This window comes from Carya illinoinensis, chromosome 7, assembly GCF_018687715.1.
Source record: "Carya illinoinensis cultivar Pawnee chromosome 7, C.illinoinensisPawnee_v1, whole genome shotgun sequence".
Taxonomy (NCBI): Eukaryota; Viridiplantae; Streptophyta; class Magnoliopsida; order Fagales; family Juglandaceae; genus Carya; species Carya illinoinensis.
Window position 1 is genome coordinate 28,977,815 of NC_056758.1, and position 71,120 is coordinate 29,048,934.

General features: G+C 37.7%; 7 protein-coding genes across 16 annotated transcripts in view; 6 read left to right on the forward strand and 1 right to left on the reverse strand.

The window, feature by feature from the left end:
* The window catches only part of LOC122316830 (autophagy-related protein 18a-like), a 5,056-nt gene extending 953 nt beyond the window's left edge, over nt 1-4,103 (forward strand). Inside the window, exons 1-4 of the mRNA XM_043133637.1 lie at nt 1-249; nt 1,708-1,915; nt 2,757-2,883; nt 3,764-4,103. The exon at nt 1-249 is cut by the window's left edge and continues 953 nt beyond it. Coding sequence (XP_042989571.1) covers nt 1-249; nt 1,708-1,915; nt 2,757-2,883; nt 3,764-3,854 — 675 coding nt within the window. The 3' untranslated portion in view covers nt 3,855-4,103. The remainder of the gene's footprint in view (nt 250-1,707; nt 1,916-2,756; nt 2,884-3,763) is intronic.
* Nucleotides 4,104-10,573: 6,470 nt separating this feature from the next.
* LOC122315298 (glutathione S-transferase-like) lies at nt 10,574-11,744 on the forward strand. The gene is made up of 3 exons (XM_043131130.1): nt 10,574-10,835; nt 10,944-10,992; nt 11,095-11,744. The coding sequence occupies exons 1-3, from the start codon at nt 10,686-10,688 to the stop codon at nt 11,541-11,543; spliced, it is 648 nt and encodes a 215-aa protein (XP_042987064.1). The 5' UTR covers nt 10,574-10,685; the 3' UTR covers nt 11,544-11,744.
* Nucleotides 11,745-13,171: 1,427 nt separating this feature from the next.
* LOC122317150 lies at nt 13,172-18,092 on the forward strand. 8 transcript variants are annotated; one of them, XM_043134093.1, is made up of 14 exons: nt 13,172-13,239; nt 13,348-13,378; nt 13,485-13,546; nt 13,912-13,951; nt 14,080-14,138; nt 14,228-14,305; nt 14,468-14,678; nt 15,318-15,646; nt 15,786-16,147; nt 16,248-16,345; nt 16,488-16,579; nt 16,986-17,116; nt 17,351-17,548; nt 17,673-18,092. In XM_043134093.1, the coding sequence occupies exons 1-13, from the start codon at nt 13,216-13,218 to the stop codon at nt 17,418-17,420; spliced, it is 1,587 nt and encodes a 528-aa protein (XP_042990027.1). In that variant the 5' UTR covers nt 13,172-13,215; the 3' UTR covers nt 17,421-17,548; nt 17,673-18,092. The 8 variants fall into 8 exon arrangements, with proteins under 8 accessions (XP_042990027.1, XP_042990026.1, XP_042990028.1 ...); XM_043134092.1 differs by having other exon boundaries at nt 13,178-13,378; nt 15,789-15,917; nt 16,014-16,147; XM_043134094.1 differs by having other exon boundaries at nt 13,178-13,378; nt 15,819-15,917; nt 16,014-16,147.
* A 2,885-nt stretch (nt 18,093-20,977) lies between these two features.
* LOC122317108 (autophagy-related protein 18a-like) lies at nt 20,978-22,877 on the forward strand. The gene is made up of 2 exons (XM_043134029.1): nt 20,978-21,933; nt 22,620-22,877. The coding sequence occupies exons 1-2, from the start codon at nt 21,115-21,117 to the stop codon at nt 22,875-22,877; spliced, it is 1,077 nt and encodes a 358-aa protein (XP_042989963.1). The 5' UTR covers nt 20,978-21,114.
* Nucleotides 22,878-35,527: 12,650 nt separating this feature from the next.
* LOC122315651 (autophagy-related protein 18a-like) lies at nt 35,528-41,639 on the forward strand. 3 transcript variants are annotated; one of them, XM_043131700.1, is made up of 4 exons: nt 35,528-36,599; nt 37,884-38,091; nt 40,490-40,616; nt 41,322-41,639. In XM_043131700.1, exons 1-4 carry the CDS (start codon nt 35,646-35,648, stop codon nt 41,410-41,412), a joined length of 1,380 nt encoding a protein of 459 aa, XP_042987634.1. In that variant the 5' UTR covers nt 35,528-35,645; the 3' UTR covers nt 41,413-41,639. The 3 variants fall into 3 exon arrangements, with proteins under 3 accessions (XP_042987634.1, XP_042987635.1, XP_042987633.1); XM_043131699.1 differs by having other exon boundaries at nt 35,529-36,599; nt 40,457-40,616; XM_043131701.1 differs by lacking the exon at nt 40,490-40,616.
* A 7,843-nt stretch (nt 41,640-49,482) lies between these two features.
* LOC122316300 (protein FAR1-RELATED SEQUENCE 5-like) lies at nt 49,483-50,637 on the reverse strand. The gene has a single exon (XM_043132830.1). The coding sequence runs from the start codon at nt 50,635-50,637 to the stop codon at nt 49,483-49,485; it is 1,155 nt and encodes a 384-aa protein (XP_042988764.1).
* A 20,352-nt stretch (nt 50,638-70,989) lies between these two features.
* Nucleotides 70,990-71,120, forward strand: part of LOC122317176 (glutathione S-transferase F13) — a 1,245-nt gene continuing 1,114 nt past the window's right edge. Inside the window, exon 1 of the mRNA XM_043134131.1 lies at nt 70,990-71,120. This exon is cut by the window's right edge and continues 112 nt beyond it. Within this exon, the coding sequence (XP_042990065.1) occupies nt 71,086-71,120 (35 nt within the window). The 5' untranslated portion in view covers nt 70,990-71,085.

Below are 71,120 nucleotides of genomic sequence, written 5' to 3' on the forward strand. Positions count from 1 at the left end.
TCGAACCCTAAGGGCCTCTGCGCGGTATCCCAACTGGCGGCGTCGCTGGTCCTGGTCTGCCCCGGGTTGCAGAAGGGACAGGTTCGGGTTGAGCACTATGCTTCGAAGAGAACCAAGTTTATCATGGCGCACGACTCGAGGATTGCCTGCTTCGCGCTCACGCCTGACGGGCAGTTGCTCGCTACGTCGAGCTCCAAGGGGACTCTGGTCCGGGTTTTCAATAGCATCGATGGAACACTTCTTCAAGAGGTATTTGATTGTTTATTACAAATCCGAAAGATTGAATCTATATTTAATGAACCTCTAATTGATGTAAATTTTGTAGTTTATGAGCAATTCATGAATTAATACTTATTCGGTGATTGGAAATTCCTATAGTCACTTCCTGTGAATGGAGTGATTAGCTTACTGCAATGCTTAGAATGAACGTATGTTATGCTGTGTAAAATGCCGTCGAGTTTAGGGTTACTTGCAAGGGGCACGGTTGAAGGTTAGTGATTAGGGAGGAACCATAGACTTCGATTGAAGTTTCCCCTCGGCAGTAATGGAACAATGACTGATTACTTCACATTTTGAATCTCTTGTTGTGTTAAATTGTTGGTTTGAAATAATGGGTATTGTCGACTTCGTGAATTCTTTCATTTGAGACTTGCACTAAAGAATGTGATATAGCGATTACTGAGATTCTGTTCATGTCGGATCTTGCAAGTAAATTCAAATTTGTCATTGATAATTTTTTACTTAAGATATATAAAGCTTCAAGATAAATGCAGCTGTAGAAGCAACATTATCCTCTATGCTGTATTAGGGCAATTTCCTTTATTCTGACAGTTACAAACATATGATGAGCGGCACTGATATGATTGAGTGGCAAGGCAAGAGAGGATGTAGTTAGCTAAATGATATTTTTGAGAAGTTAAGAGGATGCTTTTAGTAAAGAAGAACTAAAAGCTTTCTTTTTTAGAACTCTCTGTACTTGTGCCATTGCCGTTAATTTTAATAGCCAAGATTTTCATGATTTTCTTGTATCTATTACCCCTACGTAGTTAGGGCATTCTTTGTACTGAACATGGCTTTTGCCTATTCTTTTTAATTAATATACTTTGATTTACTTATTAAAAAAAAAAAAAAAGTTAAGAGGATGCTTGTGTTGAAGTTGTATCAAGGGAATTAATTCATTTTTAAAAATCCAATCATAATAATTACTTAACAGATATTTTTTTATTAAATAAAGAAAAATACTGATTAGTGGCGCCTTCGTTTATTCAGCTTCAAAACAATTGTGGTTGTGGATTTTCTAACTTAAGCTTACTGGGTATTTAAGCCTAAGTGACATTTCTTAGTATCAAATCATGTGATTTTCTAGATTCCTGGATTACTTGTAGCTTGGTAGTTTTGGAAACCTCTTTGCTTAATTTGGTCCTTAGGTTATCTCAATCAGCTGCCTTAACTGCATCCATTAAGGAATAATGTGGAATGTTACAAATCCAATAAATAAATAAATAAATAAATGTGGTATGTTGGGTTGTCATCTTTTCCATGTTTATTTTTGTTCCACCTTGAAGTCCGACTGTCCGAGGAAGTTGTCTGGTAAAAGTCTAAATACATAATTTCCAATGCAATCTCTTTCATATTGGTTCTGATATGTCATTATGCAGTTCAAAACATTTTAGATACATTGTGAAATTAACTGGACATTGCATGTAGGTTAGGAGGGGTGCAGATAGAGCAGAGATCTACAGCTTAGCATTCTCTTCAACAGCCCAGTGGTTGGCAGTCTCAAGTGACAAGGGAACCGTCCACATTTTTAACCTTAAGGTTAATCCTGGATCACCTGGGATTGAGAAGTCACGATATGCATCTGATTCTAATCTTGCTGTTACTCAATCAAGCTCATCTCTCTCTTTCATTAAGGGTATACTACCTCTTTTTTTATTTCTTTAATTTTATGTAACTTTTTTACCTGTAAGGCAAAAATATATATTTTGTTGTCTACAAGTGAAGTTTTGTTTCGGAATGTCCATGCTGATATTTAAAAAAAAAAAAAAAAAATATCATGCTGGGTGTTTGAGGGAACTAACATATTCAACAAAGGGAAGCTAATTAGTGGATGATGTAATTCATGAATGACATGGTCAATTAAATAGAATGCAATGTAATCATGAAGTATGTCACCTCTCTTGAATTTGTTGTGATATTTTTCTTCCAGATGCTTTATAATGATGACTACCAAATTCAATTGAGGTCAATGGGTGGGTCAAAAAAAAAAAAATTTGAGGTCAATGGGTCTTATGCTAGGCATATCTGAAATAACTGAAGTTAATCTCGTGGAACTTGAGACTTTTATTAATAGAGGCCTAAATTAACTTGATGTTATAAAGAGTTCTTCTATACACTCTTTAGATGAGACTTCTACTTTTTTTTCCCCTTCCAATTGCTCTAAAGGCTAGATATCTTGTTATTTCTTTTTAAAGAGCCAATGTATTTGTCCTATAATATTGTAATATCACACATGAAGTTAACTACATTGGTACTTTTGGGGCCGGGCCTTGTCTTAAAAGCTCATTTTACGTCGTTGCCTGTGATTATTGCTTGTTCGGAGAAATCGATACACTGGCAGCTGAACTGGTTAGCTGACCTGCCACATGTGAAAGAGCATAGGCAATGGCAAATGTATAATGTTCTTGTTTGCTACCAATGAAGTATGTTTGTCTTCTTTTTTAGGTTCTGGGTCTACTTAACCTTTGCACTTGCAGGAGTGTTGCCAAAGTATTTTAGCTCAGAGTGGTCGGTTGCACAGTTCCGCTTGCCTGAGGGTTCTCATTACATTGTTGCTTTTGGTCACCAAAAAAATACCGTGGTAATTCTTGGCATGGATGGAAGGTAAGACTAATGTATATAAAGCACGACTCCTTATTCAATTTAGGAAAGCCATTATAATACTTGTGTGCACTAATATCCATGTACAGAACTATTATTATACCCCCCCCCCCCCCCCCAAAAAAAAAAATTTTTGCCATGAATGATGTTACTGCTTATTTGCGCACGCACACACAGACTACCATATAGGGGCGGTCTTAAAAGAAGAAACAATTTTTATATTTTTATTTTTCTGACATATTCCTTAAGGTTAGCTTGATTATTACACCATTTAATTGTGCAAGTTTCATAACCATCAATTCATCCCTTGTAATGTACCATATTAAACAAGTTCACTGTTAGGCACTATGGAGGTCTTCACATAATGCTACATCACAATAGACAATGTATTTTTGAGAAATTACTCCATCTTTTACTTATATATGTATACATATATTTCTAATTAACAAAAGAGTAATTATACGTACAGTCATAGAGTGTACAAGCGCCGCACAATCGCTTTGAAAAAAAGTAGGGTCCACGATTAAAGAATTATTATTATTATTTTTTTTCATGTGGGTCCTGTATTTATTCATTTTTTTCAAAAAGATTGTGCGGCGCTTACGCACTCCACGAATGTAAATATTATTTCTCTTAATAGAATACTCCATTTTGTACATATTTATATTTAAAATTAACAGAATACTCCATCTTGTACATATTTATATTTATAATTAACAGAATGCTCCATCTTATAAGCTGCTGCTCATTAGATAAGCTGGAATTAGGTGTGAATTCATATTTCTTTGAAATTGTCTTGACGATTTTTGGCAAAGATGACTAAAATAAGCTGTTCAATAATCTCAACATCCAGTTTAATATGCTATTAACTGTTTATATGCAGCTTCTATCGTTGTCAATTTGACCCGGCCATTGGAGGAGAGATGACGCAGCTGGAATATCACAACTTTCTGAAGCCAGAAGAAGCTTTCTGATGCCACGTGTACATATTATATCGTTGCGACATATAATATTCTTTTGTTAACTTTGGTTCTTTTCTTTCCTTGATATAGGATATGGGTAATCACGTTGTAAATATACGAGTAGTATAAATTATGCTACTGGCCTTCCAAAACCAAAAAAAAAAAAAAAAAAAAAAAAACAAGTGAAAAATGAATGCAATAACTTTCTGTATCTGTTCATCACATAATTTAAGATGCAAGTGGTCGTGCTGGACGCGTATACATCTGATTCTTCAATCTCAGTTGTATGCTTGAGCATGAGATTTATTCAAGGTATTTCTTTCTGTGTCGTGCAGGTTCTTCTTCAGAACACCTGGCTCTTTAAGTTGAGGAAGTCGGCGAGACTATTGGGTTTTTTTTTTTTTTGGTCCCTTCCTCCTCTCTAAGCAAGCAAGTCTATAGATAAACTGTAGATTATATGATATAAGATTTAATAGGGTGGGAGTTTTTAATAATCATCCCAAAACAAGCAAGTACAATACCAGAGAAAAAAAAGGGGGATCTTGAGCAAAAATGGTTGCCAATTATTTCTACTAAGGAAAAGTCGATTTTAAAATAGTCTAATAAATAGACTATTACATTGAGACTTTTAGTTGCAGTGAAATAAAGAGTATTGCATTTTGTTTGTCTGGACTGGTTATAAGAGTCTATCACGACAACTTTATCTTAATTATTGATTAAGAAAAACATGAATATATGAAAGCAGCAACTAGGGGATGTATCGATATCCTGACAAAAGGCATCTATTGTTTGTTGTGGCATGTGAGGTATACGTGCTACACTAAGAAAAAAATTGGTGGTCTGCTTTGCGAGAACCAAAGCCACTAATCTTTGTGGTGCTGTGCATGACGACGACAGTCTCATTGGCTTGTAAACGTCGCACATTTTGAAACTTTTCTTCGGCTGTCTGACAGATCAATGGCTGGAGATTATATAGGTGATGTGACGTCTTTGACTCCCATGTAAGGAAATGTGGGAATCATGACACTGAGATGGTGATAAGACAAGTCACACACCCCAAATGACAAGTGTTGTGACGCCCCCAAATCCTCACGCCCGAACACGGGAAAATCGAGACGTTTGGATGGTGACAACCCGGGTCACCATCCTATCGACGGGTGCCAAGTGTGTGCAAGGCAACATATGTGCACAAAGAAACACGCAGCGAATAACGAAAGTCATAACTAAGTACCAGAAATTTTCTTAACGTAATACAAGCTGTTTAAAACATACATAAATAAAATATTACAAAAACACAAATACAGTTTTAAACCAAATATAAAGCATAGCATCAGCAACCTGGCGGAGCCGCATCCTCAGGCTCAGCCTCCTCCTCTTCGTCCTTCAACTTTGCCCCAAAAGCTACGGAACCAAAAATGGTACCGCAGGTAAGTAAAACTCAAACACTACCAGATAAAAACACATAGAACTCAAACAAAATGCATGAAGCATGCCTGATGCACAAAACCCAAAAACATAATTTTCCACACACGCCAAAAATCCCATTTGGCCCAAAAACACTTCTTTTCCAAAAACCACGCCAAAAGTCACATTTGGCCTTTATCCATCTCAAACCATTATCCATTTTATCCGTATGCACCATGACCTCCCCAAGGGGTCATCCGCACACCTTGGCTCTAGTGCCACACCGCAGAGTACCACCACGCATGTGATATCTAACGAGCGATGCCCAGTTCCACGCCTCTCGTGTTCGTAGCCAAGCATCCTCTAGCCCTCACCAGCGAAGGGCCACGGAGTCGGTGCGTAGAGCGATGCCCGGTTCCGCGCCCGGCGCGTTCGTAGCCAAGCAAACCCTAGCCCCCGCTCCGGTCGTCTAGCGACAACCCAGGGGACATCACTCAGTTTATTCCGCTCCCGAGTGACCAGAGGAGCTCCACCGAGATAATACCCCATCCCGGCTTGGGGTCGTGATACACACGCATCCGTAAGACCATTTACGCCAATACACAGGCTTTTCACACTATTTCACAAACACACGTGCATGCACCATGCAATGCCATAACAATGCATGATAAAATAATCCAACAACATAAATCAAATAAACAGGCAACTCCGTCCTCCATCCATCCGACCCCCGAACTCCTCGGACTCAGTCCGGAATCAACCAACCAACAGATAAATAAATTGAATGAGCAATATATATTTAAATCTGAAAATAGGGTTTGGAAAATACTTATAGCGCTATATGGCAATTTTAGAAAACACGCGGCGTTGCAAACGGCGGAGAAAAAACAACGTCACAGTGAAAATTCACTGTGGCCGTGGGTTGTGAAAAACCCACTTTTGAACGGGGACAAACTAGGGCTTGGGATTGATAGAGAATGGTCTAGGGATGATTGTGAAGCTATTGGAAGTGGTGGTTGGCCGTGGGTGGCGGCAGAAATGGCGGTGGGAGGCCGGATTTTCCAAAAAGGAAAGCTAGCTCGTAGGAGCTGTTCCGGTGGTCGTTGGAGGCCGGAAATAGGTGGGTTAGGACGGCAAGGGACCGGTGATGAAGTGGTGAAGAAATGGTGGCCGGAGGTGGAGCGACGGCGGCGGATCGGAGCCAAAGCCGTGCGGGCTTTAAAGAGGTTTTCCGGCCAAACGGCCGGCCGGATGGGGGTGAGCTTCAGTGGGGAGGTGCGCCGGAGGGAGACGAACCGAACGGTATCGGCGGTGAGCCGCACGGTGGCCGGACGGCGGTAGATCGGGGGTGAGAGGCTTCCGGCGTGAGGGAGAGAGAAGAGAGAGAGAGGCCGGGGGGGTCGACGATGGGAGAGAGAGGGAAAAAGAAAAGAAAGAAGAAAAAAAAAAGAAAAAGAAAGGAAAAAGAAAGAAGGAAAAAGAGAAAAAGGAAAAAGGGAAAGAGATGTAGGGAAAAGACGAGGTCTAATCCTCAATCCGGGAAAAACAACACTAAACCGCCGCGAAGATATTAAAAACCACAAAACAACTAAAAGAAATAAAATACAACATCAATTAAATAAAAAAAACAATTTTAAAACGCAAATAAATTAAAATAAATAACTAATATATTAATTAAAATAAAAACAACCATTTCAGCGAAAATACACTCAAAAGCGGGTCATCATCAGTGTTAAGTGTGTGTACATACAGAAAGTATACAACACAAATTACAATAGATAATTAAAAAATAGTCAACTAAGTACTAGAATTTTAAATACAGATTAATCAAAATAAAAGTATTTCAAAAAGTTATATAGTTATCTAGTAAAAATATAATAAAAACCAAAATATACAATTAAAAGTGGGAAACAAATCCTAAGACACGAAAAGCAACCTGAGGTCACTCCTCCAGTGGAGCCGAAACCTTAGGTTCGACGTCCTCATCTGCATCAAAATTTAGGATTCCATAAAATAAAACCGTAGGAAAGAATATCAAGTGAAATCATGAGTTTCAGTAAATAACCAACCAAATAACCCAAGAGATAAAAACACATTTGCACACCAACATGAATGCATGCACATGCTGAAATATGCATGAGAACCAAACAATCATTTTTCTCGAAAATGACTATTTTTCTAACGCACACCAAAAATCTCATTTGACCTAAACAAGTCTATTAAATAAACAACTGCCATTTTTCTAGAAAACTGCCCAAGTATAAAACTACAATTTTTTCAGAAAATGGTTCACATATCCATTTATCAAAATCTACTATTTTCTCAGAAAATGACTCACATACCCATTCATTTAGTCATTGTAGGCAGGAATCACATGCGAGACTTACTACCATCCATACTACTATTACTATAGGCGAGAATTGTGGGCAGCACTTACCACTATCCCTACAACTTACATTGTAGGTGAGAATTACAGGTGAGACTTACCACCGTCTTTGTTTACCACCATCCTTTCAACTGGCACCGTAGGTGAGAATCACAAGTGAAACTTACTATCGTCCCTACTTACCACTATCCGTACAGTTCATTTGTCCTTTCATTCATTCATTTCAATCCGCTCATTACACATGCACTCAAAATCATTTCTTAACACAAAAACTCAGTTTTCAAATATGAAACATGAGAATGCATGCAAACGGTATATATGATGTTATGTGACATCACATATTAGATAAAATACACCAAACACAAATCCAAGCGCACAAACCCATAAACCAATTCCACAATTAACCCGTTCTCCAAACCGACCTAAGCCTAAGGCGCACATCAGACAACAACCAAAATTCATAAATCCACATTCCTCGAACCTAAAGCTCAGTGCAACCAATCAGACTGTATAAAAATGTGTTAGCATAAAAATATATTTAAATCTCATTAAATTTCTTGAAAAATTACTTACAATAGTAGAAGAAAATTCTAGAAGATCAAAGGTTACGCCAAAAGTGGCAGAGCAGCGGCAGATAGTGTTTTCTAAGCAATGGTCGTGGGTTGCAAATTGGAAAATGGAGAAGAGAGCTAGAGGAAGTTTGGGCTGGGCAAGGAGGAGCTGATAATGGTGGCTGTGGGCGGCGAATAGAGGCCAAAGAAGTGAAATCCGAGAGAGAGAGAGAGAGAGAGAGAGAGAGAGAGAGAGAGAGAGAGAGAGAGAGAGAGAGAGAGAGAGAGTGGCTTTGTGAGGTGCAGATCGAGACTGAGGGTGGTTGGGTTAGGTGGCTAAAGGGTCATCGGTGATGGGGTGAAGAGTTGGCGCCACGGTGGCATTGGAGTGAAGAGCGGATGTGGCTTTGAGGTTAGTGTGGGGGAAGGTGGCAGCAAGGTAGGGGTTGAGATTGGAGATGGTGATTCGCCAGCAGGTGGAGGAGATGTTGAGCTGGGCGATGACAATAGGTGGCGTACGGTGGGGTACTTAGGGAAGAGGGGTTGGATGCACGGGTAGAAAGAAATGAGAGAGGGAGCTCGCACAGGGTGTAGAGGAGGAAAAGAGAAAAGAAAGAAAAAAAGAAAGATGAAGAAAAGAAAAAGAAAAAAAGAAAAATGAGAAAAAAAAATTAGATATTGTCCTTACATCTCAGGTCTTAAAAAATTGATCAAATGAAAAAGATTTAAAATGATAATTTAAATTGAAAACATATTGACGAAGTAAAATAAAAATAGTAAAATTCAACAATAAAATAAATTTAAAATAAAGAGTAATTTAAATAATAAACAATAATTAATAACAACAAAAACATATTGAAATAAATTTCACACTTAGAAATCATAAAATAATACCACAAAAATCATATTAAATTTAAAGTAAGAAAACCCATAATAATGATAAATAAAATAATTATTTCATTAAAACACACAAAAATATAAGGTATCATAGGCGAGGAGTGTGGTGGTCTTTGGAGGCTGATAGGTAGCAGATCGGCACTTCTTGGTGCTATGGATGAAAAACAACGGGGGAAAAAAAAACACCATAAACAAATCTGGTGTTAGTTGGATAGGAGGAGGAAGGAAGGAGCCAAAGCTCCAACCACGCTTTAGGCAGAGGAAAAGGGAGGCTGGCCAAGGATGACTGGCTAGTTCTTATAGGCCTCTTTGTTTACATCTAAGCAATTTACTCTCCTTTAAGGAGACTATTGTCCATTGGAGTGGACTTCCGAATTTAATTGGCCTCGTTTGTTTTCACAGATGAGATGAGATGAGTTGAGATAAAAGTTGAAAGTTGAATAAAATATTATTAAAATATATTTTTTAATATTATTTTTGTTTTGAAATTTGAAAAAGTTGAATTGTTTATTTTATTTTGTAAGAAAATTTGAAAAAATTGTAATGATTAAATGAGATAAGACGAGATAAAAAGTTGTGAAAGTGAATAAGAACTCGATTGCGCCATCTGTGTGTTAGGTACGAAATCAACCCTTGAGATTCCAAACTTGCAATTCTCATCACGATTCAAATTGATTTTAAAATTTGAACAAAAATAAGAACAAATTTTAATATCAATATTATTGCCAGATTCAGTTGAATTCACTAATTTTGAAAAGAGATGATATTTACAATCATAAAATGTGTAAGTGTAATGTATTTTTTTATAAAAAAAGTGAATGAATATGAAATTTATATGAAAAAATTATTTTTAAAACGGTGGACTTTCATTTTCTTTTTAAAAGAAATGCAACATTTATGCAATTCATAATTTTATTAAAAAGTTCAAATATTAATACAATCGTATTATTAATGTTAATGGTGCGTTAGATGTGTATAAAAAAAGTCTTGTATCACACATATCTATGATCCAATATGTAATTTTTTTATTTTTTTATCATTCTATTTAAACACATACATATTTAAACATTAAGATAGAAAAAAAAAATGATAAATTACATATTAAGCAAAAGTGTGTGGTGTTTCTATATATAATTTCTCAAATAAGAATGCAATGAATAAGATCAAAACAGATCGCTTCGAGACTTGTATAATGTAGGGAAGTCTACTTTTCCACCACAAAAAGTGTCCCTGTGAGCCTGCGAACATTGCGAGTTCAGTTTCAACCAAATTAAAAGACGACCAAGTCACTTTGGGATCCGGGGTGCTTGGGATTGTCTGCTGCCATATGTCAACTTGTACTAAGATAATCACAACTGTTATTTTTTTAATCAATCATGCACGTAAAGATAGGGGGAAAAATAAAATACCAGAAATATCGAAGCAATGTGGTTAAAAATGTGGTTGAAGTAATCTGCTGACCCGTACCATGCAATAGAGCATTATATAGTCGATGTGAGGCTCAGTCTAACTCCATAATATACATGCCGGCATCAACTCTCTCCTGATCATAGCCCCCTCTTCCTTGGCTTCTTATTTCTCGATCACAGAACACCATCCACAATCATGGCGGCCATCAGAGTACATGGAAGCCCTTTCTCAACAGCTTCGGCTCGAGTTCTGGCTACACTTTATGAGAAAGAGGTTGAATTTGAGTTTGTTCCGGTAGACATGAGAGCTGGGGAACATAAGAAGGAGTCCTTCCTGTCCATCAATGTAAGGAAAAGGAAGCTATTAAATGTTACTCGATCAATGGTCTGAATGAATTATTGTTATCACTTCTATATTAATTCTGCTGAATCTAATTTATTGTTGTGGATGCAGCCGTTTGGTCAAGTCCCAGGCTTTGAACATGGAGATTTAAAACTCTTTGGTAAAGTTCATGATATGCAACCGGCAGAGATTACCTAATACTTTTACTGCATGAATGCAATTAGTGTTATTGTCACGATTAATGGACTCTTTTTTTCTGCAGAATCAAGGGCAATTACAAAGTACGTTGCCAACGAGTATGCTGAGAAGGGGACCCACTTGGTATGCGGAGACTCTAAGAAGAAAGCAATCATAGGGGTGTGGATGGAGGTGGAGGCCCACCAATTTGACCCGGTAAGTTCGAAGCTTACCTGGGAGCTGGCAGTCAAGCCAGTGTATGGCATGGCTACGGATAAAGCAGTTGTGGAGGAGAACGAAGCTAAGCTGGCTAAGGTCCTTGATGTTTATGAGAGTCGACTGGCTAAGTCGAAGTACCTGGGATGTGAAAGCTTCACCTTGGTAGATCTGCACCACCTGCCCAACATAAATTACTTGATGGGCACTGAGATTAAGAAGCTCTTTGATTCCCGCCCCCATGTCAGTGCGTGGATAGCCGATATCACAGCGAGGCCAGCTTGGTCGAAGGTCCTTGCCATGCAAAAGCAACAGTAATGAGTAAACTGTTGGGGTGGTGCTCTAGGACTTATGTTATTGGGTCGTTCTCTCTGAGTTTTTATTTATGTTTTCCCATCAGTTTTCAAGTTGAAGGGCTTCAAGTTTATGCAGTATTCCGTTGTTTTTCAATGGTTATTCTTGCAGGGCTAACTGCAAAGATTGAAAAGAATAATTAACTCAAATCTTTCCTCTTTCCAAGTAAAATTCTTGTCTCATATATATGATAATTACTAGTCGTCATCTATCATCACATCGCTGGATGAAGTTGTTAGCAGTAATCATCAACTTGGCCAATATTCTGAATCTTATGAAAAAAAAAATAAGAAGGAATTTGTTCACAAGAGGATTTTCTCGTCAATAGTTTAATTCATCTTTATCTCTCGAATACGGGTTGTTAATAAGTATCATACTTATCTATTAGCATGTTTATCCTTTTGTTACGAATTGATCTTGTAGAGAAGTTACATGTATCATTTAAGTGGCATGACCCTATGAATAGATTAAAGGTATAAGTAAAATTTATTCCCGAACTTATGTATTTGAAGGAGGCCTAAATTACCTATGATAACTTATTTTTCCAATTAAATCAGCCTTCGCTAAGGGATCCATCATCCGAGTTCGTACCCTAGCCTCGTTTGCACACCCATCTTTCCCCACCTCTATTACAGCATCCCATCTTTGCCCTCCACCCATTGAACTTAATCCATTCCGCCTATGGAGCCTGGAGGGAGATTCATCTCCTGACCTCGACCGGTTAACCACACAGCAAATACATTTGAACTGGACCCCCTCCTAGCCCACCACAACTTCCAAACTCACTCTTAGTGGGGAAATTTATTTCTAACACACCTTTAAACAAACATATGGTGAGAACAGTCATCATTTTTATTCTCTCCATTCCCTCGATGCCTTTGATAGAAACTAATACATTTTTAGTTCACCAACTGAAATGACAGACAGACAGACAGACAGCCAGAGTTATCAATCTAAGCCTTGGAATTCCGGTATTTGTCAAAGGAAAATGATTTAGCCACGTCTAGAGGACTCGGACAATGTTGTCCGTTTCAAAGGTAAGATAAAAGAAGATGGATTACCATATTTTCGAAGGGACTCGAATAAAAATTAAACCAATCCGGAATAAACGAATAAACCGGCCTCCACACAGCTAAAAGTAGCCTCTCCCTCCGGCGTCTCCGATGTTTCTCTGCGATGAAGAGGGACTAACCGTGGAGTCTGTAATAATAATATTATTATAATCACCCCCACAATTTATTTAATTATTGAAGAGGTTTTTAATATCCTACTAATTAATTACTAATGTTTGCAAATAAACTCCTCCGCGATGTGTCCATTGCTAATAAGGTGCCTTAGTTAATTGCCATAACGCCCGATTACATCCAATCCTCAATTAATCGTGTGCTAATCTTGTGTGTAAAATGTAAATTTCTTTACATAATATTGTGGGTAAACTTAAAATAATATTTTTATTCATCATGAATTTCATCATTTTTAATTCAACTAATATGAAACATTTTAAACAGTTTAATAAATATATCATTTAAATCAAAATTCAATTAAAATATGAAATATTAACTAATATGATCGTCAATAAAAGCCATAGAGATGATAAAAATTTAAAGCCATACGCTTCAAGTCATTCGGACACTAGATGCGGCGACAAAACGTTTTCCGGGTAAAAACCCTCGATGAATCTATTCGTTCGCTCTCTAACGTTGCTCCATTTCACCGAATAAAACCATCCTTTGTCTACTTTCTGATTCCCTTTTTTTCCCCCCACCAGGACAATTCAGACTCTGACCAGAGCATTTCCGGTGCTTCTCACTATTTCATGCTTACATTTTACTGTATTTATATTTTTCTCTCCAATTTATGCTGCGTGATGTTTTATGGGTCGGCATTTTTATTATAATTTTGCAGAAGATGAAGATCTCGATGCTGATTTTCCTGAAACTTGTGAGTATCGGCAGTCGGATATAAAGGTCGGTATGCTACTCTCTACTCTTTTTTTTTTAGTCTACGGTGTGCTACTTTTTATGCTTTTATCCACCTATCAATATATACATAAATATCTATATATGTATATGTTATGCACATATGCACATGCATATGCGTGTATGCTGTCGACGTTTTACTTGCGGCTTGTTTGGACGTCGTTTCAAATTTGAATGGAGAATTTCGGTTTGAAAATTAAATGACTTCTGGCAATTTTATGATTGTTCAATGTAACAGCGTTTCGGCTCACCGATCAATTTTACACTGGATAAATGTTCTCCTTACACGCTCGATGTGATTTCCTTTTAATGCCCTATGATCAAATTGTAACTATAATTTTATACTTTGGTAGGAAGAATTGCAACTTCCATTACGGCTGGATCTACTGAAAGGTATAAATTTTTTTCTTTTATTTGTTTGAAAAAGCTCATTCATGAGTGTTGGCACATTTTCATTTCTTTTTCAGGCGTTTTGTTATTAATTGTCAAGTAGACCTTTGAAAAACCAGTCTCTAATGCAGGTGCCCATCGTGCCCTTGAATTGGATGGTGGAAGGAAAACTAGCCATTTATCTGACAAGGCACGAGTCTTTAGAAATTTGTGTTATCGTTAATCTTTATACCCAATTGCTATATAAAAGTAGTTGTATGGTGTTATTGGTTTAATCAGAAGGAAACAAATGTCTCTCAAGAAGATGATGTTGAAATGCCTCTGTTCGATAATGAGGAAAAGATCTCTGATGATGAGGTACAATATAAGAGGATTTAGGTCTAGCTTTTTGCTTCTTGTTGTGTTGCTATTCACCATTTGCACCTACTTATTTTATGTTTATACCACGGATGTGTGGTCTCTCATCTCTTTTGTTATTGTTGCAAGACAGTAATGTTCTTTTGTAATCTGTTTGGAAAGGAAAACATCGTGCCTTTAAAAATTTCTGCTACCTCTGGCACTAAAAAGTGGCATGAAGATGATAACCACAGCTTTGGAAGGGGGAAGCAAGATGAGGCACATACATGGTCCAATATAAGCAAAGAAGCTGATGCACTAATATGGTTGAATAAGAATGCTCCAGGTTCATCATCCCATTATGCCTACCCCGTTGCAAACAAACCCCAAAAAGGTGATTTTTCTCTCTTTTATGATTTCTTGTCACTGATGTCTATCATATGCCTATCTTACGTATTTAGTACTTATCTTCAGATTGAGTTTTCTGGTACATATCAAACTATGGGAGAAGTAAAATGGTCATTGCCATGGAACATCTTTTTGTTAACCTTACATATGCCATATGTTTGTCTTTTATAAGGTGCTTTTCAACCTTCATTATCTTTTAAATTCATACTCCATACATGTTCCTTAATTTTGGATAAATGATCATTCTGTGGATTCATCGCATGTATTGTCCACTTTATTAAGAGTAGGAACCTGTCTTAAAAGTGTTGCTCATTAAAATAAAATAGTGATCAGAATTACAACTGAAAGGAAATGTGTAATATGCTCTTTGTTTAATTACTTCTCACAGGGAATAATGGGAATTAGGTTCATATATGCTCCATAGTATATCCTGATGCTAAACCATGTACATGTCTTAGACTTGTTGTAGATTGTGTACCAACTGTGGATTTGTTAGTGGTGTGATCAACTTTCTATCAGACCTGATATGTGATGCAGCTCTGCATGGAATTTGTGGATGATTTTAAATTATGTTTAGGATGAGAACCTGGTTCTATATGGTCAACTTGAGAATCAACTGTTGCAGGCATGAGATGCAAGGCTAAGCGAAAATTCTCATTCCGGTTCCAGTCACGTGAGGGAGGACTCTCTTGTCCCTCTATCTCTAATGATGAAAAATATGTGTCACTCAAGGATCATGAAGCATCCGAAAGATTGGAAACCATTGAGCCTAGATCTGAAGAACATTCAATTGCTGGGGTTGTTGAAGATTATCAAAGAGAGAACGAAATTCAGTCAGAGGTTGTGTGTGCTGAAGTAGGAGCTCTTGGGCATGGAGGCATTGAGCAATCAATGTCTGATCTTTTAGATGGCCTTCAGGATAGGGCTGTTGTGCAGAAAGGAGTTTCAGCAAAGGTCGGTTATTTGAGCCAGAACTTTTTGTTCTTTTTCTCATCTGGCTATTTATTCCCAGTTAAACTGGTATCTGCAACAATTAAGCAAGGTTTTTTTTTAAAAAAAATTTTTAATTTCTAAAATTTTTTAAATAAGTTAGCAGTGTAGTAATACCAGAGGTAAAGAGGTACAGATTGTTACAAAGAGAAATCCCTCTTCGCTGGGAGATAGAACTGTTGACAGTGAGGACTCCCCTGAATCTATGGATAGTGGATCATCTAGTGAGGACGAGGTACTTGTTGTCTCTACTCACAGTCCTCCCCTTCACCCCCTTCCTTTCTTGTTAATACTATATACAACATGTATTATTGGTTATATGCTAAAGCAGGCCAGAGATCAAAAACTTGAGGTTAATATCCCAGATATGAAACGGCAAACTATGACAGACAGGTTTCAAGCAGCTTTAGGTGCTACTTTTTTAAATGAGGAAGGGGCCCTTGTTGCAGTGCCTAAACCATCAGGGTAAATAATAGGCAAAAATTTGGTATAACATATCTCACCATATATATTACATGGTGTAGATGGTTGTAGGAGTGAACTGAGTGTGTGCCAAATTCTTCAGAATTGGCTTGTTTGGGAAGTTGCAGCAGCTCATGCAGAGTGAAAAAGAAAGAGATGTGATTTTCTTGAAGAAGTTGCAGACTGGATCTGGTACAAATGGTAGGGCTTGTGACTGTAATTTTTTTTGACTGAAAAGCATGTTTACTCATGAAAACCATGAGTCCAGTCATTAACAAATAAGAACTTTGTTCTTCTGTATTTCATGTTGCTTAACATTTGTTATTCGTCGATATCTCGTCAGACGAAGCAAGCTGCATTGTTGTTAAGATCCTTGCAAGATGCTTGGATGCAAAGATGACGGTTTGCCAATGCTCTTTTGTCAAGAACATGGAGGTACTTTTTCTTTTTGCAAAACCTTTCTCATGCAACCCCTACTTGTGGCTACCACTTCAGTCCAAGAGGGTAGTAATTGAAAGATTCTTTCCTTATTTTTTAATGAAAATATTCCCAAATTATAAATTTTTATGTTCAACGCAATGCTACAACCTTACATATTTACAGATCACTTTAAATCTGGATTTTTATGTTCTGGTGCATAGAACTATTCTTGATGACATGGAAGTAATACTTCATTTTTGCAAAATCAACATTCTCGACCATCCTTGCTAGGTTTACATTCTTTAAAACAATGATATGAAGAAGGTTACTCAGTGCTGGCCGTAGATGTGAATTAGAAATAAGAGATTCTTCCTTCAAATGCCTGTTAAATGATAGCTGATGGTGCATGCCTGTTTTGCAGACCCCCATGCAGTCAGGGAGCCCTAGAACAATGGTAAATGGAGGAAGGAAAACAACAATTATTTTTCATCCTAGGGTTAGTGGTGATGTTGACCTTGAAGTTGGGAACTTGATTCGCATTCACCCCCCATGGTATGAATTGTAAAATTCAACATTTCCACTGCTCTATCCATCCAAGTTTTAATTAGAAGACAATGGAAGCTCATATAATTGATTTAAAAGGAAGTCTCTTTCCAGCTGCACTATTATAGTCTGTTGAAAAAGCTACTATTTTACGGTTTAGTTCAAGGGGATTATTAACGTTTTCTTCTTCTGTTTTACTTAAAGTTATATGAATGAAGTTCAACAATAAACTTATTTTGTCAGGAGGGAGGTTCAAGTGGGAAATGATGAGAGTATTGTTCTCTCCACATATTTCTCCCAAGTTCTAATTTGACCGTGTAAAGTATGCCAGAAGTAGATATGATAAGGATAATGTGCCATATTCAGTTGCATCTGGAATCTGTTTGTCCAGCCACCAAACTCTGTTTCCGTTGGCATAGGCAAGAGACATGGTTGCACAAAGTATCCCACCTGTGATCCTTTTTTTTATTTTTTATTTTCCTTCTCTTTTTATCTCTTTTCCCCCCTCATCTGATGCCTTGGAACCAGTGCAAGTTGTTAACACTAACGACCATTCTTTGTGCAGAAGGAAGATGAAAAAATTTCTTACTTTTCTCAAAAAGGAAGAAATTTATATACATACATACACACCCAGATGGTTTGGATCTTGATCATTTGACAAGATGATGGACGGAAAGAACGTAAAAGTTCTAGCTTTCAATTTCAATTTTATTCGTGGCTGGAACAGTATAGATACTCATTTGATGTGAAATATTTGAAGTAGCTACTTTCACGAGGAAGTGAGTATCTATAAGCTGTGAACTTTGATGGATGCATTCCCACACAATTAGTTATTTACTTGAGTCTGTTGCAGCTAAATTATCTCACTAGAAGTCACTCTCTTTATGGCCCGTGTTAGTTAACTAAAGTAATACGCTTTAGTTGGTCTGTCGTCTTGGAATTCAATTCTGTACTAAAAAAGATGGTTGATGCCTACCAGCCAACATTTTCTTGTGCTGTAGAATGGGGGGGCAGTAATTTAGCGATCAAATCAGAAATGGTGTTTTGGGTTATTTGGATGAGCTGAAGTTTCACAGTCAAGCAAGCTAAAATGTGCAGGAAAAGAATGTAGAAAGCAGAAAAATATGACACGGGCCACGGCTTTGAGTTACATAGGCTATCCTTCTGGATAAATGTTTAGCCACAAAGAAATTTTATAAAGGTAAATTTATAAACTGATGTAGTATGAAGTGATACGTTAGATTGTAAATTAAATTTAATATATTATATGCAATTATATTAATTTGTAAATTTACTTCTATGAAATCTTTTTATGGACGTAACATTTCTCATCCTTATGGGTCTGTGACAGAACCTCCATCTTCTTGCAGACCTCAAAACACCTAAGAGCCCAGTAGATTTCTTTCTATGTTTCCAGAGATGCTCCATTGTCCTTTAAAAGTGACACTTTTATGATATTGTTGAGTAATTATTAAGTAGTTTTGGAATTATAATATGTTATTTTGTGATATAAGCAAAGTATCACTTTATATATATATATATATACATTTTCTTTGCGATTATCTAATAATTAGTCAATGTTGTTGGAAGTTGATTCTAAAGTCAATATTGTTACAGCGAACCAAAGCTAGGGGCAAGGGGCAACTATTTTTTAGCATGTTACAAAAACAAAAACAAAAAAAGCATGGATTTGACGAGGGAAAATAAAGGGATGTTTTTATTTCAGAAGTATTAATTGAAGTTCTTTGTCAGCAAGTTAATGGATCCAATTAAGACATTAATTAGAGGTTGTTTGGGAATAGAAAGCATCTATCTCAACTTAAAATTTTATTTCTAAACATTATTAAAATATAAACACTTTTTAGTTCAAATTTTCAACTTTTTTTATTTATTTTTTCTCTAAGCAAGAAGCATATTATAGATAAACTAATGAGTTTCAAGATACAAGATTTAATAAGGTGAGAGTCTCTAATAATCATTCAAAAACAACAAATAAAACACAAGTGAAAATAAAAAAGAGGGATTTGGAGCCAAAAGTTTGGCTCTCACCTATTTCTTATCAGAGGAAGCCACTTGAAGTAATTTTAACATAGTCTGCTAAACAGATTATAAGTACAGCTAGAAGCCGTAGTAAAATGGGTGTTACATTTTACTGGATTGGACTGGCTAAAGTAGACTCCCACAACCACTTTATCTTGATTCTTAGTTAGAGAAAATAGAAACATACAAAATTAGCAATCGGAAAATGAGTTGAATCGCCAACGAAAGACCATCACTAGTTGTGAAGGTGCATGTAGGTCATGTGCCCCCAATGACAGAAAATTAAAGGTTGGATCTAATAGATCTAAAGCCACTGATCCTGATAGCGCCGCGTGTGGTGGCAATATACCTCCCCGGTGCGGTGTCGCTTGAATCTCACACGTAGTATGAGTTGTACGTGAGACACACACGCCACTCTTTTAATTAGTTTTCTTTTACCGTCTAACAGATTGGCGGTTGGAGAATCTGATAATGGGGTGCATGTCGGTCTTTAGTAGTCTGTGAGCAACAAATTGGCATATTTCGGAGTTATAGGCGAAAAACTCTAGAAAAATGAGAAAAAAAAATTATGGATGGGTTCAATGAAGGCCATATACTGGGAGGGAGGGTGGAGCCCACCCTTTGCCTGGAGGGGTGGTGGTTATACTAAAACGGTGGTAGGAGGATTTTTCCTATAGAGAAAACAGGGTGAGAGAAAACGATTGTGTTATCACCAACGCAGGTGTTGAGAATCCTTCAACTTTTTTATTTAATAATTATAATTTTTTAAAACTTTCAAATAAAATATAAAATATATGAAAAATCATATAAATTTTTCAAATTTTAAGATAAATTAATATTAAAAAATAACATTTTAACAATATTTTAATTTTATAATATTTTTATTCAATTTTTTCTTTCTTATTTTTTAAAACCTACTAAAATATTTTAATTCAATTTATTTTATTATTATTCATAAACTATTTCACTACTATTTACATATTTTTTTACCCTATTTCATTCTCCAAACATCTTCTTGCTGGAAGAGATTTGTTTTCCGGCTTCCCATCAATAATTAGAACAACCGCTTTTCTTGTCATTGGAGAAGAAACGACTGTTTCATGATGCATTTGAAGGATGCGTTGAGGCTTTGTTTCCATGATTTATTTGCTGTGCATTAATCTGAATCAGGTTGTTATTTTCATGGTAGAGACAGAAAACATTTCAGTTATTGTAAGTTTTTTGGGTCAAGTGGAAAGCAAATAGATTGCATCAAGATGCATTTGAGGGATGCAGTGAGGTTTTGTATTTCCTCCTTTATTTATTGGACATGACATGAAATAAATATTTTGAACTAAAGATGAGTACATATATTTGTGAAGTGTTTGGTCAGACCTCCAAATACTTTATCCAAAAAGCTCCAATTGGGTTTAATTTTCTTTTTTAAGAATTATCAAATAAAAAAAAAAAAGAAAAAATAAAGTGATAATATTCCTTAAAATATTATATAAAAATATTAAGAGGATATATTTAAAATAGAATATTACGAAAAGATAAATGGCTATAAACATAAATATATTACTCAAAAATAAATTTATAAACTAATATAATTTTATATAATCTATTAGATTTATTGTATAATAAAATTAATTTTATAATATGATTTACTATATTAAATTACATTTATTTATAAATTTATTTTTATCTAATCTTATTAAATATATAGTATTTGTCTTTAAAAAATAGAATAAAGAAAAAGAAAGTCAAATTGCCGTTGGATTCCCGCCGAGACAAATTTGCTTCAGGAACGTAAGCAGTCAAGAGTTAATAGATTGGGTAGGAGTCTCTGTCATAGTCCGATCAGGAGTAGATTTCCCAGAGTTTTTGTTCGTTTCCAAAACACTTTCGATGAACATCATCTCCGTTCGTCTTTACCCTCCATATATACTTACTTCCCTCCAGAGTTATCATCATTCTTCTCCTCTACCATGCCTACTAGCTCTGCCTCCTGTGAGTCCTCTCCCTCTCCCTGGCCCCTTTACATAGTTAATTCTTCTCCGCGCTTCTCCGACTCCAATTCCTCCATGCATCGCCAGCCATTGGAACCCTGCCACCCCGACCCTAACCCTAACCTTGACATCCAGAAGCCGTTTTCTATTTCGCGGTCGTCTGATCCGCAGACGCTGGTTCACCTGTCGTTCTTCATGGACCATAGGTTCTTCGCGGCTGGTACGAGCCACGGGTTCAGAGTCTTCAGCTGCGACCCTTTCCGCGAGCTCTTCAGCCGTGAATTCAAGGACGGCGGCTTCGCCGCTGTCCAGATGCACTTACGAAGCAGCATCCTGGCCCTTGTAGGCGGTGGGCCCCACTCCAAGTTTCCTCTCCACAAGGTCATTTTCTGGGACGAGCGACAGTCCTACTGGGCCTCTGAGATCTCTTTCCGCTCCGAAGTCCGCTCCATCCGCCTCCGCTATGACCGTATCGTCGTCGTTTTGGAGCATAAGATCTACGTGTATACTTTCAATCACTTAAGGTTGGTCCACCAATTGGAGACCATCGCAAACCCTGAGGGCCTCTGCGCGGTCTCACAGTTGGACGGGTCGTTAGTCCTTGCCTGCATCGGGTTGCGCAATGGCCAGGTTAGGGTCGAGCACTACGCGGCCAAGAGGACCAAGTTCATCATGGCGCATGACTCCAAAATCGCGTGCTTGGAGCTCAGCCAGGATGGGCTGTTTCTCGCGACGGCGAGCAGTAAGGGGACTCTTGTCCGGATTTTCAGTACCCTCGATGCAACACTACTTCAAGAGGTTTGTGCTTATGAGTTAAGAGTTTCGAGGTCTTCATGCATTATGAATTTCGATGCTCGAGTTAGAGTTTGGTGGTGATGATTGTGAGATTCATGACTTTATACATGCTCTGTGAAAGGAGATTCCTTCGATAGACATTTGCTGTGATCAGAGTAATTATCCCCTTATTACAATTATTAAAACTGCAAATATTTGATCTGAATATTTGATCTGAAATACGATATGCGTTCGTATGAGTTTAGGTTTAGCTGTTAGGGGCACTATTGATTGTTACAGAGGAAAGCGCTTAAATACTTTGAAGTTCGCATTTGAAGTTACTAATGTTCCATATTACTTTCCATTTCAAAAATCGTCTTTGCGTTTATTGAGTAATGCAAGCTATAAATCTCAAATAGACAACAGAGATTTGTCTATTTGGGACTTATACAAATCATGCATTAATCATTTTTATTAGGTTCATTTGAACTAATTTGAAAGATTAAATTTGTGTATTCTTTGCTTTCGGATGATGAATACTTGGCACTTACAGTAAACCACTGTAACATATGGATTCTGACATTTTGCTTGTGGAGGTTTGCTTACCTCCCTTGACAGTTTAAATTTTTCTATTGCTATTTTTCGTATTGGTGCTGTATTTCTGTGTTCAAAGTGCTTAGCTTAGGACATTAATTGGATATTGAATGTAGGTAAGGAGAGGCACAGATCAAGCAGATATCTACAGTTTGGCATTTTCTTCAACTGCCCAGTGGTTAGCAGTCACAAGTGACAAGGGAACTGTGCATGTTTTCAATCTTAAAGTCAATCCAGGATTGGAAGGAGGTGACGAACCACAAAATGCATCTGATGCGGATGTTGCTGTTACAAAATTAAGCTCACCTCTCTCTTTCATTCAAGGCAAAAACTTTCTTCCCTCCTTGATATACTTGTGCTGTTGGTATATTTAACAGTAATATTTCATTATTACAAACTAGGTTGTGTCCGGGAATGTCCGCGTTGATATGTATAAATAAGTACTTTAGTGTTAATGTTTTTCAACGAAGTGAAGCCCTTAAAAAGGTCTATATAGATGGTACTTCATGAATGACAACATGGGCAAGAAAAAATATATAGTTTTAAATGCCATGTAAAGTACTGAGAAAACTTCTGTTTTGATGGTTGATGATAATTAGTGACCACCGAAGTACTAACTTAATTGAGGTCAATGAGATTTTTCTGAAGTGACTCAAGTCGGTTGGAGAGGACCCATGGCGTTTATTTTCTTGTTATATCTTCCGTTCCATTTGCTCTTAAGGCCAGATGTCTGTTAAAACAACCTTTTGCTTTATTTATTTCCCTCTCATTATTGCTTCTTGTGGAGAAATGGATAGATAGCTGACCTGAAACCTTTGAAAGAGGGTTTAGATGATGGCCGTATGTGTGAATATTTTTCTTTTGCCACTCAACGAAGTATGTTTGTCTTTTGTATTTTTTGGGGCTCTGAATCTAAATTAAGTTGCACGTGCAGGACTGTTGCCTAAGTATTTTGCCTCACAGCGGTCGTTTGCCCAGTTTCATTTGCCTGGGGATACTCAATACATCGCTGGTTTTGGTCACCAAAAGAATACAATTGCAGTTCTTGGCATGGATGGAAGGTAAGGGTAATATAAATAAAACACTCAGTTCATATTCAATTTGGAAAAGTTATTCATATTATTGGACACAGACTACCATTTAAGGTGGCCTTTAAGAAGAATAACTCATTTTCTGTTAACTGTATTGTGTGGTGGTCGCTTAGTAATTGGTATATCACTTAGGGGATTGAGGTTTGGATACTAAATTGAGATGAGAAGAAATGAAATAAGATGAAAGTTGAATAAAATATTGTTAGAATATTATCTTTTAAAATTATATTTGTTTTGAGATTTGAAAAAATTGAATTGTTTATTGTATTTTGTTTGAAAATTTGAAAAAATAATAATGATTAGATAAGATGCTGTGCTTTTATCCAAACAATGCCTTAATTGTACGATTTGCAACGTTATAGCTTAGAGCAATACATGTTCGCTTTTGCATTAGACTCTTGACAAAGGATTCCTTATAAGCTGCAAAATATTAGCTGTAATTAGCTAGGTTGATTCATATTACTCTAAAAAATCTTCTTTGATTAGTCTTTTGAATATAGCTAGCTAGAATTTTAGCTTTGGAATCATGTTTCTTTTCATTCCCAGAGACATCATGTACTGATTTACACTTGGTGGAAATTTCTTGAAACTTGAATTTGTGATGTGTAATTATATGTATATGCATGCAGCTTCTATCGATGTCAATTTGACTCAGAGAATGGAGGAGAGATGACAGAGCTGGAATATCACAACTTTCTGAATCCAGAAGAAGCTGCCTCATGATACTAAAATTAGTACATAAAAGAGATTTTGGATACGGCAATATTACGAGTGTTAATGATGGTAATTGGTTTTCCCAAAAGTAATGAAAACAACATATTTCTATCTTGCTGGTAGAGTTTTAATGATGCAAGTGGGAATGTCTGAAGAATAATACATTTTTTTTTTTTTTTTTTGAATAGCAGTTGTGGTCCTGTCTTGTAATCTGGGATGATTCACTCGTTAGATGTAATTATCTAGAATTTGGATCAATAGTTATAATAGTTTTTGAATTTTGTTTATTATATATGTTGCCAATTCTGATCTTAGAAAATTAAAATTTATAAAATTTACTTGAGTTTTACAATATACAGATATTAAATAGTTGTATCATATGTAGTGACCCGGATTCGATTCCCGGCATGCCGTTTTCCTTCTATCACTATTTTTATTACTAATTTTTAAAAAATGAAAATTTATAAACTATACGTGAATTTTAAGATCTTGATATTAAAGATAGATTAAGAGTGTTTAGTTTTACAGATGGTCTCAACCAATCTCATTTTAATATCTAAATATCATTTAAATAAAAATACTTTTAAATTTTAAATTTTTTCATATAATTAATTATTATTTAATCATTATAATTTTTTCAAACTTATAAAAAAATAAAAAATAGTTTAATCTTTTTTTAAATTTTAAAATAAAAATAATATTAAATAATTAAATTATAATAATATTTTAACTTTATAATATTTTTATTCAATTTTTTCTTTCTCATTTTTAAAAATTCTATAAAACATTTTAATTCATATAATTTTATTATCATTTACAAATTATCTCACTACTATTCATAAATTTTTTCTCATTTTATCTATGTAACCAAATAAAGCCTAAATCGTTACAGTTTAATGAGGGTGTAGTTCGAGAGTTGTCACCGATAAAGCAAAATGTCTTTTTTTCATCTTTTATTTTCATACATTTTTTATACCCTTAAATATTTTTTAAAAAGAGTCATAACTTTAATAAAAAATACTTTCTTAATAATTAAATAAACAGTTCTGCTACGTACAACGGGTAGTGGGGAACCGCCGGGGAATCTGCTGACATGGCCAATTAAAAAAAAAAATTTAATGCATCTTCGTGGTGGAGAAAAGCCATCATCTGTGGGACTTCTTTCTCTTTTTATTCTTCATCAGTGTCAACTTTATTTAGCTAAAAACTTCACTGATCATCTCGCTATTTAAAAACTTCCTCTGCACCGAAAGATATCAAAATCATGTGAAGTCTTTGGAGGTACTTCTCCACTGACATGAAGAGGCAAGTATGGCAGAGCACCAATGTGAGGAGGACGAATCCCAAAATTAGAATTGTAATTCCAAATAGGCAAGAAAGGGTTCATGGTTGGATCGTAAAAGTTAAAAGGGCTTATTGTTTTCCAAAAAAAGGTTATGACTTCACTCGAGTACATCTCAATGGCTTCCCTGCATTTGTGGGATAATTTTAGTTTTCAAATTTTAGAATCCTTCAGTTGGGTTGGATAAATGACGAGAATAAGTGCATCAGACCAATCAAGTGTCTGCTCTTCAGAAACCACATAAGCATCTCTGTAACCTTGTATGTCATCCGATGGCATTGAATACCCGTTCTTATCTTCTAGTGGAAGATAAAAAAACTCAGCTGTGACGTCCTTTGTATTTTGCAGCACTTCGCTTGCTACTTCATGATTTATCCCTTGAAAATGCATTTTCAATGTGAAAGCTGAGATTTTATGCTGGAGACTCTCAACCCCATCCAAGATGCAAAATAACATCTTTTCTACAACCTTTTATCTTTGCTTCGTTTGCAAAACATAATATAATTATCTGCAACCGTAAAATTTAAAGTTCTGTGCTCCCTTTCCAAAATGACCCAACTCGCCTCTAATCCCTATATTGTTTTCACTTATTTCCTGTTCGGTATTATTTTCACTTATTTCTTGTGCGAGTTTGACTATGTCCTCGAATGCTCTTCGTCTTCACCACATTTCGTTCTCAATCAGAGAATGCCAAAAACCTCTGCCTTTTCTCCTCCCACGAAGACGCCCACTTGAAATCCACAAAGACCCACTTAGTTTGCTCCCTCCACCCACGAAGACGACCACAAGACTGATAGGGTCCTTGGTCGAGATCCTAGACACCAAGCTGCCTCGCCCCTTCTTGCTCCTCAATGACCGATGTTGGCTGCCACTTGCTTGACCGTGATGGTTATGGGTGGTGTTGGCTGAGTTCGTATGGTTGATCAGTGGCTGATGGTGGGCGAGATTCTAGTGGGGCCTGGGCGTTGGTCTGCATGGCCCAGGCTGTGGTGCCTGGGCGTTGGTTAGCAAGACCCTGGCCAAAGCCAGGGTGTTGATCAGCATGGCACTGATCAAGACCAAGGCGTTGAGCAGTAAGGCCCTGGTCAAGACCAGGGCGTTGAGTGGCATGCCAGCATGCGTGGGCCTGTTGGGCAGCCACACCGTCAATTTCAAGGTGGGTGTGCAAGCGTGCGCTGCGCGGGTGCCTAGGCCATGCATGGGCCTTGTGCCTAGGCACGGCCCATGATGCACTAGGTGTGCGTGCAGTCTAGCCGTGCGCTGAGTGTGGTGTGACAACCTCGCTTGCGTGCGCGCGCCAACTGTTCGCTGCCTGATGGAGGGTGACCGTGGTCTAGCATTCACCAAGGGCTCGGTCTGTGGGCAATCAAGCGACGCCAACAGTGCTGCTGGCATGCTGTCCTGGCATGGGCTGGTGCTGGTCAAGGCATGGCCCGTGGCCTCCTGCCTTGGGGTTTTGACATTCCCCTTCCCTTTTAGCATATCCTTGCCCTCAAGGATCAATTGGGGATACTTCTTCTCCAGCCCATCATAGTCCTCCCAAGTTGCCTCGTCCTTTGATAATCCTTCCCACAAGATTAATGCTTGCCACACCCTTAGTCTCCCTTGGCCCCTTCGATGCAGCCTATATCCAAGCACTTCCTTTGGCTTCATAAGGATCCTTCCCTCTTGATCCACTGTGGGTAACTCCTCCCCAATGAGACTCGGATCTCCAACCTTCTTCTTGAGTAAGGAAACGTGGAATACAGGGTGCAATTGTGAAGTTGGTGGAAGCTGAAGCTTGTATGCAACACTGCCCAGTTTCTCCAACACTCTATAAGGCCCATTGAACTTCTGGTTCAGCTTTGCACTCGCAGTTTTCCTCATGGTCTTCTGCCCGAATTGCCTAAGCTTCAAATAGACATAGTCGCCTACTTTGAAGGACACAGCACGCCGTCCCTGATCATGATACTTATTCATTCGAGTTTGGGTCTTCTTGAGCTCTCTTTTAACTTTGGCCAATACCTCGTCCCTATCAATCAGCTCTTACTCTACTTCATTATTACTGGCTGAGCCCTTTTCATAGCTGACCAAGAGTGGTGGTGGTCTGCCATATACGACTTCAAAAGGGCTTTTCTCAATAGAAGAGTGATAAGAGGTGTTATACCAAAATTCTGCCCATGGAAGGTAATCTGCCCATCTCCTTTGCTCTTCATGACAGAAGCACCTCAAATATTGTTCCAAAGTCCTATTGACCACCTCAGATTGGCCATCCGTTTGTGGGTGACAGGAGGAACTCGTCTTAAGCTTGCTGACTTGTAATTCAAATAGCTGCCTCCAAAATGAACTCATAAAGACCTTGTCCTGATCTGATACTATGGTCCTTGGAAACCCATGCAGCTTAGTAATGTTGTTGACAAAGGCTTTAGCCACTGATTTGGCTGTATAAGGGTGATATAGAGGGATAAAGTGGGCATACTTGCTTAGTCGGTCTACTACCACCAGAATCACTTCATGCCCTACACTAATGGGTAGTCCCTCTATGAAATCCATAGCCAAGTCCTCCCAAATTATGTTTGGAATTGGCAATGGTTGGAGAAGTCCCGCTTCTGACACTTGGCCTTTTGACAGATGTCACAGCTGGCCACAAGTCTCTTGACATCACCCTTGATTCCTTCCCAATGGAAGAAATGCTTCAATTGGATGTATGTTCTCAACCATCCAGAATGACCACCTTCCTTGCTGTTATGGAAGTGATCTAGGATCTCCTTCCTGAGATTGGGAACGTTCGACACATAAACATAGTTCTTGTAGAAGATAAGACCGTCTCTCATTTTGTAGTTTACAACCCCTTGCCCTTGGGCATCCAAGAGCTCAATGATCTCAAGTGCCCTTGCATCCACTCTGGTAGCCTCTCTGATCTTGTCCCATACTCGCCATTCTGCCCTGCTTAGTGCCAAGTTTGATGACTCCTCGTCATCTCCCACTACCTCAAGTAATTGGCTGCCTTCCCTACGACTTAAGGCATCAGCCACCTTATTTTCCTTGCCCGGTTGATAGACTATGTCATACTCAAAGCCTAGCAACTTGACAAGGAACTTTTGTTGTTCTGGGGTGACAATTTTCTACTGCAATAGATGCCTTAAGGCCTGATGGTCTGTGATGATGGTAAACTTGCGTCCCAAGAGGTATGGGCGCCACACCTTGACAGCATGCACCACTGCCAATAGCTCTCGGGCATAGGTACTCCATGCTTTCTTCATAGGCCCGAGTGCCTTGGAAATGAAGGCCAAAGGCCTTCGGTCTTGGACCAACACAGCCCCGATGCCTTCGCCACTTGCATCTGTATAAACTTCAAACGATCTCTCAAAATTGGGAAGTGCCAACACAGGTGTCTTGGTCATGGCTTGCTTTAGTTCTTCAAAGGCTTCCCTAGCCTCGGTTGTCCACTCGAAACTGTCCTTCTTGAGCATTGCTGTGAGTGGCTTGGCTATGAGCCTATAGCCTTTGACAAACCTCCTGTAATAACCCGTGAGCCCCAGAAATCCTCTCAAGGCTGAGATGTCCTTGGGTAGAGGCCAATCCACCATGGCCTCTATCTTTCTGTGATCAACTTTGACACCATCTCCTGAGATAAAGAGGCCTAAGTACTCCAACTCCTTCTCCATGAAGGCACACTTGGTGGCTTTGATAAAGAAATGATGCTCCTCCAGAATTGTTAGCACCTTCTCCAAGTGTTGCTTATGCTCTTCGATGGTCTTAGAATAGACCAAAATGTCATCGAAGAAGACAAGCACAAACTTCTGAAGTAGTGGCTTGAAGATGCTATTCATTGCAGCCTAAAACGTTGATGGAGCATTGCACAAACCGAAAGGCATCACCAGGTATTCATAATGGCCTGAGTGAGTCCTAAAGGCTGTCTTATGGATGTCTTCCTCATTCATTCGAATCTGATGGTAGCCGGCCCTTAAATCTAACTTCGAGAACACAGTAGCCCCATGCAGCTCATCTAACATCTCATCGACAATGGGGATTGGAAATCTGTCCTTGACCGTGGCTTCATTCAAGGCCCTATAGTCCGTACAGAACCTCCATGTGCCATCCTTCTTCCTCACCAATAGCACCGGTGAAGAAAAGGGACTGGTACTAGGGCGGATTAGGCCACTCTTCAGCATCTCATCTACCTGCCGTTCAATCTCTCCCTTTTGGAAGTGGGCGTATCTATAGGGTGGCATGTTGATCGGCTTGGTTTCATCCATTAGTCGAATTCTGTGATCAAACTCTCTAGGAGGTGGAAATGCAGTGAGCACCTCGAGTACCCCCCCTGTGGGCTGCTAAGACTGGCTTGACTTCCTCAGGCAGTAGCTCTAAATCATCATGGGTGCCCTCCTGACCCTTGTTTTCGACTTGTCTCATTACATCCTCTTTGGCCACCATGATGGCGAAGCAATGTGCCCCGCCTTTGCAAAGCTTCTCAAACATAATAGCTTCGCATGGCTTGATCTCCTTACTGGCAATGGCTGTCCACAGTCGCTTCTTGGAGCCAAGTTTAAACTCCATAGTCATGTTGTGATAGTCATGGACGACCTTGTCAAGGCTCTTCAGCCAAGCATTCCCCAAGACTAAGTCAAGGCCGACCAAGGGCAGCACATGCAAGTCTGCCATAATACGGACCCCCTGAACATTCATCTTCACTTCACAGATGAGGGCCTCACATTGCAACTTTTCTCCACTTGCCACCTTTACTTCAAATGGGGGAATAGGCCTCGGCTTAAGTCCAACCTTGCCCACAATGCTGGAATTAATGAAGTTGTGTGTGGAGCCGCTATCCACTAGCAAAGTCACTTCATGCTTGCCCACCCATGCCATCAACCTCATGGACGTGGGTTTAGAAATGCCAGCCATGGCATTCAATGATAGCTCAGCCTCATCTGGTGTGCCACCAGATTCGGTTTCCTCGGTTTCTTCCTCTTGGCTGGGTTCCTCTTGGCTACTTTCAGACTCATCATCACTTGACTCGTCCTTAAACATAAACAAGGCCTAAGCTGCCTTGCACTTGTGACCGGGGCCCCATTTGTCTCCGCACTTAAAACACAGTCCCTTCTTGATGCGCTCTTGCACCTCTTCACTGGATAGCTTCTTGATCTCCGGTCTCGGTTTGGAGGTGGTGGCTGATGTGTCCCTTCCCTTCCAAGAGACCTTGGTTTGCACAGTCTTGAAAGACTTGCTCCCCATGTCTTTGGTTGGGCGCCGCTCACTAGAATGGCTCTCCTCAAGAATTTCAGCCATCTTCATCATCTCGGGTAGCCTTGTGGGCTGTCTAAGTTTGATTTCCTTGGCAAGCCAAGGTCAAACCATCAATGAATGTGCCTATCAAGGTTTCCTCCGACCAGCCCCTAACCATGATCTATAAATGCCTGAACTCCTCTATATAGTGCTGGACCTTGCCCTCTTGCCTTAGCTTGGCTAGCTGCCCATGGTGATTGACAACTGGTGATGGCCCGAACTGACTGAGGAGCTCCTTCTTAAAGGCTGTCCAACCCAGCCTCGTATGATCCTTGTCGTACTGGTCCCTTATCCAACGCCACCATTTTCCTTGTCCAATCCAGCCTCATATGATCTTTGTCGTACTGGTCTCTTATCCAACGCCACAATTTTCCAGCCTTGCCTTCAAGGTAAAAGCAGGTATGGACACCCTCTCATGGCGTGGGATGTCATATGTCAGAAAGTAGTGATGGGCCTTGTCCAACCACTCATAGGGGTCACCACTGCTATACTTTGGGAAGTCGACCTTAGGACGCTTGGGTCCCCAATCCTGATGCCGGTTTCCTCTTCTATCTTCATAGTCGTCCCTCTCAAATTGTGGCCCACGGTAGCCACGACCATGCTGTCTTCTCCATGGCCCTGGTTGTTCATGCTGGTAAGGCTCCTCATAGTCTTGCTCGTGCTCAAATTCCTGGTGCTCATGCTGAACACTAGGGCTCCTAGCCCGATAGCTAGCCAACGACTACTCTCTCTCAAAGGCAGCATTCGGAATCCACCTCTCATGGTAACCTTGACGGTTCTCTACATGGCCACCATGCCTCAAACCTTGCCTTGGCGACGCATGCATGGACTCGGTTACACTAGCTTCCAGTCCATCAGCATAGGCCTCGCCCCCATGAGGTGGTGTCTCAGGACGGTTCTCGGCTAGTCTCCTCTCTAGCCGCTCTAATGTGGTGTTCGTCTCTCTCCTTATGTTCTCCATGACCCTCTGGTTATCCTTGTTAGAGGTCTCCATGGCCACATGCAGCTCAGCTAAGTTGTTGGTGACACCATCAAGAATTGAAGTAATCTTGTTGGTGTGATCCTCTAGAACTTCTAGCCGAGCTCTATTAGAAATGCCCGTGGGCTCCTCTACAGACTGCTTCTCTTGCATGTTGATTCACACTTCTACTATATCACGGCTGAGTGGCTTGCAAACTGACCCTTACAGATGGTTTAGGCTTGCAAACTGTTGGTAAAAAGGGGTGAAAAACAGGTTGATGGTGGAGGCTCGTGGTTCCAACCTTGGGTCCTTCACCTTCAAGGGTGACCGACCCCAACCACAAACTGAGTCCGACCTTGGGTTGCTCATGTTCTAGCTTGTCAACTGCTCCAAACCTATCTACTCCTTCCTCTACCACAACCCCCAAACTACACAATGCAATAATAACAATAGAAAGAAAAAATTGCAGCAATGTCAGGATCCTCCGTGGATCCCCCAACCAAACTCACAAAGACAAGTGATGGGTTGCCTACCTCAACAGAGAAGTGAGAACCTCTCTTGAACCTTCAAGCACATGGCTGCTCTCAATGAAAGCACCAAATTGGTGATAGGGTCCTCGGTCGAGATCCTAGACACCAAGCTGCCGCGCCCCTTCTTGCTCCTCAATGACCGATTTGGGCTGCCACTTGCTTGACTGTGATGGTTATGAGTGGTGTTGGCTGAGTTCGTATGGTTGATCAGTGGCTGATAGTGGACGAGATTCTAGTGACTGGGCGTGCATGCATGCATGTGAAGTAGCTGAATCATCAAAAACGGTTGTGAGTGGGATCGGGTGGTTAAGTGGCTGGCTGACCAAGTCAGGCACACGTGGCTCCTGCTGGTGGGCTGACCAAGTCAGTTACCAGGTGTCTTCTGATGGTGGCTGACCAAGTCAAGCACAGGTGTCACTCGTTTGGGGGGCTGACCAAGTCTCACACAGGTGTCTTCTGATGATGAAGCACACGTGGCTAATGGTGGTTTAAGTGGGTTGGCCGAGTGGGTGATGGCTGAGCGGTTTAAGGGATGGTTGGTTACTCCCTACAAAGTAGGGGAGCGGTTGTGGCTAGACAGGTGGCAAGGGCTAGACGTGTGGCTTGGCTGGTGGGTGGTAATTGTCAGCTTGTCCTTGACCTTGCTCCAGATTCGACCAGGGTGGCTTGGTGCAGACCAGATGCCCTTCAATGGTAACTCGTGGCTGCCTTAAGCGATGCCCCACTCGAACGGTTTAAAATATTCAGCAAGCAAATGCGAATGTGATGCAATAGACATAATCCAAAATGCTGAAATACCTCAACAATGCACTAATCAAAGGAAAACAATGAAATGAATAGGTTACCCTGATTCACGAATTGCACAGGGTGAGCCTTCTCCTTTGGGATTCACGGATTGCACCCAATGGAGCCTAAGTGACAAAGCACCAATGTGTGTATGAGGGCTTACAAGCCAAATTCGTCCAAATGTTCAAAGATAAAAACTAAGTGATAGCCTATTGCCTCACCTTTACTAGAAAGCAATTAAAACGATTACAAAGGGACAATGGTTTTGGGCCCACACCTCCTGGTTAAGGCCTCATGCTGTCAGTGGCCCATGGGTGGCTAGGATGACTCACAACATAGGCTTCATGCTTGCACGCGTGGGTCTTCAAGTTGGCCTGCCGGGCTAGCCTTGGCTGGTCCTTGGTCCTTGCATGTGTGGCTCAGGTTGTGTGGGCTGGGCGCCATTGGTGAGTCGCTGGGTTGGACCGTGGTTGGCTTAAGCATGGTAGGCTGTTGCATGGCCCAGGCTAGTGGGGCCTGGGCGTTGGTCTGCATGGCCCAGGCTGTGGTGCCTGGGCGTTGGTCAGCAAGACCCTGGCCAAAGCCAGGGTGTTGATCAGCATGACCTTGATCAAGACCAAAGCGTTGAGCAGCAAGGCCCTGGCCAAGGCCAGGGCGTTGATCAGCATGGCCCTGGTCAAGACCAGGGCATTGAGCGGTATGCCAGCATGCGTGGGCCTGCTGGGTAGCCGCATCATCAATTCCAAGGTGGGTGTGCAAGCGTGCGCTGCGCGAGTGCCTAGGCCATGCATGGGCCTTGTGCCTACGCATGACCCATGCATGCACACGGTGTGTGCGCATAGCCCATGCGTGCCCGCTGCGCACACGCACTAGGCGTGCGTGCAGTCTAGCCGTGCGTTGAGTGTGGTGTGACAACCTCGCTTGCGTGTGCACGCTGACTGTTCGCTGCCTGATGGAGGGTGACCGTGGTCTAGCATTCACCAAGGGCTCGGTCTGTGGGCAATTAAGCGACGCCAACAGTGCTGTTGGCGTGCTGTCCTGGCATGGGCTGGTGCTGGTCAAGGCATGGCCTGTGGCCTCCTGCCTTGGGGTTTTGACAACTCGGTTTGCTCCCTCCTCTGATGAAGACGACTACAGAAACCAAAGCTCTACTTTTCTCCTCCCATGAAGATGTACTCACGCTTAGCTCTACTTTTCTTCAATTTCGTGGGGTTTCGATTTCCTGAAAAAGACGAATGGAGATTGGAGAGCTAAAGACGAAATAGAGGGAGAGACAGGGGAATCAAATGGAAAGAAGCAAGAAAAAAATGATTTTTTTTTATCAAAAGGCGTGCCCGTGTAGGCGGAGTGTCCCCTTTGGCATGTGCAAATAGCATTTTCCTTAAATAAAAAAGATTGGTAACCGTCCTCTGGACCATTCATATGTGGGTTTAGCATTATTATTGTTAGTATTTCTGCATGTCACGCTAGTAACCCGGATTCGATCCCGGCCAAGTGTTTTTCCTTTATCACTACTTTTCGGGCTGGACCCAAAGTACTATGTTGTATGGACCTTTAAACATGGGTTGGGTCTTTAACATAAGATCGTTGAGGAAGACGAAGCGCAACTCCTTTCATTAGATAAGTAGGGTTATGTTATTTATCATCAAACATCATATATCATACATATTTTATTTTTATTAAACTAATTCAATTTTTTACTTATCATTTATATATCATATATTTATTATAAAAAAATAAAATAAAAAAGATATAGTGTATGAGAAGTTAAGTAGAATTATTTATATTAGAAAGTTGAACGAAACTAATATATTTATAATAGTTACTTGCAAGAGACCGTTTAGATGTAAGTTGATATGAGATGAATTGTAATTATTTGTGAATAGTAATAAGATATTTGAGTTGAGATGAGATAAGTTAGAAATTATTTAAATTAAAATATTTTATGAAATTTTAAAAAATGAGAGAAAAAAAGTTGAATAGAAATATTATAAAATTAAAATATTGTTAGAACATAATTTTTATTTTAAAATTTGAAAAATTTAAATTATTTTTTATGTTTTGATTAGAAATTTATTAGTTTACAAATTAGATAATAATTACATCAAAAAATTAAAAATTAAAAATATTTATATTTATAATATTTAAATGAGAAATGATATTTATTGTGCAAGCAGCGTGTAATTATTTTGAAAAAAATAAATTAATATGGGACCTATATGAAAAAAAAATTAACTTTTTAATAATAAATTTTATTTTTTTTCAAAGCCTTTACACGATATTTGTAATCCCACAACTGTATCTATTGCTCTATTTAAATATTAAGAGAGATAGTCAATCCAAAGCTGGCCGTAGCTTTCGGTCTTAGCTTCTACGTGCGAACTGCCGACACGCCCCCAGATTTGTCGAAATTTCCATCGAGACCCCCTTCTCTCGCTCTCTTTCTTTCTCTCATGGCGACCATCTCTACCATCTCGTCCCCGCCCTGGCCCAATTCCAACCCTAAACCTAACCCTAATTTTGTCTCTCAAGAGGAACAGTCTCTTCCTCACGATTCCCAGAACGACTCGGCCATCTCTTTCCGATCAATTGAATACCAATCTATTGGATCCCACGTCCTTGGCCACGAACGCGACGAAGACGACGACAGCGATCAGAACCCTAACCCTAACACCTACAAGCCGTTTCCGGCGCCGTATGATCCGCCAACGCTTGAACCGCACGGCCACGGCCGTAACGAGAACCCTAATCCTAACATCCCGAAGCCGCTTGATCCGCCGACTCTGCTCCACCTGTCGTTCAACCAGGACCAGGGGTGCTTCGCTGTGGGTACTGACTACGGGTTTCGTATTTTTAACTGCGACCCGTTCCGCGAGATCTTCCGCCGCGACTTCGACGACGGGGGGATCTCCGGTGTAGAGATGCTCTTTCGGTGCAACATCCTGGCCCTCGTCGGCGGGGGACCCCACCCTCAGTACCCACCAAGCAAGGTCATGATTTGGGATGACCACCAGGGTCGTTGCATCGGCGAGCTCTCTTTTCGCTCCGACGTGCGCTCCGTACGACTGCGCCGCGACAGGATCGTCGTCGTACTGGAGCAGAAGGTCTACGTGTACAACTTTGCCGACTTGAAGCTGCTCCACCAAATTGAGACCATCTCGAACCCTAAGGGCCTATGCTCGGTATCCCAACTGGCGACGTCGCTGGTCCTGGTCTGCCCCGGGTTGCAGAAAGGGCAGGTTCGGGTCGAGCACTATGCTTCGAAGAGAACCAAATTTATCATGGCGCACGACTCGAGGATTGCCTGCTTCGCGCTCACGCCGGACGGGCAGTTGCTCGCTACGGCGAGCTCCAAAGGGACTCTGGTCCGGGTTTTCAATAGCATCGATGGAACACTTCTTCAAGAGGTATTTGGTTGTTTATTACAAATCCGAAAGATTGATTCGATTCTATATTTAATGAACCTTTAATTGAGCCACGCCGATGTGAAATTTGGAGCTTTTGTGCAATTCATGACTTCATACATATTCGGTGATTGGAAATTCCTATAGGCACTTCCTGTGAATGGAGTGATTGGCTTATTGCAATGCTTAGAATGGAAGTATGTTATGCAATGTAAAACGTCGTCGAGTTTAGGGTTACTTGCAAGGAGCACTGTTGAGGGCGGGTGACTAGTTAGAAACCATAGACTTCGATTGAAGTTCACCATAGGCGGTAATGGATCAATGACTGATCACTTCACATTTTGAATGCCATTTTGTCTTAAATTGTCCATTTGAAATAATGGGTATCGCTGACTTGATATCTTCTTTCATTTTAGACTTGCACTAAAGAATGTGAAATACTGATTACTGATGATATTCTGTTCGTGTCAGATATTCCAAGTAAATTCAAATTTGTTGTCGATACTTTTAGGTTTAAGATTCATAATGCTTCAAAATAACTGCAGCGGTAGAAGCAAAATGATCCTATATGTTGTATTAGAACAATTTTCCTTGATTACGGTAATTACAAACATCAGATGAGCGGCTCCAATATGATTGAGTGGCAATGCAAGAGAAAATATAATTAGGTAAATGCTATTTTTGAGAAGTTAGAAGATGCTTGTGTTGAAGTTGTATCAAGAGGGAATTAATTAATTTTTAAAATTGTACACAATAATCACTTACAGATTTTTTTGATGAAATTAATCAATATACTGATGCACTGCCTTCTTCTATTCTGCTGCAAAATAATAGTGGTTGTCAATTTTCTAACTTAGCTTACTGGGTACTTAACCCTATGTGACATTTCTTAGTATCAAATCATGTGGTTTTCTAAATTTCTGGACTACTTCTGGCTTGGTAGTTTTGGACGCCTCTTTGCTTAATTTGGTCCTGGTCCTTAGTTGATCTCAATCAACTGCCTAAGCTACACCCATTATGGTATAAAGTGCTATGTTCTCGATCCAAAAAAAAAAAAAAAGAAAAAAAGAAAAAAAAGAAAGGAATAATGTGTTATGTTGGATTGTTACCTTTGCCTTGTTTATTTTTGTTCTACCTGGACGTCCAAGGAGGTTGCTTATCTCTGGTATCCGGTAAAAGTCTAAATACATAATTTCCATCTCAATCTCTTTCATATTCATTCTGGTATGTCATTATGCAGTTCAAAACGTTTTAGATAGTGTGAAATTATCTTGACATTGCATGTAGGTTAGGAGGGGTGCAGATAGAGCAGAGATCTACAGCTTAGCATTCTCTTCAACTGCCCAGTGGCTAGCAGTCTCAAGTGACAAGGGAACCGTCCACGTTTTTAACCTTAAGGTTAATCCTGGATCGCCAGGGATTGAGAAGTCACGATATGCATCTGATTCTAATCTTGCTGTTACACATTCAAGCTCATCTCTCTCGTTCATTAAGGGTATACCACCTCTTTTTTTATTTCGTTAATTTTATTGTACTTTTTCTTACCTATATAATATATATATATATTGTCTACAAGTGATGTTTTGTTTGGGAATTTTCATGCTGACATTTAAAAAAAAATATTGTGTTGGGTGTTTGGAGGAACCAGTGAATTCAACAAAGGGGACCTAAAAAGTGGATAATGTAATTCATGAATGACATGGGCAATAAAATAGAATGCAATGTCAAAGAAAGGGAATTCTTTTCTTTTCATTTTTTTTATAAGTAAAAATATTATATATATCAATAAGAGTAAACAAGTATAGTGGACGTATGCAAGAAAATACCTAGCTCATACTAGAGAGCTTATAATGACCCAAAAGGCCCGTGAAAATTAGAAATCTATCCAAAATACACCAAGCCTGAATTGGAATAGAACACACATCCCCATCCCCAAATCCTTGTTTCCCTTAAGACTAATACTCTTCTTGAAACTCCTGACGTCTTCATAAAGCCCTCCCTCTAGTCTTTCCTTGACTTGAGCTACCTTCCTTAGCGTCGTAGTTGATTGCGCAATAAAGACACTTTAATTCCATGCTTTTCTTAAAACTTGATTTGGTTTCAAGCGAGTGGTCCGACTCAATCGCAGTGAGCAGTGCTTTAAATTGGTCTTCACCCCATACGAAAGCCCTACAATATGTTGAATCTAGTTAACCTTATGCAGAACCCAATCTGATGGTGAACTCGTATATTGTTTATCGGAGGGAGATAAACTAGGGGAACAACAGTATCCCCAGACACAGTTCCTAATTGCACTCCCAAACCTAGATATTCCTCACGAGGCGCCAACGACAAATCCATAATTTCCTCCCCGCCATATCTTGCATTCAAATCCTTAACCTCCTCAATTGCTATATTGTTGTTGTCACCATTAAAGGTTCCTTCACCTCTGGCATAGGTGTCGTCGTTCCATTGACGAGGACATTGCTTGTAGGTGCCCCACCCCCTGATGATCCTTTTTGTGCCACTTTCTTATGACCCTACTACTCCCTTAGGAGGCATAGAATAGGTAGGGGAAGCATTACCTTCTGTTACCTCATTATCATCTTCTGAAAGAGGCTCGTTTGCTTCTTCCAAAGTATTCAAAACCCTGGAAGGACCCCTATCTTCATCTGAAAGTGAACCCTAGAAAAAGAGACCAACTCCATTTGCAAGTGGTGACTGAGGGCAACCAGATGGAAAGCTGCCAATGTCCAAAGTGATACCGGTGTGAACTGTGATGCCGGTGTCCGACGACCCTCTCTGTGATGGTGTTGAAATGCCCTGTGTTGGCGCACTTGAGGCCTTCAAATGCATAGGATCTACCCCTTGCCGCCCCTCGTCCGTTTTTGACCCACCACCCATAACTCCTATTGATTGAGCTCTTACAACCCACAAGACCCCTGTCACTTCTCCCACACCCTCAAACACTTGACAGAGGTAGCCATTCTACCTTGCAACACATGGTGCTTAACTTCCACTTCTCCTAATGTCACCTAGTAGCCTTTGTCTCCTCCAAGTGCCTTATCCTTTCCTTTTGCCGCGAAGCTATTCTCTACCAGAGTACTTGTCGGTGACCTCAACAATGAGGCGTGCGAGGCACCTTTGATCAAGGGAGGCCTTCCCACTATCTTTCCATCAACAAACTCCCCTTTGCTTGCATGCTTCAGAATAGTGGCTTTGGACCCAGTGATGCTTCGAATGGAATGCAGAAAACCTTTCCATCTGATGCCATTTGTGTCTTCTGGGATAATCAACAAACCTTTCCTTCTTCTATTCCGAAAATTTGAGAGTTGCAAAAAGCTGCTCCTTGCGTTAATGTGATGTTGAATGATGATAACTCCATTACCCATCCTTAGCTTTCTGAAGAATCCCTCATGATAGAAGAGTTCTAAACCCAATAGAGGTCAAGGGGTTTCATGCTAGGCATATCTGAAATAAGTGAAGTTAGTCTCTGGCAACTTCGTGAAATTTATTCATAGAGGCGGAAACCCAACTTGATTTTATAAAGCGTTTTACACACTCTTTAGATGAGACTTCTACTTTTGCTTTCCCCTTCCAATTGCTCTAAAGGCTAGATATCTTGTTACTTCTGCTGAAGAGCCGATGTATTTGTCCTATAATAATGTAATATCACACTTGAAAGTTCACTATATTTGTGTTGTTGGGGCCTTTTTTCAGCTCATTATACTTCGTTTTCTGTAATTGTTGCTTGCTGCGGAGAAATTGATAGACTGGCAGGTTGGCAGCTTAGCCGACCTGCCACATTTGAAAGGAGCTTAGGCAATGCCAAAAAGTATAATCTTCTTGTTACTAACGAAGCTTGTTTGTCTCCTTTTTAGGATCTGGGTCTAAATTACCTTTAGCGCTTGCAGGAGTGTTGCCAAAGTATTTTAGCTCAGAGTGGTCGGTTGCACAGTTCCGCTTGCCTGAGGGTTCTCATTGCATTGTTGCTTTTGGTCACCAAAAAAATACAGTGGTAATTCTTGGCATGGATGGAAGGTAAGACTAATGTATATAAAGAACGACTCCCTATTCAATTTAGGGAGTCTTAAAGAAGAAACAATTTTTTTTTTTCAGAAATATATTCCTTAAGATTAGCTTGATTACATCCTTTAATTGGGAAATTTTCAAGAGGTTGGCCCAAGTGGTGAAGACTTTGGTCTTGGGGTATTACTCATTTCAAAGTCTAAGGTTCAATACCTTATAGGTGCAAACAATTCTTTGGGGCTACACTCCCTGATGAAAAGCCATCGATTTAACCAGTTTTATGTAGGGAAACTACAGGACGGGGGATTTACTCTGCAGGGATGGTCCGAAGGGCCCTGCCTTGGAGAAGTTCCCTGACATAAATTAAAAAGAAAAAAAAGAAAAGAAGCCTGAGCAATTTTCACAGCAATCAATTCATCCCTTGTAATGTACCATATGAAACAAGTTCGCTGTTAGGTACTGTGGAGGTCTTTACATAATACTACATCACAATAGACACTATATTTGTAAGAAAATACTCCCCATCTTTTATGTGTATATATTTATAATTAACAGAATACTCCATCTTATGAGCTGCTGCTTGTTAGATGGCTGGAATTAGGCGTGAATTCATATTTCTTTGAAGTCGTCTTGATGATTCTTTTAAAGATAACTGAATTGAGCTGCTCAATAATCTCAACATCCAGTTATAACTTGCTATTAAATTTTTACATGCAGCTTCTATCGCTGTCAATTTGACCCAGCACTTGGAGGAGAGATGACGCAACTGGAGTATCACAACTTTCTAAAGCCAGAAGAAATTTTCTGATATCATGCGTGCATATTATTTCGTTGCTACATATAATATTCTTTTTGAACTTTGGTTATTTCCTTGATATAGGATATGAGTGAAGACGTTGTAAATATGTGTAAATTATGCTAGTGGCCTTCCAAAAAACCAAGGGAAAAAATGAATGTCATGACTTTCTGATCTATTCATCACAAAATCTTAGATGCAAGTGGTCGTGTTGGAAACGCATATATTAGATTCTTCAATCTCAGTTGTGTCTGTGATGTGTAGTTTGTAAATACTCATAAGATACAAGCGCTTGGATATATACCATTTAGCTTCGAGTGTGAGATGCATTCAAAGTATTTAAGTATTTCTTTCCGTGACGTGCAAGCATTCCCACGTTTGATTTTGGTGGTCATTGGACTGTAATAGAGTGTTTTGGAAATCAAGCATCTTTTGCTGTATTATTTGATACGGCATGCTTTGTCAATTGTGATGTTTAGTGTCAGAAAGCAAATTCGTAACAGAAACGTAGGTATTTGAGTATCCCCCCCGTATAACATTATAGAATGAATGTCTGAGCGACATTTAATATTTTATAAAAAATATCGTAAGGTCTAATTTAGGCCCTAAAAAATAGGATATTTGGATAAATATGAATACCGTAGAAACCTCCTGTTTACCAATTGTAGCGTCACTTTATTGAGCTCTATAAAGAGAGTATGACATGGAAAAAGTGAAGGTTTAGACAACATCTTAAAAGTGCACCCTTTGCCTTTTACATTTAACGAGGAATAAGGACCGACGGCAGCCTTAGATCATTCCATATATTCATTGTTCAATTAAGCTCTTTTCAAAAAATACAAAGGATCGACGGTAGTATTAGATCATTCCATATATTCATTGTTCAACTAAGCTCTTTTCGAAAAATACAAACGATGAGTATCTTATTCTCTTTAACACATTTTGTACTCGTCTTTTACATATGCATATCATCTTTCTCATTACAACAGAACAAGTCTTTTGGGACGATAAATTTCATCGCACAAGATGTGATGTTCAAAAAAATTGACCTAAATTCATCATACACTTGCAAAGGATAATTTAGGACAAAAAAGAATTTTGCTCTAGAGAATATCTCTTTTTATCTTAGAAAATTTTTCATCCCTATATAATGTTCGAATGTTGGATTCGTATTCGAATTCAGAAACGGATTCAAACGTTTATGAGATGAGGTTGGTATTCGAATAGTTTATGTCACATTCAAATGTATTGACAAACATTCAAAAGAATAATAGGTTGTTTGAATATTGAATGAATTCACGTTTCAATAAGAGTGATGTGTTCGAATGCTGAGATCATATATGTTTCAAACGTATGTTATATCTATTTGAATGTAAGTGATATGTATTCGAACGAGAATGCTGTTTGTTCAAATGTATGCTCGGATAAGGGTGAGATTTGTTTGAATGATGAGAACAAATATAGTTCGGGTGCATTCTAGCCTTAGGTGTTCAAACAACATATGGTAATGATATTGCCGTTCAAATAGGAGTGAAATGCATTTGAATAAAAGGGTAGTCGTTCAAATATCCGTTTGATTAAGAATGATATCGGTTTGAATATTAATGCAATATTTGGTTTGAATGCTACATGTTTTACTGTTCGAACATGGTTTGGTCAATCAATTTCTGTTCAAATAAAAGTGATGTTTGTTCAAATAAAAGTGGTATGCGTTTGAATGTCAAAGACTACAATTAGTTTGAACTAATATAATGAATCAATGATTGTTCAAACATCATATGTTCCTGCTTTATACTGTTCAAATAGTGATTATACCGTTGGTTTTAAACATAGAACAGGCAACGCATTCCAACACATGAAATTTCATTCGAACACAAGACAACAAATGTGAAATTGAAATATACCAAATAATTAAGCAATATTTGTTGGAAATTGTTATCTTGGAAATCAATCAATCAAATTCTAGATCTAAATATTATAAAAAGTATTAAAAAATATGTTTGAGATGGTAATGGAGGCATAATCAACTATTAGGACATTATCATTATCATTTGCATCTTTTCAAGTCAAGCTTGGCGTTGAATGGCTAATTCCCTAAAGAGCTCCTCTTATTGCTGATGTTGTAATGGTATCTCCATTACGAATATTCAAACTTGATCTATTTATTATATTGACAAGACTCCTACAAGAAGAAGCAAAATTAATAGACGCTATCAGATTAAAAAAAAAAAATGCATGGAATTAATATAATGAAATAATGCATTATCTAGTATATCAGCTCCTCAGTATTGTGATGAAAGTTGTGTTCCATACGATAGGATTGTTATTTCTTAAATGATGTTTTCGTTTCTACTCGAGTAATTTAAAAAAATGATCTAAACATTCATATGCAAAAATTGCCAGGCCATCACCTCTCGAACTTTAGATACTGTCTAGTGAATTAACAATGAAAGACCCATATTTCTTTAAGAAAATCTACCATTCACTCTCTCTAAGATAGGAAGCTAGTATAAACTTATTATCAGCTATTTTGTAAACTTGTAAGACCGATGATAATAAGTCTATACAAGTTTCCCATCTTGCATAGATTAAACGGAGAATTTTTTGAAGAATGAGTCTTTCACTGTTACTACATTTATCGAGGTTCGAGAGACTATATAGTGAATTAACAATGAAAACACCTCCTTTCTTCAAGACAATTCTTTGTCCGAATGTCTACAAGATAGGAAGGTGGTATAGACTTATTATTAGTTGGATAATAATAAGTTTATATAAGATTCTGGCTAATAATAAGTCTATATAAGATTCCAGTATTGTAGAGAATGAACAAAGAATTATCTTGAAAAATGTGGCGCTTTCATTATTACTTCACTTGTCGAGGTTTGAGAGAGTGTGTAGTGAAGTAACAATGAAAGTCGCATATTTTTTCAAGATTATCATCTGGTACAACTTGTGCAAGACAGAAAATCAATATAGAATTATTATTAGCCGTCTTGTAACCTTGTAAGACGGATAATAATGTGACCTTATATGATGGATAATAATAAGTTTATATAAGCTTTTAGTCTTGCAGAGATCAAACGTAGAATGCTCTTGAAAAAAGTGAGGCTTTTATTGTTACTTCACTTATCAAGGTCGGAGAGAATGTGTAGTATAGTAACAATGAAAGCCCTATATTTTTTTCAAGAGATTCTCCATTCATTCTCTACAAGACTAGAAGCTTGTATGGACATATTATTAGTTATCTTATAAACTTGTAAGATAGATAATAATAAGTTTATATAAACTTTCCGTCTTACAGATAATAAATGAAGACTCATCTTTAAAAAAATAGGGTTTTGTTATTGCTGTATTGCATAGTCTCTGATCTTTGAACATGAAGAGAAATTTTTGATTATAATAATTTAGTTTTATTCTTTCTGAATTGGGAGGGAAGAGAAATATCATTTAAGAGTTATAAATGAAATCATACAAAACTATTTTTTTTTTAGTTGGCATCATTATGTGTGCAGAGAAGTGAATGTGACTATCTTGTCAGACCGTTTTCTAGATATAGCTATTGTTGATTTGAGACAATTTGTTGATTTGTGAGTGCAGAAAACAAGAAAAAGTCTGGATGCAGTCGTTTTGAGTAAACGGCTCGTAAGTGGCTCCGCCACGTGGATTAAAACGAAAATGCTCCGTTTTGAGTCCTTGAAGCTGTTTTCATTTGCCGTGTCGATTTAGTCCCTCAGAATCGAAGTTTCCCTCCGGAGTCAATTTCCCTTCTTCATTTCCCTCTCTCTCTCTCTCTCTCTCTCTCTCTCTCTCTCTCTTTCACACACACACACACACACACACACACACACATTTTCCTTCAATCGTTTCCCTCTCCCTCAGATTCAGCTTATTCCATTTCCCTCTCTCTCTCTCTCTCTCTCTCCCATTCTGTTTTCCTCCTCTGTCTATTCAGTCGCTTGGGATTCTCGAGTCCATCGTGATCTCTGAATGATAGCTCAAGTCTGGTGGACTGAGAAGTGTCAGAAGTGACCAAAGATACCCATTTGCAAAACCCTAACCCTAACCAGCCTAGATCTAACCCTAACCCTAACCCTAACCATTTGCAAAACCCTAACTCAAATTGAACGTGAAACCCTAACTCTTCACCCCAGACTGAAACCCTAACCCTAAGCAGCCTAGATCTAACCCTAAACCTTGATCCAGAAACTGTCCAGGTTATTTGCTATTTTTATATTACTGTATTTGTGCATTATTGTATTTATGTATTTATGTATTTTGGTATTTCTGTAGTTTCTGCGATTGGTATTATTGGCATTGTTATTTCAATGTTATTATTGGTATTTCTTCATATGTTTGTGTTTATGAATATTGGGATTTGATAAACATTATTTGTGTGTATTGGTATTTCTTCATATGTTTTTGTTTGGGTCAATATTGGGATTTGATAAACATTATTTGTGTGTATTGATATTTCTTCATATGTTTCTGTTTATGAATATTGCGATTTGATAAACATTATTTGTGTGTATTGGCATTTCTTCATATCTTTCTGTTTATATATATTGGGATTTGATAAACATTATTTGTGTGTATTACTATTTCATTTCTTCATATCTTTCTGTTTATAAATATTGGGATTTGATAAACATTATTTGTGTATTGCTATTTCTTCATATGTTTCTGTTTATGAATATTAGGATTTGATAAACATTATTTGTGTGTATTGCTATTTCTTCATATGTTTCTGTTTATGAATATTGAGATTTGATAAAACATTATATTTGTGTATTGGTATTTCTGTAGATGTTTCTGTTTATGAATATTGGGATTTGATAAAACATTATATTTGTGTATTGGTATTTCTTTAGATCTTTCTGTTTATGCATATTGGGATTTGATAAAACATTATATTTGTGTATTGGTATTTCTGTAGATCTTTTTGTTTAACTTGTTTGGGATTTGATAAAACATTAATTTTGTGTACTGGTATTTCTATAGATCTTTCTGTTTATGCATATTGGGATTTGATAAAACATTAATTTTGTGTATTGGTATTTCTGTAAATCTTTCTGTTTAACTTGTTTGGGATTTGATAAAACATTAGTTTTGCGTATTGGTATTTCTGTAGATATTTCTGTTTATTCATACTGGGATTTGATAAAACATTAGTGTTTAACCTGTTTATAATATGCCATAGTTGGAGTGTATATTTCGTCTCCCATATATATATATATATATATATTGTCTTATAATATACTGTCTCATAACATACTGATTTGTGGGTTCGTTTTACAACAATATCCATGATAGCAAATGAGTTCTGCTTCTCATTTCGGGTTAAGTTTGGAGAGACCACTTTGCTATTGTGGCTCCCAAGCGAAGTTAAGGATTTCTGGAAAAGCAAACTCTTTTGGTAGAAGATTTTTCAATTGTCCAAACTATAAGATGAAAAAAAAAATGTGACTTTTTTGAGTGGATTGATATTCAAAGTGAGCAAAACAGTTGCTGTAAAATAACATTGGAGTTAACTGAACGGAGGCACGACATGGTACTTAATGAGCGGCTACGCATCGAACAAGTCAAATTCAAAGCATTGGAGAAGAAGTATAAGGGAGTCTTCAATGTATTAATCTTGACATGGTTTTTTTTAGTAATAGTTTGTGGTGTAATTTTGATGTATCCAGTGTCTTATTATGAATCTCAGCCAATGCTACGACTGATGTAGCCCGTTGTATTTTTTTAACCACTAGTATTAGTTGATGAGTACTATACCTTCTGTTTATGTTTGGAGAACATCCAGACTGTTTATGAATATTGGTCATTTTGATGTATTAACAGGTTAGTCGTTAGGGCCTCACTACATTATTGTAATGAGGAATTTCTGAATGTATTATTACTTGTTGTAACCTGTGACTTATGAGTTGTAACTGCAAGAACATTTTGGAGTACTGGAGGTGATCCAGCTGTTTATTCTATTGTTTTTGTACTGAGCAATTTCTGTAAAACATCTTTGGCATTTGAATGAGAAATCAAATTCTGGTAGCAATTACTTGCTGTGTACAAAATTCGTAACCTGTAACCCCTAGCAATTACTGCCCGTGTACATGCCCAAATATAAAACATTTCCCTCAATTGTCCAGCTGTGTACATGATGCCATCCATGTATCAAACCCCCATACGAACTTCATGTATAGGTGAGCAACCCAAATAAATGGCCTTAACCTGAATCGAATTCCCGTGTACACGAATAAGGCAAAATGTCTAAAATTATCTTACAAGTTCCGTATAGCTTCTGGACATGTATAGGTGACCAATAATGTTTTAGTATAACCTTATTTCAACTACAAATAAAATGACACTCCTACATAACCTATTTATTGACCAGTAATATTACAAGGTTTCATAATCTGTTTATTTTCATAAATATTACCATTTGTGGAAAAAAATATTAAAATTAAGCACCAAACCAATATTTCTTCATCCATTATGCCATAACCTGTTTTACCACCTTAAGCAGTTACAATTTTTCATTTGCAGTTTAATTTCCATAAATATTTCTCTTTTGCAAAAAAAAATTGACATAACCTCCTCTAAACAATTCTCCATCAAGTTCTTCATAACCTGTTGTATTTACATAATTATTACAATCAAATATCCACTGTTTAACCCACATCAAATAACACAAATTTTCATTCAAGCCTATTGGCTAACCTCCTTCTTGCCACACACATACGGATTGAAATACACAAAATATCAACAAATGTACAAAAATACACAAAAAATTTTGCAAATTCCATCCACATACATAATTACATGATTGACACAAATATCTCATCTCCACACATGAACTAGTTTACTGCCACTCTTGTGACCCATCTCTACCCAAAGAGCTCCGGTTGCGCTCCATCCAATCAAAAAAAATCTGAAAAAAAATTAGCCAATTTCCTTCTCATGGAAATATTACAATTGATATTAAAATTAAAAAAAATTAGAAATCTTACACTTTCTTGACTACCAATGGGATGAGATTGCGTGGTTCCACTACTGTTAAAATCCACTGAATTGTCTAGAACTTGCTGTATCCACCATAAATTCCTGCGAGTGTCCATGACTGCTGTATCTCTGTCATCAAATAAATTCATGGGCGTGCCCATGGATTCTGTATCCCTTTCATCTCGCTAACAATTAAGAAAAAAAAGCAGGACGTGAATAAAACTGATTTTTTTTTTTTTTTTGTCTAAACCACGTATGAACCCAAAAAGTATATATGATTAAACTTTGCCAAATTAATATAATTATATGCACCTGTTTGCGTTTTCCTCCAACTTGTGTTTTCTTCTATTTGGCTTTAAGCTTCCGAATGTCTATCTCCATCCTAGATACTCTTATAAGAGATGGAGGTCTTCCTTTCCCTCTGACAATAAGTGGACTCTTGACTTGTTGTGAACTACCAATTGCAGTATCACTTGTCGTAAAACCATATTTGAAACCTTTTTTCGGCAAAGAGATTTTAAATAGGACAAAATATAATTATAGAAATTGTGACGAAATGAGAAAATTTTTGTTTAAAATACACAAGAAACAGGTTCATCGCCTTCGAACATGTTTGGGTCATAGATAAGGGGCGCTGGTTCTGACGATATATTCCAGTCATCTCATTTATCCTCTTCTTTGCATCTTCAAATTGCTCATTAGAATCCACCGCATAATCTATCATCTCATAACATATATTCAAAAGGATTGTGTGTCTATTACAATTTGGCCTTTGATCCCATGCATCGTAGCTACTTCGGATTAACATGTATCTCCTCTTGATGTCCTTCCTTCATCGGTCTAAAATGTATTGGTTTGGCAATGATTTTATACCATTAGATTTGAATGCAACCAAAATATGCCTACATAGTATCCCCCTCATCTGAAATAACCCACATGAACAGTTTGCATTGCAGTCATCCACATTAAAATCCACTGAATATGTAACATGTTTTGTGAACTCCTGAATACGAACTTCATCTTCTACCAAGTACCTCCTCATTACACCATCAGATGTTTGTAGAGATATATCCAAATCAAGCAAATCAATTACTTGCTGTTGAACTTCCTTAAATTTAGAGTTGGTGTACAACTCTTGAAATTTCTTTTCAATTGGAGATCTAGATACGCAGGGAATGGTGCCGCTGAATGACTAGAATTCCGCCTGATTTTCATTTTCAATTTTTTCTTCAATGCATTGTCAAAATGGTCGACAAACTCTTTCAATCTTGTCTTTGAATGGACATAACCGTAAAAAAATGCATTCATACTCTCGTTTCGCGGGGTTGTACTCATTCCAGCCCAAAAGTACTCTTTTAGGAAAACTGGTACCCAATGCTCACGTTCATTGTATAAACTTGTCAACCATGCATTCTCATGTAAGTCGTATGTCTTAATAAACCCAGCCCAACAATTTTCAAACTCCTCAATAGTTTGTGTGTAGTAAACACATTTCATCAGCTCAGTTTTCATCCCAAGTCTGTATCTAGCAGATGATCCAAGCTTCTCGAGGACTTTCTTAAGTATATGCCATAGGCAAAATCTATGTCGAGTTTCTGGAAAGACAATAGCAATTGCATTTTTCATTGCTTTGTCTTGATCAGTAATAATAGCCTTTGGAGCTACTCCATCTATACACTGCAACCAGGTTTGGAACAGCCATGCAAATGTCACCGTGTCCTCATTGGAAATCAATCCAGCTCCCAAAAGAATCGACTGCCGGTGATGGTTTACACCAACAAATGGTGCAAAGGGCACCCCATACCTATTAGTCAGGTATTTGGTGTCGAATGTCACGACATTACCAAAATACTTATAGGCTTCCTGATTACGTGGATCTGCCCAAAATACATTTTTTAACCTCCCGTCATCGTCTAAATCCATAAACACAAAAAAGTAGTTATTCTTGAACAGCATCCTCATAAAATAATCACGAAGTGCTCCAGCACCACCTGCACCAAGTCGCAGATGACGAGTTTTGTCGATGTAATTGCGACAATCCTTTTCTAAAAATGGGAGGTTCTCAAAGCCACCTGCGCCAACTACAAGAGATCCATAATTTTTGTTCATTCGGATGCCAGCTAAGTCATTTGTGTCTAGGACTCTTTTAACGGTCTCGCTAACTTCTCTATTACATCGAAAGAAGCGGGATTTCTGTGGGCTGATTACATGATTATGTGAATTATTCATTGTTGTCAACCGCATCTTTCCCTCAATTCTTAGTGCATTAATCCGGGCCTTACAGTCCGTCTTGCCCGTCGGAGGTGGGTTTGCCGAATTGGAACTCTTAATTAGGGGTGTGCAAAATTTCGAAGTGTTCGATTCCGGTTGACTTCTGCTCTGATTTCTACTCTGACGGAATCGGAGGGTTCAGAAGTCGGAGTCAGAATCGGAGCAGTTCCGACTCCGTAACGGAAGTCGGAATCGGTAAACCACAGGTTCCGAATTCCGATTTCAATTCTGACTTTTTAAAAAAAAAAATCCAGATGCAAAACCGTTTTGCATCTGGTTTTTGTCTACCTGTTAATTGGAACGGCATCGTTCCATTTAAAGAGAACGACACCGTTTGAACTTTGAATCATGGCTAAATGGCCATAAGCAATTCTTCGTCTGTTCCTCACTCGAGTCCTCGACCAGTTGACCATTTAGCCGTGATTCCTCACGCAGCCACGCTCACGACTCACTGTCCTCAGCTGCTCAGCACTTAGCTCAGACTCATCTCACCGACGACGCCACAGCCCCCCATCGACCATAGTCCACCGTAAATTGACAGAGGTTGTCGTCGCCGCAGTGCCAAATTGCAACCAAGATAATACAATCGGTAAATTTAAATTTTTCCTTTGTGTATTTGCTTGAAAGATTTGATATTATTTATTTGATAATTGGAAATTGCCCGTGAATGTTCTGTTTTCTACGTTGGCCGTGAATGTATTGAGGAGGATGATGGTCTTTTTCAACCATTGTGTGTTAGTTGGATGGACTTTGAAGGCTACGGCCTATGTGTTTGTGGAAATGTCACAAAGAAAGTCAGTAACACGATTGTATTTTACTTGTATGAGTTATTGACATATTGTATTTTAATGTTCTTCTATGTTGTTTATGGGTTGCTTGAATGCAAATTTCTAGCCAAATGGTGTTTTAATTTTGGTTTCAAAATTTTAAATTAACCTATCTTGTAGCACTTGTCAAACCTAAGAAAATGTGGATACAAAACAACTAGTCTCATTCTCACGTGACTAAAATGAGGTATCTTGAGAAATGTGAATATGTCATCTTTGAAACAACTTTGTTAATTCGATCGGGACAAAACAAATAACCCTTCCGATCACTCCCAGCTGAATGATTTCCTTGACAGAATTTTGCTGTTTTGACCCTTGGTAAGAAAAGTTGATTTATACTTTGTAATTTCGGCCTTCTTCTAATCTTTTCAATTTTGGGTGGGTTAGTAAAATACTGGTCTTTTTTTACAGACCACATAAGCTTAGCAAACATTTTGATTTCTATATCCTTTCACATCATTCTTTGCAATATGGGATTTTGTGCATGGAGAACAACTTGGAGTAATTCATTAGAGCATTCTCTTTATATTGTCACAAGTGTCTGAGGCAGAACAAATCACATTTCAAGGAGGGCAGATTTGAACCTGCCTAGAACTAGTCATGTGGACAGGGAAAAAAATGAAGTAACATTTCCCCCCAATAAAGTGAGGCACAGGTGAGCTATCAAGAATTTAGGAACAAAATATGTTCGTCACCTTCTAAGCAAAATGAGGGTAGGAAACAGAGTTAGACGAAATTGGGTGCGCACTTTGTGTTCACAAAGTGCTACAAGCATCAAATACGAGGAGAGTTTAAATGCTTTGTCTCGTATACAAGTCACCAAATCCTTTTGCCTTTGTTCATCAAGACCCTTGGAATCAATTAGATTAATATGAGGTGGCTCCTTTGGATACTACCATGATACAGAAATTGTTAGTGCATAGTCTATAAGATGACATGCAATAATCACTAGCTAGATTATTAGAACATAATCACAAAAATGTCAAAGCAAGTAATCACTGGTTGGAAAAATATATTTTGCATTCTAGTATACTGAAGCATGAGTCATGACCCTAAAACCCCCCCACCAACCCAAAAAAAAAAACCCAAACACGCACAACCATAAAAAAAATCAACAAAATATATATTATCGTATTTCTTTATCACTAAACAAAGCCCTATGTTTTCATAGATCATCATATTGGTAGAAAATGTAACCAGAGATCATGTATACAAGGCATCTATACATATATACTTACTAACCACTGCATCTATTTGGTTATGAAAACATATATGCATCAATATGAGTGTGTATATGCTTTGATATACCTGGGAACCTCCTCGGATGCCAAGAAGTCCCTCCACAAACTACAAAGAGAAAAGTTGAATAAAAATAAATGGTATTGTATTACAAAGTCGATTATACCAGTAAATCATCCAAGGAAGAAGTTGAAATATTGCCTAGCTGGTGGCAGCTTAATATGTTAGAGCAGTACTCGTACTTAATATAGCTTTTCTATAAATGCATTTTAATTCATATTTGGAAAAGCAAGTTACTTTAATTTTACTCTTTTTGTAATTAAATCATGCATGTGCTTCAATACAATAGCAATTTCCATGCATATTGATCTTCATCTATACCATTGAATTTGTTTTTACTCTTTCTTATAATATTGATTCTTGATTTTATTTAATAAACTTTGACATTTTTGGAACTAAATGTGTCAGATTTCAAGCTATGGAGGAAGAACCATATGGGACCCCAGAACAAGATCAGGATGCCACAATTCCGTCCCCAGCACCGAGATCCAGACCCACTTCTAGAACACAAACTTCATGTGCAAGCAGTCGATTCCCACTCCCGGTAAACATAGAAGATGAGGATACATTTAATGATGAGGAGGAGATGGGTATTGGGGATGAGCCGGATGTACCACCACCTTCATTCCTGAGGGCCAGACCACCACGCCCACGATCAAATAAAAAAAGGTCGTGGACGTGGGAACATTTCACAAAAGTTGATGGTGATCCCTCGGAACCGCACGCAGCTTGCAACCATTGTGGCACAGAAGTTGCATGTCATTCAAAGAAATAAGGTACTGCTGGTTTGATATCACATCTAAATAGTTTCCAGAGGTATAAGATAGCGAAAGGATTGGCGGCCCGAGATCAGACAACGCTAAGTTATGAAACTTCTACTGCGATTGATGGTACGCAATCCAAGAAAATGGTCATCCCTCAATATAGTGAGAAGATGTTGAGAGATGCGCTTGCCGAGATGATCATTGAAGATGAGATGCCTTTTACTACAGTCGAGAAAAGAGGGTTTCGAAAGTTTATCAAGCTTATTGAGCCACGATTCCCATTGCCGTCATGGTATACAGTGATGTGAGATTGTATGAAAAGGCATTTGAAAGAGAAGGCTGAGATGAGACAAATGTTTGTGACGACCAGCCAGAGAGTCTCATTTACGACTGATACATGGACGTTTATATAGAATGTTTCCTACATGTGTATTACAACACACTACATTGACAGTTCATGGACTTTAAAAAAACGGATTATTGGATTCAAAGAAATAAATGATTATAAGGGTGCATCAATTGGGGCAGCAATGGATGAGTGCTTGACAGATTGGGGAATTCAGAAGGTTTTATGCATTACAGTTGACAATGCCAGTGCTAATGATACTGCAATTGAATGGTTCAAGCGGAATACGAGAGTGAGAGATGATGTCATCCGGGACCATGAGTTTATCCATATTCGTTGTTGTGCTCACATAATCAACCTGATTGTGACTGAGGGGTTAAAAGAGGTTGACGATTCCATTACAAAAGTCTGCAACATTGTGCGGTATGTGAGGGCTTCCCCGCAAAGGCTGAAAAAATTCAGGGCAATAGAAGAACAACTTGGGATAAAACATTCTCGGACGCTGTGCTTGGAAGTTCCCACTCGATGGAACTCTACATACATGATGTTGGATGTGGTACAGAGGTACCAAAAAGTGTTTGAGCGGATGAAGGTGGAAGATGGGGGTTTTAAGTATGCTTTGCTGGACCCTACAGGAAAGGGGCTCAGTCCGCCGGACACACATGATTGGACGAGTGTAGGATTCTTTGTCACATTTTTACAGATTTTTTATGATATTACAATGAAAATATCTGGATCTGCATACACGATTGCAAACTTGTGGTTCAGTCAGATCTCGACACTACACCACCACTTGGAAGATGGTTGTGATGACCCTAGCGGACTGTTATTTGGTATGGCTCAGAGGATGTTGTCCAAATATAATAAATATTGGAGGCAAACTGAGAAGATAAATAGATTACTCTTTGTGGCTGTGATCCTTGAGCCCCGAATCAAGTTAGCCATGATAGAATATTGGGCAAATTCTGTCCTCGGGGCAATGAAGGCTACATCGTTTATTACAGCGCTGAAAGCTGATCTCGATGACTTGTACAACCACTATAAAAATAGTAGACAGCCTTCATCTTCGGCGAGTACCTCACACATGACTCCGACACCTCCCTCTGATGACTTTAGCCCGACTGACACATTGCCTCGACGCCGTAGGAATTACGACATCATGAATGAGTATCATCAGCTCGTTGCATCGAAGAATATTATAGGGTGTACTTTAGAGGTTGAACGGTATTTTATGGAAGAGGTCGAGGCACCTAGTTCTGCATTTGAAATATGCATTTGGTGGAAGGCTAATTCCATCAAGTATCCAACCCTTTCCCGTATTGCCCGAGATGTGCTAGCCATTCCTATTACGACGGTTGCATCTCAGTCAGCGTGTAGCACTGGAGGTCGAGTCTTGGATGCTTTCTAGAGTTCTTTGTCACCGTCAACCGTGGAGGCTCTCGTCTGCACACAGAACTGGATCAGTGATACATCCCTTGGACTAGATAGCATTGACATTGATGATGAGAGATATAAGCTTGAAGATGGTAACCTTATTTTACTTCTTTTTTTATTATTGATTATTTTAATTATTTTTATGATTTCATAAATTTATTTAATTTATATTTTTTTATCATTTCACATATGTAATTGTGAACCTCAGTATAGTTGCCGATGAATAATAGAGTATGGATAAAGATAAGTTGATATCAGAATTAACTTAATCTTTATTGGTATTAATGGCAATTAAATTTTACTTTTACTGTGTTCAATTTTCTATATCAATATTTGGTTACATTTATTGATTGAATACTTTTTTATCTTAATTTCAAGTACTTCAAATGACCAAGTACGATGTTGCAAAGTGCAAAGGATGTTTTTTATTTTGGTTGAATCAAAATGTTTATTCTTATGGACTGTTTAATCAAACTTTGAAATAGGCTGTTATTCCTATTATTAATTGTTTAGGACTTTCTGAATTATGTATAATAATTAATTATGTAGTCTAACGTGCTCAAACATATTTGACTTTTTGCATTGAAAATATTGTCCATAATACTCATTATATCAGGAAAATTAATTAATTCATTAATTAATTATACAATTTAACGTGTTCAAGCTTTTATATATTTCAAGAAAATTGAAAATAACAATAAAATCTATACAAAAATACCTCAAATTATTAAAAACTAAAGTTTCACCTTTCAAGTACTAAGCTAGCATCACTATCACATACAAAAACAAAAAAGATAAATATTAATAGAGTAGAAAATACTTAATACATATTCAAATTCCATTCAATAAAATAATTCCTATTTGTTTAATTGAGAAATACTAAACAAGAATAATTTATATATAAAGTGAGAGTTTTTATGAAACAAGGATAAAATAAATTTAAAAAAAGATAAAGCGTATCAACCACTACAAGTCGGAATTAAAGTCGGAAGTCGGAATTCTGGCCCCGATCGGAAATCCGACTACCGACAGTAATCGGAATTCTGAATTTCGTTCAGATTTCGGAAGTCGGAATTCCATTGAGAATTCGGAATTCCAAATGGAATCGAACTCCGATTCCTCTCGGAATCAGAATCGGAGCTCGATTTTGACTCCAACAAAAAGTTGGAGTCGGAAGTCGAAATTCCGATTCCAACTCCGTCGGAATCGGAGCACAGCCCTACTCTTAATCCGGCCCTTCCCTCCCCATGCACAACCAAGGGTGACATATCTGACACTTTGATCATCAGTCCTCTCACTCCTTTGTGTCATCACCCCAAACCAACATTTTTTTGCATACTACTTATAATAGCTCAACAGATCTTCAAACGTATTGAACTCTATCCCTGACTTTGGCTCCTCAATGATCTTATCACCATCTGACAATGTCACTACATGTGGTGTACCAGGGGAAACAGGTTGAGTTACAACATCATCTGCTCTATCCAACAGAAATTCTTCATCAACTCTATCGGAAGTACATGCTGCTTCAGTTTCCAAATAATCGGGTCTATCTTCTTCACCAAATCTTGTGCTCGTTGCGGAGCTAGTAGTGATAAATGGCCTTGGAGGTCCCATCCCATATTGAAATGGATAACCAGCATTTTGCTTAACAGAAAAAAAAACATATAAATAATATAAGTTATAATTAATTTAGAACTAAAACACAAGAACGAAGTTGAAAAAGCACCACAATGTTGCTTAGATTGTTGTTGCCATCTGGATATGGCAGGAAACCTGGTGACCATGCAGGAACTGGTCGAAAGTAACCATGCATGTCCTTTGGAAAGTTTGGTAGACCAGTTTGAGGGATATCCTAACATAAAAGAAACAATCTTAATTAGGATGCTAAATAATTGAGTTACATTAGGTTTTTTTAATCTTGAAATAACGTACTGAGGTTGGGTGATTTGAGCTAGATGGTGTATACATAGATGCGTGTTCTTCCGCTTTTCCCATGCCCTGTACAAGTTGTTCACTTTTATTGACACATGTTGACAAAAATGTTGTGAAGCAAGCATAATAAATCTTTTTTTTAATTGCTAAAAATAAAGGAAAAAAAAATCTGGTTTCTGTTTATAGGAATATCTGATTTCATCAAATAAAGTATGCTTGCTTGGTTCATTTGGAGTTTGTTAATTTTTTAGCTTAAATCAGAGTGAAGTAGTTGAAGTGCAATAAAATAATTACATATACTAATCAATTTTCACATCTTTGTTTTTGAGTTAAAACCTGAATGTTGGAAGCCATGATTTTATTTTCTTTTTCAATTTAAAAGAAAAAAAAATATGAGCAACAAAAACAATACATGAAATTCTCAATTTTCATGAGATTAGTCATTTTTTTCCCCTTATGTGAAACACAAATGCCAACAATTTTCACTTAAAAACCTATCTCAAAAAAGTAAATATGAACTTTGAGCCACATTGAAAGGGGACTTCATAATGCCGGGTCCATTTGCATGGTGATTATATAATCAAATTTTTTTGCAACTGTTTCAGTAGACTTATCAAACCAATTTTAAAATCCTCAACCATAAGCATTATGCAATTAGTGTATTTATCTCGTCCCATTTAAGCACTATATATTATTTAGGGTTAAAAATCTTCCAATCATCTAACTGACCAAGACATAGTCCTCTCACTCCAATGAAATGGCAACAAGACAAAGGAGAAGGAGAAACATATAACTACAAGGAAAAATTGAAAATACAATCATTCCATTCAAACTCTTCTGGTGCAAAAGATCCAATGATATGGCAATCCAAGGAAAAGGTTTCCCAATACATAGATCCAATAATATGCCAATCCAAAAGCACCAAACTCTTCTATTTAGTGCAACTAAAACACTTTCTCATTTACCAAAATGAGAAATAAGGAATCAAGTTGATGACACAAATAACCTGCATCTGAGGAACTTTTTGCAGCAATATATGATTCTAAAAGTTTCTAATTTTAGATGCTCTTAATTGGTTTTATTTTAATTCAGTCAGCATAATAATAATAAAAAAAATTTGGATTTGTTCAAGAACAATATTATGTACCTCCATTCCAGCCTATTGGGTTATCTTCATTTTATCAACTAAATTAATATAAGACTGCCATTCCATCAGTGATATAATAAAGCATTGAACTTGCAGTAAAACCATATCACGTGTTTACATTATTCATATCTTTGTAAACACTCCCAAGTGAGCTTTTGTTTTTGTTTCCTTTTCTTCTCAAAGTCTTTATATTTAGTTAGCATCGGCTTGTTACACGAAATAAACCAGACCAAAAACCAACCACAACTGTAAACAACATTTTCAAACAAACTACATTCTCACTTTACCATGTTCATGCAAATGCCACGAAACAGAGTCACATCTATATTTACCATGTTGATGCAAATGCAACGAAACCGAGCACATATATATCAAATTTTATATCATGCAAATAAAACATTTATTGAAGCAAAATTAGATAGATTGATGGTGGAACTAGAACTTGGTCGTGGTGGTGCCGACGGTAAAGTGAGAAGATGATCCACAAAATGCAGACCGACCCACGAAATGCAGACCGACCCACGAAATGCCAACCACGTCGTTGACCTGAAATGTTGGCCCACGAATCTGACCCGAGGTGATGGCCCACGAATCTGACCCAAACTCTGCCCACCCAACACAGACCGGCCCGAACTTAACCCACCCAAACCAGATGCCTAACCCAGCGAGAAACGATCTGCACCCACGACAAAGGACTGAACAAGCCGAGCGAAGTAAATGAGAGTTTCAGTTCTTCTCTTCATTCTCAGTCGCACACCAGAAGCAGGAAACAAGCTTTCGATGGTTTTTCTACATTTTACTTCGTTTTTCACTTTTTTTTTTTTTTTTTTACCGGCTGACGTGGACTGACGCCACGTCAGCTGACTGCTCCCCGTTTACATTTGCCAACTGAGTGTAGAAGAACTGAGAAAACAAAGAAAACTCCATGACTCAAAATAGGATTAGGTGCAAGTTCAAATCTTCTAATTGCAAGGTGTAGAATTAGAATTACACTTGGCGCCTTTTTCATTTTTACGTTTCTTTTGGCCCCCCATCCACACTTCGTTTGTCTTTTACCTATATAAAACTTTTATTTTATGGTTTTGTTTTTTTAAATCATCAACTAATATTTTTATTTATTTATTATATTCTAAGTAAAATTTTAATCACTAGTTTTCTGTTTACTTGAGTAATTAAAACTAGTATGTTGATGTTATCAACTAATTAGAACAAGTAAAATAATTATAATGATTAAAATAACATTTTATAGCATTTGCTTTTGATTTTTTCTTGGACTAATAATTGTATCCTTTTTATTTTCTCCTAATTATGGTTTTTATAACTAGTTGTTAAGTCCTTGACTAAGTATAAGTGCATGTATAACTAGTATTTATTTGATTATCTAATTATAGCTAGCTAGTATTCTAAATTATGATAAAATTAGGGGGATAATGTTTATTATTATTTTTATTCTTTTATTTTTATCATGGAGTAACACTTATATTATTTTGACAATAGTCTAATTATAATTTTTATAACATTTATATTTCCTTGAGTAATTATAACTAATATTTTTTTTTATTAATTGTAACTAGTATTCTAATTATAATCACCAAAATATTAACTTTTATTTATTTTTTAATCATGGCATCCACTTTTGTATTTATTTAATTTTATTCTATTTGTGAAAGATATAACTAGTATTTTAATTACTTGACTAATTATAGCTAATGTTTTCTTTTTAACTTTAATATTATGTGGAAACATAAATACTACAAATCATTTTCTTTACACACTTAATTTTTCTAACAAGTAATATAATAAATCTCAAGTGACGTTTATACAAAATCATTATATACTACAAATCCCAAAATGGTTGCTGATTCCAACATCCATTATTTAATCCCAACATGAATTAAATCCTAACATGCAATATTAAATACAAAGTAATAAATCCATAACTTATAGAGTATATCAACAAGATCCATTAACTCCCACCATACATTAAATCAGTAATCAATCCACGACATGCATTTTCTCCCAACCTTATATAATCCTAAGCAATCAATCTACAACATTTATTAAATCCACAGAATGCATTAAATCTCAACATCCATTAAACACTATACATAGTTTACAATATATTTACAAATAATTAAAATATTTAGATGTCCATAGCACTTATCTCAAAATGCAAGTTGTGAAAATGTCAACCAACTCAATAAACCGACAAAACCAAATATATCAAAACAGTGGAATCAATCTTAACAAAACTATATAACGTATTCTAAATAACACTTGAAAATATTCAGACATGCTTGCTGCCAAGTGTTCGAACACCTGTTCGAATACTAACCTGATGATTCGAATGGGCGTTCGAACACTCACTAGCCATCCGAACAATACACAATGCATGAAGTACTCTCACGCAAATACCTATCAGTCAGGTAACTAAACTCTCTCTCTCTCCCTCCCTCCCTCCCTCCCTACATATCCATCTCATTCCCTAACAAATCTCACTCTCACTCTCATAAAATCAATTCAAGTAAACCCAACAACAACAACAAAATAGTCTACAAGCATATAAATCACATAAATGAAAATAATAAACGAACAATAAACATAGAAAGTTAGAAATGAAAGCATCACCTCCCACTCTCTGTTACAAGACGGTTTTTTTTTGGAGGGAAAAAAAAGTGGAAACACTATATCTCCCTCTCTCTCTCTCTCTCTCTCTCCAGAGAAAGAGAACAAAAATGGACTTTGAGACAAGGATGAGAGTTCCAGATATCTGATTTATATGTTGGAACACTAACTTTTTTATTCAAACATGAAATGTTTGCTTTAGTGCACCATTTTAAGCACACTTTATTTCAGGGTTAGACTGTTCAAACTCAATCTTTTTGGTTTAAACTAATTATTCTAGGTGTTGTTACATTTGAACAAGTAGGTTAGACTCCTATATCCATTCTAACTTAAAGTATGCATAGTCTGAACCAAGCTGTATTGTTTGAACACCAAAAATTTATTTTATCTCGCTTGTTTTGTGCATGCTTTAGCTCAAGACACATTTGTTCGAACGGAAATGATTTACATTCTAATGTAATTTCTATTTATGGTTTGAAATTTGAACAAAATAGCTTTGAATCAATGTAGATGTTAGGACATCATGATCTATCTGTTTGAACTATATAAAAGTTATATATATATGTATTCCTTTGAACATTCCATTAATGCGGGTAATGTTCCCACCCATGCAACGTGATACAAATTGAGGATGTCTTGTTAGTTCAAATGGACAATTGTACCGTTCGAATATCTATTTGAACTGTCATTTGAAGTTTGAACAGACCACCGCATGATGATATATAAATTATTAGATTTGTAATATATAGTAACCGATATCAAATATCAAATAGTATGTTATATGTGATATGTTATAATAGTATGTTATATATACACACACACCTATGTAGTATATAGTAAATGATATATTATATACCTATATACAACATACTAGATTAATATTAGATATAGTATTAGACATATAGTCAATGGATGATATTATATCATGTATAGACTAGTACATAGAATATTATAGATTATAATGGTTTATAGTAAATATCTTGGATAGATTATATAGTATATATATATTTGTTTTTTTGAAAAAAACCTCAATGTATTCATATTCAACTTGTATTTGTTACGACATACATTTGATTAACAATTGACTCAGGACCTTCCTCAATCCAATACATGTCTTCCTCACAATTTAATGCCATCTTAGCTAATTGGTGAGCAACCTCATTGCCCTCTCTATGAGTAAAACTCACTTTTCACCTAAAATAGGAACTTAGCTTCTGCTGCAAAGCCTCCACCAGGTGACCAACTCTAGAGTCATCCCTTTCCCACTTCCTCATTGTATCAATAACTCCCTTCGCATCCTCTTCAAACTGGACATCCCCTAGCCCCAAGTCTTCACATAGTACCATGGCTTCCCAAAAAGCAAAACATTCTGCAGCAAAAGCACAACCACTTAACACCTTAACAACACATTTTGCAGCAAAAACTTCACCCTCACAATCTTTGATTATCACCTCGATTTCCAATCTCTGGGAGGACACATTAATAGCAGCATCAAAATTAGCTTTTAGCTTTGAGTCCCCTGGTTTCCTCCACCCATTTCCTCCACTCATAGTTGGCTTGATAGCATCTTTGTTTATCTCACCCCTTAACCTCTCTTGAGCCAGCTTGAAATCTTCATATCCTAGTAATGAAAGTTGTACAATACTAGCAGGAGTTAGGACTTTTTTATCAAACATAAATTTGTTTCTTCTATACCAGATATTTCTCATGATCATAGTCATTTTTTCTATGTTCTCAATAGGGAGCTTACTATACACTTCCTCCCAAAATTGCAAAAAATTTGTTACTCCCACTCTCCATTTCTGTACAGGGCTGCCCATCTCAGCCCAAACATCAATAGCCGCAGGGCACCACCAAATAGCATGCATCTTTGTTTTCTCATTTATCAAGCAAATAGGATACTTTGCATCCTCCACCACCCTCCTTTGCCTTAGATTTATCATAGTAGGCAGGATATTGTTAGCTACTTTCCACAAAAATAGTTTAACAACACCTGGGACTCCCAACTTCCAAATTTGTTTCCATATAACTTCTTCTTTGCCAAACTCTGAGCTCTCCCCAACCCTTTACCTTCTAGCTTGTTGTTCCATATGATAAGCACTTCTTACCGAAAACTTTCCATCTTTTGAATATTCCCAAATTAATTTGTCCTCTGCTCCCACTAGACTAATTGGTAAAGACAGTATCAAATCAACTTTATCCTTATCAAAAATTTGCCTCACTAAATCCACCTTCCATCCTTTACTAGATTTATCAATTAACTCACAAACTCGATCCTCAGCTTGTAGAATTTTTACTTGAGACTGCACACAACCAGTAACAGGTTTAGGCAACCATTTATGTCCCCAAATTCTGATATTTCTCCATTCTCAACCCTTATCCTCATTCCTTTCCTAATCACCCCAAAAGCAAACCACACACTCCTCCAAATAAATGAAGGGGATTTACCCAAAGTGGTTTCAAGTAAAGGGATATTCTTAAAATACTCATCTTTAAAAATTTTGGCAACAAGAGAAGTAGGATCCTTCAACATTCTCCACCCTTGCTTAGCTAGCACAACCAAATTAAAGTCTTCAAGTTGCCTAAAACCCAATCCAATTCCCATTTTATTTTGTCCCAACCTGCTCCACTTCCACCAATGAATTCCATCATCCCTTTTATACTGAGACCACTAAAACTTGGAGAAGAGTTGTTCAATCTCGCCACACAATCTCTGAGGTAGTTTGAATACACTCATCGTGTATGTAGGAATGGCTTGTAAGATAGCCTCAATCAGAATTTCCTTTCCAGCTTTTGACAGAAAACCATTTTTCCAATTCTAAATCCTCTTCCATACCCTCTATTTAAGTCCCCTCAAAGCATTGTACTTTGATCTACCTACAATGGCAGGTAAACCAAGGTATTTCTCATATCTATCACAAATATAGGACCTAGCCTCTTCGTATATTTTACCCCTTACATTCTCCTTTGTGTTTGTGCTGAAGAAAATGGAAGTCTTATGCTTATTAAGCTTCTACCCCAAAGCCTTCTCATAGCAATCAAGGATGTCATACATACCTCTCCACTCATTCAAAGTAGCCCTGCCAAAGATCACACAATCATTTGCAAAAAGTAGGTGATTCACCCTTAACCCCCCCTCACAACAGCAACTCCCCTTATTACACCTTCCCTTCCAGCCCTCAAAAACATTTTACTAAGTCATTCTACACATATAAGAAATAAATATGGGGATAGAGGATCACCCTGCCTCAATCCTCTTGAAGGAAAAAATTTATGCCTTGGCCTCCCATTCACTACCATTGAGTAGCTTACTGATTGGACATACAACATTAACAACCTAGTAATCTTCTCCCCAAACCCCAGTCTAATCAACATAGCTTGCAAGAAAGGCCATTCCACATGATTATATGCCTTTGACATATCAATTTTTACAACCATATTAATTACCTATCTTTCCTTTTTGCTTGGACTGCATTAAGTGAAGTAACTCAAAGGCAACCATAATGTTATCAGTAACGAGTCTATCAGCAATAAAAGCACTTTGATTATGTGAAATAACAGTATGCAACACCTTTTTCACACGATTAGCAAGGACATTTGATATTAGTTTATACAAGACATTGCATAAATTAATTGGTCTAAACTCCATCACTCTCTTAGGCTCCTTTACCTTTGGTATCAAAGTTATATGAGTATGATTCAACTCTGCCACCATCAATCCCCCATTAAGAAACTTCAAAACCGCCTTACCTATATCATTGCCAATGACACCCCAATGCTTCTGAAAAAAACCAGCCCCAAAATCATCAGGCCCAGGGGATTTCCAAGGTGACATCTACTTGAGAGCCACATTCACCTCTTCCCTTCTAAAAGTTCCTTCTAAACCTCTCCTCATTTCACTAGTGATCTTTGGCTCAATATCACCAATGCACCTTTCAATATCAGTTTCACAAGGGTTACTGGTTGTGTAGACTTCAGAAAAATATTCTCCAAAAGCACCCTCAATTTCTACCTGCTTTCTCATTAAACACCCTTGGGAATTAGTAACCTCAGAGATAATATTCTTTTTCTTTCTTTGGTTTACATAAGCATGAAAAACTTTTGTATTACGATCCCCTTGTTGCAAACAATGAGCCTTAGCTCTCTGCTTCCACCAAATATTCTCCTGTTCCAGCAATTCATCCAGCTTACTGCTTACCCTTCTTATTTCAGAGATATTTTTAGGCCCCTTCACCTCTTTTAGAATATTAAGTTTACCAGATAAGAGCTTAATTTCAGCCCCTCTCTTTGCAAACTTCTCTGAAGACCATAATCAGAGAGCTTGTCTACATGAATGAAGCCTTCTTTGAACGCTGGATAGTATACCTTTCCCTCCTTCCCCATGCCTCTTCCATGCCCTTTCCACTGTCTCCCCATACTCCTCCTCCTTATCCCAACACATTTCATAACGAAAAATTCTCTTACTTTTCTCATAAGTAAACCTGTTTCTTGAGTAAGTAAGCAGAATAGGTAGGTGATCAAAACACCAAGATACCACAGTCTCCACTTCTACTTTATTAAAAGATCTTCTCCAAACTTGATTGGCAACAACTCGATCTAACCATTCTTTAATAAAAGAACTATCACCATGGCCATTGCTCCATGTATACTTAAGAGCATCCGCATTGGTCTATGCATATGCATATGTAAAGTTATATTTGCATAATATGAGCCTAAATCCATCTACATTGGATTATGCATCTTCAGATATTTGCATAACTATAAACAGTACCTTTACATATTTGAAGATCTACTATTCCCTCTCCAAAACATATTTTATTCATTATTTCTCTCTCATTCCACTCTCTTTCTACATATTTTACCTTTACATATTTTAGTACGTATTTTACTCATTCACTCTCCAAAAACTATTTTACTCAAATATTTTACATATTTGAATATCAAACTCGTGCACCTCTCTCTCACAGGTTTTAAGTACATGTATTGGGTGCTAATGGAATTTCTTTGGATGCTAATTACATACATTAACCCAATACATGGAAATTGCAAACTCTATTAAAAAAAGAAAAGAAAAAAAAAGCAAAAAAAAAAAAAATAATAATAATTTTTTATTATTATTTTGTCTTAAATTTGCATAAGCCAATGTGAGAGTTTTGCTTGTATGGCAAATTGGATCTCTAAAAGATGTGATTTTGCATATGCATGAACCAACGTAGATGCTCTAATGCCCCTCCACCCAAGATCACACAATTCCCCATTAGATAAACCATCTCTAAAATCCTCCATCTGCCCCCGCTCCTCTCATTTCCTCCCCATTTCTCCTATTGGGATACTATTTCATTAAAGTCTCCTAGAACACACCATCCCACCTCAGGAGAAGGTTTTAAAATCTGCAATAACTCCTAATAACCCTTTCTCTTAGTGACCTCTCGATGCCCATAAAAGCCAGTCATGAGCCATTTAGAACTCTCTCCTTTATTCTTAACCCATAAACTAATATGCCATTGTGAGTAGTTCCATAGCTCCACTCCCTCTACATCCTTCCACATCATCACCAACCCACCACATAATCGTCTCGATTCCACCACCATACAACCTTCAAAGCCCAATTTCTTTTGCACAACTTCTACTTTCTCAGATCTCAACTTTGTCTCCATAATGAAGATAAAGTCTGTCAACTTTTCCTTTACAAGTCTACAAAGGAACTGAATTGTCCGATGGTTGCTAAGTCCTTGGCAATTCCAACTCAGGGCCCTCATTGATCCTGACAGGGCTGCCTTGCAACACTTGCCAATAATAATAAACCTTCAGAATCACTACTTTCCCTCCTTACTTTCTTAGTATTTACATCTCTACCTTCATCCTCCCTCTCCACCCTACCAATCAATCTCTTATTCCTCTCTGAAACCATCCCCTAACTTTTTGATTTAACCACCTCTCTAGCTCTCCTCTTCCAAGTCTTTCTAACCTTAGTTGTCTTTTCTAGCCCAGATTCCTCAATGCATATCCCCCCTTACAGCTCATAGATTCCTGCCCCTTCACCTCATTAACCTCATCTTCTAACCCAATCTCTCCATCCCCACTTTTCATATTATTAATTTGCTTCTCTATCACATCCTGCCCCTTTACCAACATTAGCTCCCTTCCATTATCCCACTCATTCCTTTCTTCCTCACTTCCCTTCATTTTCACCACAATTGACTCTCCTTCTTTAGACTTAGTAAAGTCTTCCTTACCCCCAGCAATATCATAAGAAGCACTTTCCTCTCCCTTACTAGTATCTTCCTCATTTATTTTTCTCTTCCATGACTGTTTCTCCCCTCCTCCCTTATAGCCTTTTTTCCTAAATCCCCCACCAGCTCTAAACCATGAGTGAAATTGCTCTTGAGAAGACCTTTCATTCCCTAGTCCCTCACCTCCCTTCAAACACCCATTGTCCCCATGAGTCAACCAGCCACATTGAAAACACAGTCTAGGCATTTTCTCATACTTCACACTAGCCCACACATTCTATCCATTCACCTTAATCCACCACCCTCGAACCACTACCTTCTTCAATGGAATTTCCACTCTAACCTATAGGAATCCCCCCCCCCCCATCCTATATCATTCGCACGTATATCCACATTCATTAATCTCCCTAATGATTCACCAATTAAGTGCCCCTTCTCTTTTATCATACAAAACATAGGCAGATTGTGGATCTGGATCCAGAATAGCTCATGATCAAAGCTCCACTCATTCGGTTGAGCAAAAACATCAAAAACCTTGAGTGCAAACAAATGGTTATCAAATAACCATGGTCTGCCATCCATCACTCTCAACTTATGATCAGCCACTGTATGAAAAAAATCACAAACTTATTGTCACTAACCTCTTAGAATTCAGCTGGCTTACTGATACGCCAGATCTCATTCATCGTACTTGACAAAATATCCTTGCTAATCGATCTCTCCAGACAGATCTTCCCAACTAGACTACGCTCCCCCTGTTCCCAAGCTTCCACTTCAACAGCTTCACCAACATCGGCAACCAATCTTTCTTCCTCCGATATCTTCTTCCACTGTTCTTCCAAACTCTTCAGCCCACTACCAGCAGACTCATCCATGGTTGCCTCGCACTCACTTTCCTTTCAGTTAGTTATAACTGCTTTCATCACCTCTATTTCTAGAGAGAAAAATAGAGAGGAGACTTCGTATCCCACTTCTTCTGTTATGAGATGTAGTTGTTGAATGGCTTGGTCACTACTATTCTGATTATATAGTATATAGATTAATATAGATATATAGTATATATTTGCTATAAACTATATATATACTATATATAATATAGTCTCTACATATATAATTTATTGTATGTACTAGTACATATATAATATATTTTAGTAACTAAAATTATAAAGCTTATAGTATATACTATATATATTATCTAGACGATAATAGATATATAGTACATATTATTCTATATATACTAGATATATGGTATCGTAAATAGATTATATGCGTATAGTATAGTGGATGGACTAGTATATACAATTATATAATTTACAGATAAGATGTGCCACAATTGTAAATGGATTATAGTAGATATATGTCTATATTATATATTGTTTGCTATAATATATAGTATATAGTATAATAGTATATATATAGTGTATATATATATATATTATACTATATATGCGAGAGGTAGTATATTAAATAGATGATATGCATATATAGAGTATAGTGTATAGAGTAGTATATAGAATTATTGATGAATATTATATAGTACTATAAGATAAACTAATTAACTATTTTTAACCATACACCTAATATTCCCCGAAGTTATTATATATATATATATGTGTCTGTATTAATCATGATTTTCTCTCTATTGAGGACAAAAAAAAAAAAAGTGACATTTACACGTTAGCTAGAGTTGAGAGATTATTCTTTATCCACCGTCTCCTTTCAGAAAGTACTTTTTTTCCCCTTTTGTATCTTATATATATAATATCGTTGTTAAATCTGTACTTAAATCAATTTTCAAGAAGGCCGGTGGGGTTTCTCTGGATAAATAAATTGTTAAAGAAACTTTAAGAGAGAGAAAAGAAATCTTCACTAACTAGATTTTACTTGGGATAAGTATTATAAAAAAAACTGCAGCTGATCTTAGTGCTGAAGAACTTGCTGCATCGTCGAGTTACGATTCAAAGCATTTTAAATTTGGTGCACCAAAGACCGTGCGTGGCCTGTGGTAAAGTTTGACTGGATCATAAATATTTTGTCTAGGGTTACCGTTTTCTATGAACGTGTAGTAATGGCAAACACAGACCATGCAAAAATCACGTAACTGTGACATCACGCGTACGCTAGCTCTTGCTTGGCTTGGCTTCTTTTAAATATTACGGTATTACCGCCCTAATCAATGTCATTTTTATTCTTGTTGCTTTCCTGGAAAGGTGAAATATGGTCCATCATCTGATCGTATCTGAAAATTTCCTGATTCAGTATCTTATAACATATATATGTTTACAGTAGTTGGTAGTACGTACTCACTGCCATTTGTTTTTTTCAAATATCATCTATCTAGATTTCGAGCCACGAAGTTGCATCAAAGCATGGGGCCTTGCATTCAACCGGCCATGTGAAGGGTCGAAATTGATAAAATGCAGGACGGCAGTACCTGTCCTTTTGCAGGAAAAAAACTCTAGTTTTTCAGGTGATTGCCAGTGAGAAAAATACTTATTCATTGGTAGGACCAAAACACAGACACAGAGAAAGAGATCATGATCAGAGACTGATTTTATGATTAATGGTGCTGTGAAATTTTAAAGAGACCGGGTCAATAGGCTAAAAAAAGATTGTAAATAAACCTGCAGGTTTACTTTTCCCATGTAATCAATCAAGTAAATAGGGTAAAACCTAATGCCATCTCAATTCTCAACTTGCACATCTATACATTACGTTGTCATTTGACAAATTGTCCTCAACAGAGGGTTGACCATCATCAATACTGATCTCCCTCCTAATTAAGTTCCACAGTCGGATATTTAAGAGTTTGTTTGAATTAAGAGAAATACTCTAAAATATATAAAATAATCTTACAATTTAATAAGATTGTAAAATTACTTTATTATAAAGTAGATCTGATTGATCACATGAACTCAGACATTAATTTATGAGATAATTTTTGTATAATTCATTTGTGCATGTAATACTCTTAATTAATATTAATGACCAATAAAATATTTAATTGGGATTATATATTGCATCATTGCATGTTTTAAAATTGTGAAATCCAGGCCAAGCAAAGGCAGGAAGGATCTTTGCCATGAAAATCAATATTAATAAAGTATTCTCACATATATTCGCTACTACTGTAAGGCTATGCCACAACATTAATGTATTAATATAATATTCCATTCTCAACTCAATCAGTTGATCCGCATGTTGATCGCATGCAATCAATCTGACATGAATGTGGGTGATTGTAATGACATGGTCACATGCCCCTTCTGCTCTCACAACTCTCAAAGCCCTAATCTACTAGAATATTGTGTGAAGATTTGACTGTGAAAGTAGTAGTACTATACGTGACCCCTCATTTCTAGGCCAGGCATAGTATTTGAGAATCTGGTAACTGACATAACCCTTTATTTATAGTAATAAAAGTAATTAATTTTCAGTCCACTATTGCTATTCGAATCAATCCCAATATACAATCCGCAACAATAGTGCAATTCTACATCATTCTTCTTTTTGTGTGTCGAGTCATGAAGACTAGGCCAGTAGTACTCACTACAAGAAAACGGCATTTTGCGGCTAATTTATAGCGGCGAAAAGACTATTAGCAATCAAAATTGATTGCTAATAGTCTTTTCGCCGCTATAAATTAGCCACAAAAGGCCATTTTCCTTGTAGTGACTGCATGCTGCTATATATATATATATATATATATAAAGACCCTCCTCTAGTCTATATATACGTTTCAGGGCACGTCCATCTTAAAGCTAGGATTAGCATCTGTATCTCTTTGTGCCGTCAAAGAGAAAACATAAAAATGGGTCTCAAGCTTTATGGACTTCCCATGTCCAC

What these genes read in the sequence shown, in the direction of transcription:
- LOC122316300 (XM_043132830.1), bottom strand. Translation starts at nt 50,637, where the DNA reads ATGCGGTTGACAACAATGAATAATTCACATAATCATGTAATCAGCCCA.
- LOC122317108 (XM_043134029.1), top strand. Translation starts at nt 21,115, where the DNA reads ATGCCTACTAGCTCTGCCTCCTGTGAGTCCTCTCCCTCTCCCTGGCCC. An exon ending in ATGCAACACTACTTCAAGAG is followed by an intron (nt 21,934 to 22,619) that starts GTTTGTGCTTAT and finishes TATTGAATGTAG; the next exon opens with GTAAGGAGAGGCACAGATCA.
- LOC122317150 (XM_043134088.1), top strand. Translation starts at nt 13,216, where the DNA reads ATGCGGCGACAAAACGTTTTCCGGGTAAAAACCCTCGATGAATCTATT. An exon ending in TGCAAACAAACCCCAAAAAG is followed by an intron (nt 14,679 to 15,317) that starts GTGATTTTTCTC and finishes CAACTGTTGCAG; the next exon opens with GCATGAGATGCAAGGCTAAG. An exon ending in CTTTTGTCAAGAACATGGAG is followed by an intron (nt 16,580 to 16,985) that starts GTACTTTTTCTT and finishes CCTGTTTTGCAG; the next exon opens with ACCCCCATGCAGTCAGGGAG.
- LOC122315651 (XM_043131699.1), top strand. Translation starts at nt 35,646, where the DNA reads ATGGCGACCATCTCTACCATCTCGTCCCCGCCCTGGCCCAATTCCAAC. An exon ending in ATCTCTCTCGTTCATTAAGG is followed by an intron (nt 38,092 to 40,456) that starts GTATACCACCTC and finishes TCTCCTTTTTAG; the next exon opens with GATCTGGGTCTAAATTACCT. An exon ending in ATTCTTGGCATGGATGGAAG is followed by an intron (nt 40,617 to 41,321) that starts GTAAGACTAATG and finishes TTTTACATGCAG; the next exon opens with CTTCTATCGCTGTCAATTTG.
- LOC122315298 (XM_043131130.1), top strand. Translation starts at nt 10,686, where the DNA reads ATGGCGGCCATCAGAGTACATGGAAGCCCTTTCTCAACAGCTTCGGCT. An exon ending in AGTCCTTCCTGTCCATCAAT is followed by an intron (nt 10,836 to 10,943) that starts GTAAGGAAAAGG and finishes TTGTGGATGCAG; the next exon opens with CCGTTTGGTCAAGTCCCAGG. An exon ending in TGGAGATTTAAAACTCTTTG is followed by an intron (nt 10,993 to 11,094) that starts GTAAAGTTCATG and finishes TTTTTTCTGCAG; the next exon opens with AATCAAGGGCAATTACAAAG.